Raw genomic sequence first — 64,448 nt, forward strand, 5'->3', positions numbered from 1 at the left:
ACTGTAGGACTGGTGCTGAAATCACTGTGGGGCTGGGATAGGGACTGATAATGGGATTGCCACTGTAGGATCTGTGTGCTGGAATCACTGTAGGCCTGTGATATGGATGTTGGGGCTGGGTCCTGTGATTGGAAATAGAACAAGATGGGTAGGGGCAAAATAATGGGACCGTAGCAGGGGAGCTGAGACGGGTTCGGGATTTTGCCTGCGTCTTTGATAGCCACTGTAGCGCTGGTGCTGAATTCACAGTGGGGCGGGGACATTGACTGTGGGGTGGGCTTCTAGGCCCTAGGGTGGGAGCTGAAATGTTGCCAAGCTGGAGACAGGAGGAAGATCCTGCGCCTTGTACCTGGAGAAGTTTCAGCCAGCAGCATTGAAGAAACACGCATCTGGAGCTGGAAGAAGAGAGCATGCAGTTAAATAAAGCTTGTGGGCCAAGAGCTGAAATCACTGGGGCTGGGAAGGGCTCTCCAGGGCTAGAGCTGAAATCACTGTGGGGCTGGGATAGGGACTGACAATGACATAGCCACTGTAGGATCTGTGTGCTGGAATCACTGTACGCCTGTGATATGGATGTTTGCACTGGGTCCTGTGACTGGAAATAGAACAAGATGGGTAGGGGCAAAATAATGGGACGGTAGCAGGGGACATGAAACGCGTTAGGGATTTTGCCTGCGTCTTTGATAGCCACTGTAGGACTGGTGCTGAAATCACTGTGGGGCTGGGATAGGGACTGATAATGGGATTGCCACTGTAGGATCTGTGTGCTGGAATCACTGTAGGCCTGTGATATGGATGTTGGGGCTGGGTCCTGTGATTGGAAATAGAACAAGATGGGTAGGGGCAAAGTAATGGGACCGTAGCAGGGGAGCTGAGACGGGTTCGGGATTTTGCCTGCGTCTTTGATAGCCACTGGAGCGCTGGTGCTGAATTCACAGTGGGGCGGGGACATTGACTGTGGGGTGGGCTTCTAGGCCCTCGGGTGGGAGCTGAAATGTTGCCGAGCTGGAGACAGGAGGAAGATCCTGCGCCTTGTACCTGGAGAAGTTTCTGCCAGCAGCATTGAAGAAACACGCATCTGGAGCTGAAAGAAGAGAGCATGCAGTGAAATAAAGCTTGTGGGCCAAGAGCTGAAATCACTGGGGCTGGGAAGGGCTCGCCAGGGCTAGAGCTGAAATCACTGTGGGGCTGGGATAGGGACTGACAATGACATAGCCACTGTAGGATCTGTGTGCTGGAATCACTGTAGGCCTGTGATATGGATGTTTGCACTGGGTCCTGTGACTGGAAATAGAACAAGATGGGTAGGGGCAAAATAATGGGACCGTAGCAGGGGAGCTGAAACGCGTTAGGGATTTTGCCTGCGTCTTTGATAGCCACTGTAGGACTGGTGCTGAAATCACTGTGGGGCTGGGATAGGGACTGATAATGGGATTGCCACTGTAGGATCTGTGTGCTGGAATCACTGTAGGCCTGTGATATGGATGTTGGGGCCGGGTCCTGTGATTGGAAATAGAACAAGATGGGTAGGGGCAAAGTAATGGGACCGTAGCAGGGGAGCTGAGACGGGTTCGGGATTTTGCCTGCGTCTTTGATAGCCACTGGAGCGCTGCGGCTGAATTCACAGTGGGGCGGGGACATTGACTGTGGGGTGGGCTTCTAGGCCCTCGGGTGGGAGCTGAAATGTTGCCAAGCTGGAGACAGGAGGAAGATCCTGCGCCTTGTACCTGGAGAAGTTTCTGCCAGCAGCATTGAAGAAACACGCATCTGGAGCTGAAAGAAGAGAGCATGCAGTGAAATAAAGCTTGTGGGCCAAGAGCTGAAATCACTGGGGCAGGGAAGGGCTCTCCAGGGCTAGAGCTGAAATCACTGTGGGGCTGGGATAGGGACTGACAATGACATAGACACTGTAGGATCTGTGTGCAGGAATCAATGTAGGCCTGTGATATGGATGTTGGGGCTGCGTCCTGTGATTGGAAATAAAACAAGAGGGGTAGGGGCAAAATAATGGGACTGTAACACGGGAGCTGAAATGGGTTCGGGTTCGGGTTCGGGATTTTGCCTGCGTCTTTGATAGCCACTGTAGCGCTGGTGCTGAATTCACAGTGGGGCGGGGACATTGACTGTGGGGTGGGCTTCTAGGCCCTAGGGTGGGAGCTGAAATGTTGCCAAGCTGGAGACAGGAGGAAGATCCTGCGCCTTGTACCTGGAGAAGTTTCAGCCAGCAGCATTGAAGAAACACGCATCTGGAGCTGGAAGAAGAGAGCATGCAGTTAAATAAAGCTTGTGGGCCAAGAGCTGAAATCACTGGGGCTGGGAAGGGCTCTCCAGGGCTAGAGCTGAAATCACTGTGGGGCTGGGATAGGGACTGACAATGACATAGCCACTGTAGGATCTGTGTGCTGGAATCACTGTAGGCCTGTGATATGGATGTTGGGGCTGGGTCCTGTGACTGGAAATAGAACAAGATGGGTAGGGGCAAAATAATGGGACCGTAGCAGGGGAGCTGAAACGCGTTAGGGATTTTGCCTGCGTCTTTGATAGCCACTGTAGGACTGGTGCTGAAATCACTGTGGGGCTGGGATAGGGACTGATAATGGGATTGCCACTGTAGGATCTGTGTGCTGGAATCACTGTAGGCCTGTGATATGGATGTTGGGGCTGGGTCCTGTGATTGGAAATAGAACAAGATGGGTAGGGGCAAAGTAATGGGACCGTAGCAGGGGAGCTGAGACGGGTTCGGGATTTTGCCTGCGTCTTTGATAGCCACTGTAGCGCTGGTGCTGAATTCACAGTGGGGCGGGGACATTGACTGTGGGGTGGGCTTCTAGGCCCTCGGGTGGGAGCTGAAATGTTGCCGAGCTGGAGACAGGAGGAAGATCCTGCGCCTTGTACCTGGAGAAGTTTCTGCCAGCAGCATTGAAGAAACACGCATCTGGAGCTGAAAGAAGAGAGCATGCAGTTAAATAAAGCTTGTGGGCCAAGAGCTGAAATCACTGGGGCTGGGAAGGGCTCTCCAGGGCTAGAGCTGAAATCACTGTGGGGCTGGGATAGGGACTGACAATGACATAGCCACTGTAGGATCTGTGTGCTGGAATCACTGTAGGCCTGTGATATGGATGTTGGGGCTGGGTCCTGTGATTGGAAATAGAACAAGATGGGTAGGGGCAAAATAATGGGACCGTAGCAGGGGAGCTGAAACGCCTTAGGGATTTTGCCTGCGTCTTTGATAGCCACTGTAGCGCTGCGGCTGAATTAACAGTGGGGCGGGGACATTGACTGTGGGGTGGGCTTCTAGGCCCTAGGGTGGGAGCTGAAATGTTGCCAAGCTGGAGACAGGAGGAAGATCCTGCGCCTTGTACCTGGAGAAGTTTCTGCCAGCAGCATTGAAGAAACACGCATCTGGAGCTGGAAGAAGAGAGCATGCAGTTAAATAAAGCTTGTGGGCCAAGAGCTGAAATCACTGGGGCTGGGAAGGGCTCTCCAGGGCTAGAGCTGAAATCACTGTGGGGCTGGGATAGGGACTGACAATGACATAGCCACTGTAGGATCTGTGTGCTGGAATCACTGTAGGCCTGTGATATGGATGTTGGGGCTGGGTCCTGTGATTGGAAATAGAACAAGATGGGTAGGGGCAAAATAATGGGACTGTAACACGGGAGCTGAAATGGGTTCGGCTTAGGGACTTTGCCCGCGTCTTTGATAGCCACTGTAGGACTGGTGCTGAAATCCCTGTGGGGCTGGGATAGGACTGATAATGGGATTGCCACTGTAGGATCTGTGTGCTGGAATCACTGTAGGCCTGTGATATGGATGTTGGTGCTGGGTCCTGTGATTGGAAATAGAACAAGATGGGTAGGGGCAAAATAATGGGACCATAACATGGGAGCTGCAATGCTGGCAGTGCCAAGGTTTTGCCTGCGTCTTTGATAGGCCCTGTAGCGCTGCGGCTGAAATCACTGTGGGGCTGGGACATTGACTGTGGGGTGGACTTCTAGGCCCTAGGGTGGGAGCTGAAATGTTGCCAAGCTGGAGACAGGAGGAAGATCCTGCGCCTTGTACCTGGAGAAGTTTCTGCCAGCAGCATTCAAGAAACACGCATCTGGAGCTGGAAGAAGAGAGCATGCAGTTAAATAAAGCTTGTGGGCCAAGAGCTGAAATCACTGGGGCTGGGAAGGGCTCTCCAGGGCTAGAGCTGAAATCACTGTGGGGCTGGGATAGGGACTGATACTGGGATTGCCACTGTAGGATCTGTGTGCTGGAATAACTGTAGGCCTGTGATATGGGTGTTGGTGCTGGGTCCTGTGATTGGAAATTGAACAAGATGGGTAGGGGCAAAATAATGGGACCATAACATGGGAGCTGAAATGCTGGCAGTGCCAAGGTTTTGCCTGCGTCTTTGATAGGCCCTGTAGCGCTGCGGCTGAAATCACTGTGGGGCTGGAACATTGACTGTTGGGTGGGCTTCTAGGCGCTAGGGTGGGAGCTGAAATGTTGCCAAGCTGGAGACAGGAGGAAAAACCTGCGCCTTGTACCCGGAGAAGTTTCAGCCGGAAGCATTGAAGAAACATGCATCTGGTGCTGGAAGAAGAGCTTGCAGTGAAATAAAGCTTGTGGGCCAAGAGCTGAAATCACTGGGGCTGGGAAGGGCTCTCCAGGGCAACAGCTGAAAACACTGTGGGCTGGGATAGGGACTGATAATGGGATTGCCACTGTAGGATCTGTGTGCAGGAATCACTGTAGGCCTGTGATATGGATGTTGGGGCTGCGTCCTGAGATTGGAAATAAAACAAGAGGGGTAGGGGCAAAATAATGGGACTGTAACACGGGAGCTGAAATGGGTTCGGGTTCGGGTTCGGGATTTTGCCTGCGTCTTTGATAGCCACTGTAGCGCTGGTGCTGAATTCACAGTGGGGCGGGGACATTGACTGTGGGGTGGGCTTCTAGGCCCTAGGGTGGGAGCTGAAATGTTGCCAAGCTGGAGACAGGAGGAAGATCCTGCGCCTTGTACCTGGAGAAGTTTCAGCCAGCAGCATTGAAGAAACACGCATCTGGAGCTGGAAGAAGAGACCATGCAGTTAAATAAAGCTTGTGGGCCAAGAGCTGAAATCACTGGGGCTGGGAAGGGCTCTCCAGGGCTAGAGCTGAAATCACTGTGGGGCTGGGATAGGGACTGACAATGACATAGCCACTGTAGGATCTGTGTGCTGGAATCACTGTAGGCCTGTGATATGGATGTTGGGGCTGGGTCCTGTGATTGGAAATAGAACAAGATGGGTAGGGGCAAAATAATGGGACCGTAGCAGGGGAGCTGAAACGCCTTAGGGATTTTGCCTGCGTCTTTGATAGCCACTGTAGCGCTGGTGCTGAATTCACAGTGGGGCGGGGACATTGACTGTGGGGTGGGCTTCTAGGCCCTAGGGTGGGAGCTGAAATGTTGCCAAGCTGGAGACAGGAGGAAGATCCTGCGCCTTGTACCTGGAGAAGTTTCTGCCAGCAGCATTGAAGAAACACGCATCTGGAGCTGGAAGAAGAGAGCATGCAGTTAAATAAAGCTTGTGGGCCAAGAGCTGAAATCACTGGGGCTGGGAAGGGCTCTCCAGGGCTAGAGCTGAAATCACTGTGGGGCTGGGATAGGGACTGACAATTACATAGCCACTGTAGGATCTGTGTGCTGGAATCACTGTAGGCCTGTGATATGGATGTTGGGGCTGAGTCCTGTGACTGGAAATAGAACAAGATGGGTAGGGGCAAAATAATGGGACCGTAGCAGGGGAGCTGAAACGCGTTAGGGATTTTGCCTGCGTCTTTGATAGCCACTGTAGGGCTGGTGCGGAATTCACAGTGGGGCGGGGACATTGACTGTGGGGTGGGCTTCTAGGCCCAAGGGTGGGAGCTGAAATGTTGCCGAGCTGGAGACAGGAGGAAGATCCTGTGCCTTGTACCTGGAGAAGTTTCAGCCGGAAGCATTGCAGAATCACGCATCTGGTGCTGGAAGAAGAGCTTGCAGTGAAATAAAGCTTGTGGGCCAAGAGCTGAAATCACTGGGGCTGGGAAGGGCTCTCCAGGGCTAGAGCTGAAATCACTGTGGGCAGCGATAGGGACTGACAATGACATAGCCACTGTAGGATCTGTGTGCTGGAATCACTGTAGGCCTGTGATATGGATGTTGGGGCTGGGTCCTGTGATTGGAAATAGAACAAGATGGGTAGGGGCAAAATAATGGGACTGTAACACGGGAGCTGAAATGGGTTCGGCTTAGGGACTTTGCCCGCGTCTTTGATAGCCACTGTAGGACTGGTGCTGAAATCACTGTGGGGCTGGGATAGGACTGATAATGGGATTGCCACTGTAGGATCTGTGTGCTGGAATCACTGTAGGCCTGTGATATGGATGTTGGGGCTGGGTCCTGTGATTGGAAATAGAACAAGATGGGTAGGGGCAAAATAATGGGACCATAACATGGGAGCTGAAATGCTGGCAGTGCCAAGGTTTTGCCTGCGTCTTTGATAGGCCCTGTAGCGCTGCGGCAGAAATCACTGTGGGGCTGGGACATTGACTGTGGGGTGGACTTCTAGGCCCTAGGGTGGGAGCTGAAATGTTGCCAAGCTGGAGACAGGAGGAAGATCCTGCGCCTTGTACCTGGAGAAGTTTCTGCCAGCAGCATTGAAGAAACACGCATCTGGAGCTGGAAGAAGAGAGCATGCAGTTAAATAAAGCTTGTGGGCCAAGAGCTGAAATCACTGGGGCTGGGAAGGGCTCTCCAGGGCTAGAGCTGAAATCACTGTGGGGCTGGGATAGGGACTGACAATGACATAGCCACTGTAGGATCTGTGTGCTGGAATCACTGTAGGCCTGTGATATGGGTGTTGGTGCTGGGTCCTGTGATTGGAAATTGAACAAGATGGGTAGGGGCAAAATAATGGGACCATAACATGGGAGCTGAAATGCTGGCAGTGCCAAGGTTTTGCCTGCGTCTTTGATAGGCCCTGTAGCGCTGCGGCTGAAATCACTGTGGGGCTGGAACATTGACTGTTGGGTGGGCTTCTAGGCCCTAGGGTGGGAGCTGAAATGTTGCCAAGCTGGAGACAGGAGGAAAAACCTGCGCCTTGTACCCGGAGAAGTTTCAGCCGGAAGCATTGAAGAAACATGCATCTGGTGCTGGAAGAAGAGCTTGCAGTGAAATAAAGCTTGTGGGCCAAGAGCTGAAATCACTGGGGCTGGGAAGGGCTCTCCAGGGCAACAGCTGAAAACACTGTGGGCTGGGATAGGGACTGATAATGGGATTGCCACTGTAGGATCTGTGTGCAGGAATCACTGTAGGCCTGTGATATGGATGTTGGGGCTGCGTCCTGTGATTGGAAATAAAACAAGAGGGGTAGGGGCAAAATAATGGGACTGTAACACGGGAGCTGAAATGGGTTCGGGTTCGGGTTCGGGATTTTGCCTGCGTCTTTGATAGCCACTGTAGCGCTGCTGCTGAATTCACAGTGGGGCGGGGACATTGACTGTGGGGTGGGCTTCTAGGCCCTCGGGTGGGAGTTGAAATGTTGCCAAGCTGGAGACAGGAGGAAGATCCTGCGCCTTGTACCTGGAGAAGTTTCAGCCAGCAGCATTGAAGAAACACGCATCTGGAGCTGGAAGAAGAGACCATGCAGTTAAATAAAGCTTGTGGGCCAAGAGCTGAAATCACTGGGGCTGGGAAGGGCTCTCCAGGGCTAGAGCTGAAATCACTGTGGGGCTGGGATAGGGACTGACAATGACATAGCCACTGTAGGATCTGTGTGCTGGAATCACTGTAGGCCTGTGATATGGATGTTGGGGCTGGGTCCTGTGATTGGAAATAGAACAAGATGGGTAGGGGCAAAATAATGGGACCGTAGCAGGGGAGCTGAAACGCCTTAGGGATTTTGCCTGCGTCTTTGATAGCCACTGGAGCGCTGGTGCTGAATTCACAGTGGGGCGGGGACATTGACTGTGGGGTGGGCTTCTAGGCCCTCGGGTGGGAGCTGAAATGTTGCCGAGCTGGAGACAGGAGGAAGATCCTGCGCCTTGTACCTGGAGAAGTTTCTGCCAGCAGCATTGAAGAAACACGCATCTGGAGCTGGAAGAAGAGAGCATGCAGTTAAATAAAGCTTGTGGGCCAAGAGCTGAAATCACTGGGGCTGGGAAGGGCTCTCCAGGGCTAGAGCTGAAATCACTGTGGGGCTGGGATAGGGACTGACAATGACATAGCCACTGTAGGATCTGTGTGCTGGAATCACTGTAGGCCTGTGATATGGATGTTGGGGCTGGGTCCTGTGACTGGAAATAGAACAAGATGGGTAGGGGCAGAATAATGGGTCCGTAGCAGGGGAGCTGAAACGCGTTAGGGATTTTGCCTGCGTCTTTGATAGCCACTGTAGGACTGGTGCTGAAATCACTGTGGGGCTGGGATAGGGACTGATAATGGGATTGCCACTGTAGGATCTGTGTGCTGGAATCACTGTAGGCCTGTGATATGGATGTTGGGGCTGGGTCCTGTGATTGGAAATAGAACAAGATGGGTAGGGGCAAAATAATGGGACCGTAGCAGGGGAGCTGAGACGGGTTCGGGATTTTGCCTGCGTCTTTGATAGCCACTGTAGCGCTGGTGCTGAATTCACAGTGGGGCGGGGACATTGACTGTGGGGTGGGCTTCTAGGCCCTAGGGTGGGAGCTGAAATGTTGCCAAGCTGGAGACAGGAGGAAGATCCTGCGCCTTGTACCTGGAGAAGTTTCAGCCAGCAGCATTGAAGAAACACGCATCTGGAGCTGGAAGAAGAGACCATGCAGTTAAATAAAGCTTGTGGGCCAAGAGCTGAAATCACTGGGGCTGGGAAGGGCTCTCCAGGGCTAGAGCTGAAATCACTGTGGGGCTGGGATAGGGACTGACAATGACATAGCCACTGTAGGATCTGTGTGCTGGAATCACTGTAGGCCTGTGATATGGATGTTGGGGCTGGGTCCTGTGATTGGAAATAGAACAAGATGGGTAGGGGCAAAGTAATGGGACCGTAGCAGGGGAGCTGAGACGGGTTCGGGATTTTGCCTGCGTCTTTGATAGCCACTGGAGCGCTGCGGCTGAATTCACAGTGGGGCGGGGACATTGACTGTGGGGTGGGCTTCTAGGCCCTAGGGTGGGAGCTGAAATGTTGCCGAGCTGCAGAAAGGAGGAAGATCCTGCGCCTTGTACCTGGAGAAGTTTCTGCCAGCAGCATTGAAGAAACACGCATCTGGAGCTGAAAGAAGAGAGCATGCAGTGAAATAAAGCTTGTGGGCCAAGAGCTGAAATCACTGGGGCAGGGAAGGGCTCTCCAGGGCTAGAGCTGAAATCACTGTGGGGCTGGGATAGGGACTGACAATGACATAGACACTGTAGGATCTGTGTGCAGGAATCAATGTAGGCCTGTGATATGGATGTTGGGGCTGCGTCCTGTGATTGGAAATAAAACAAGAGGGGTAGGGGCAAAATAATGGGACTGTAACACGGGAGCTGAAATGGGTTCGGGTTCGGGTTCGGGATTTTGCCTGCGTCTTTGATAGCCACTGTAGCGCTGGTGCTGAATTCACAGTGGGGCGGGGACATTGACTGTGGGGTGGGCTTCTAGGCCCTAGGGTGGGAGCTGAAATGTTGCCAAGCTGGAGACAGGAGGAAGATCCTGCGCCTTGTACCTGGAGAAGTTTCAGCCAGCAGCATTGAAGAAACACGCATCTGGAGCTGGAAGAAGAGAGCATGCAGTTAAATAAAGCTTGTGGGCCAAGAGCTGAAATCACTGGGGCTGGGAAGGGCTCTCCAGGGCTAGAGCTGAAATCACTGTGGGGCTGGGATAGGGACTGACAATGACATAGCCACTGTAGGATCTGTGTGCTGGAATCACTGTAGGCCTGTGATATGGATGTTGGGGCTGGGTCCTGTGACTGGAAATAGAACAAGATGGGTAGGGGCAAAATAATGGGACCGTAGCAGGGGAGCTGAAACGCGTTAGGGATTTTGCCTGCGTCTTTGATAGCCACTGTAGGACTGGTGCTGAAATCACTGTGGGGCTGGGATAGGGACTGATAATGGGATTGCCACTGTAGGATCTGTGTGCTGGAATCACTGTAGGCCTGTGATATGGATGTTGGGGCTGGGTCCTGTGATTGGAAATAGAACAAGATGGGTAGGGGCAAAATAATGGGACTGTAACACGGGAGCTGAAATGGGTTCGGCTTAGGGACTTTGCCCGCGTCTTTGATAGCCACTGTAGGACTGGTGCTGAAATCCCTGTGGGGCTGGGATAGGACTGATAATGGGATTGCCACTGTAGGATCTGTGTGCTGGAATCACTGTAGGCCTGTGATATGGATGTTGGTGCTGGGTCCTGTGATTGGAAATAGAACAAGATGGGTAGGGGCAAAATAATGGGACCATAACATGGGAGCTGAAATGCTGGCAGTGCCAAGGTTTTGCCTGCGTCTTTGATAGGCCCTGTAGCGCTGCGGCTGAAATCACTGTGGGGCTGGGACATTGACTGTGGGGTGGACTTCTAGGCCCTAGGGTGGGAGCTGAAATGTTGCCAAGCTGGAGACAGGAGGAAGATCCTGCGCCTTGTACCTGGAGAAGTTTCTGCCAGCAGCATTGAAGAAACACGCATCTGGAGCTGGAAGAAGAGAGCATGCAGTTAAATAAAGCTTGTGGGCCAAGAGCTGAAATCACTGGGGCTGGGAAGGGCTCTCCAGGGCTAGAGCTGAAATCACTGTGGGGCTGGGATAGGGACTGATACTGGGATTGCCACTGTAGGATGTGTGTGCTGGAATCACTGTAGGCCTGTGATATGGGTGTTGGTGCTGGGTCCTGTGATTGGAAATTGAACAAGATGGGTAGGGGCAAAATAATGGGACCATAACATGGGAGCTGAAATGCTGGCAGTGCCAAGGTTTTGCCTGCGTCTTTGATAGGCCCTGTAGCGCTGCGGCTGAAATCACTGTGGGGCTGGAACATTGACTGTTGGGTGGGCTTCTAGGCGCTAGGGTGGGAGCTGAAATGTTGCCAAGCTGGAGACAGGAGGAAAAACCTGCGCCTTGTACCCGGAGAAGTTTCAGCCGGAAGCATTGAAGAACCATGCATCTGGTGCTGGAAGAAGAGCTTGCAGTGAAATAAAGCTTGTGGGCCAAGAGCTGAAATCACTGGGGCTGGGAAGGGCTCTCCAGGGCAACAGCTGAAAACACTGTGGGCTGGGATAGGGACTGATAATGGGATTGCCACTGTAGGATCTGTGTGCAGGAATCACTGTAGGCCTGTGATATGGATGTTGGGGCTGCGTCCTGTGATTGGAAATAAAACAAGAGGGGTAGGGGCAAAATAATGGGACTGTAACACGGGAGCTGAAATGGGTTCGGGTTCGGGTTCGGGATTTTGCCTGCGTCTTTGATAGCCACTGTAGCGCTGCTGCTGAATTCACAGTGGGGCTGGAACATTGACTGTGGGGTGGGCTTCTAGGCCCTAGGGTGGGAGTTGAAATGTTGCCAAGCTGGAGAAAGGAGGAAGATCCTGCGCCTTGTACCTGGAGAAGTTTCTGCCAGCAGCATTCAAGAAACACGCATCTGGAGCTGGAAGAAGAGACCATGCAGTTAAATAAAGCTTGTGGGCCAAGAGCTGAAATCACTGGGGCTGGGAAGGGCTCTCCAGGGCTAGAGCTGAAATCACTGTGGGGCTGGGATAGGGACTGACAATGACATAGCCACTGTAGGATCTGTGTGCTGGAATCACTGTAGGCCTGTGATATGGATGTTGGGGCTGGGTCCTGTGATTGGAAATAAAACAAGATGGGAAGGGGCAAAATAATGGGACCGTAGCAGGGGAGCTGAAACGCGTTAGGGATTTTGCCTGCGTCTTTGATAGCCACTGTAGCGCTGCTGCTGAATTAACAGTGGGGCGGGGACATTGACTGTGGGGTGGGCTTCTAGGCCCTAGGGTGGGAGCTGAAATGTTGCCAAGCTGGAGACAGGAGGAACATCCTGCGCCTTGTACCTGGAGAAGTTTCTGCCAGCAGCATTCAAGAAACACGCATCTGGAGCTGGAAGAAGAGAGCATGCAGTTAAATAAAGCTTGTGGGCCAAGAGCTGAAATCACTGGGGCTGGGAAGGGCTCTCCAGGGCTAGAGCTGAAATCACTGTGGGGCTGGGATAGGTACTGACAATGACATAGCCACTGTAGGATCTGTGTGCTGGAATCACTGTAGGCCTGTGATATGGATGTTGTGGCTGGGTCCTGTGACTGGAAATAGAACAAGATGGGTAGGGGCAAAATAATGGGACCGTAGCAGGGGAGCTGAAACGCGTTAGGGAATTTGCCTGCGTCTTTGATAGCCACTGTAGGACTGGTGCTGAAATCACTGTGGGGCTGGGATAGGGACTGATAATGGGATTGCCACTGTAGGATCTGTGTGCTGGAATCACTGTAGGCCTGTGATATGGATGTTGGGGCTGGGTCCTGTGATTGGAAATAGAACAAGATGGGTAGGGGCAAAATAATGGGACTGTAACACGGGAGCTGAAATGGGTTCGGCTTAGGGACTTTGCCTGCGTCTTTGATAGCCACTGTAGGACTGGTGCTGAAATCACTGTGGGGCTGGGATAGGACTGATAATGGGATTGCCACTTTAGGATCTGTGTGCTGGAATCACTGTAGGCCTGTGATATGGATGTTGGTGCTGGGTCCTGTGATTGGAAATAGAACAAGATGGGTAGGGGCAAAATAATGGGACCATAACATGGGAGCTGAAATGCTGGCAGTGCCAAGGTTTTGCCTGCGTCTTTGATAGGCCCTGTAGCGCTGCGGCTGAAATCACTGTGGGGCTGGGACATTGACTGTGGGGTGGACTTCTAGGCCCTAGGGTGGGAGCTGAAATGTTGCCAAGCTGGAGACAGGAGGAAGATCCTGCGCCTTGTACCTGGAGAAGTTTCTGCCAGCAGCATTCAAGAAACACGCATCTGGAGCTGGAAGAAGAGAGCATGCAGTTAAATAAAGCTTGTGGGCCAAGAGCTGAAATCACTGGGGCTGGGAAGGGCTCTCCAGGGCTAGAGCTGAAATCACTGTGGGGCTGGGATAGGGACTGATACTGGGATTGCCACTGTAGGATCTGTGTGCTGGAATCACTGTAGGCTTGTGATATGGGTGTTGGTGCTGGGTCCTGTGATTGGAAATTGAACAAGATGGGTAGGGGCAAAATAATGGGACCATAACATGGGAGCTGAAATGCTGGCAGTGCCAAGGTTTTGCCTGCGTCTTTGATAGGCCCTGTAGCGCTGCGGCTGAAATCACTGTGGGGCTGGAACATTGACTGTTGGGTGGGCTTCTAGGCCCTAGGGTGGGAGCTGAAATGTTGCCAAGCTGGAGACAGGAGGAAAAACCTGCGCCTTGTACCCGGAGAAGTTTCAGCCGGAAGCATTGAAGAAACATGCATCTGGTGCTGGAAGAAGAGCTTGCAGTGAAATAAAGCTTGTGGGCCAAGAGCTGAAATCACTGGGGCTGGGAAGGGCTCTCCAGGGCAACAGCTGAAAACACTGTGGGCTGGGATAGGGACTGATAATGGGATTGCCACTGTAGGATCAGTGTGCAGGAATCACTGTAGGCCTGTGATATGGATGTTGGGGCTGCGTCCTGTGATTGGAAATAAAACAAGAGGGGTAGGGGCAAAATAATGGGACTGTAACACGGGAGCTGAAATGGGTTCGGGTTCGGGTTCGGGATTTTGCCTGCGTCTTTGATAGCCACTGTAGCGCTGGTGCTGAATTCACAGTGGGGCGGGGACATTGACTGTGGGGTGGGCTTCTAGGCCCTCGGGTGGGAGTTGAAATGTTGCCGAGCTGGAGACAGGAGGAAGATCCTGCGCCTTGTACCTGGAGAAGTTTCAGCCAGCAGCATTGAAGAAACACGCATCTGGAGCTGGAAGAAGAGAGCATGCAGTTAAATAAAGCTTGTGGGCCAAGAGCTGAAATCACTGGGGCTGGGAAGGGCTCTCCAGGGCTAGAGCTGAAATCACTGTGGGGCTGGGATAGGGACTGACAATGACATAGCCACTGTAGGATCTGTGTGCTGGAATCACTGTAGGCCTGTGATATGGATGTTGGGGCTGGGTCCTGTGATTGGAAATAGAACAAGATGGGTAGGGGCAAAATAATGGGACCGTAGCAGGGGAGCTGAAACGCCTTAGGGATTTTGCCTGCGTCTTTGATAGCCACTGTAGCGCTGCGGCTGAATTAACAGTGGGGCGGGGACATTGACTGTGGGGTGGGCTTCTAGGCCCTAGGGTGGGAGCTGAAATGTTGCCAAGCTGGAGACAGGAGGAAGATCCTGCGCCTTGTACCTGGAGAAGTTTCTGCCAGCAGCATTCAAGAAACACGCATCTGGAGCTGGAAGAAGAGAGCATGCAGTTAAATAAAGCTTGTGGGCCAAGAGCTGAAATCACTGGGGCTGGGAAGGGCTCTCCAGGGCTAGAGCTGAAATCACTGTGGGGCTGGGATAGGGACTGACAATGACATAGCCACTGTAGGATCTTTGTGCTGGAATCACTGTAGGCCTGTGATATGGATGTTGGGGCTGGGTCCTGTGACTGGAAATAGAACAAGATGGGTAGGGGCAGAATAATGGGTCCGTAGCAGGGGAGCTGAAACGCGTTAGGGATTTTGCCTGCGTCTTTGATAGCCACTGTAGGACTGGTGCTGAAATCACTGTGGGGCTGGGATAGGGACTGATAATGGGATTGCCACTGTAGGATCTGTGTGCTGGAATCACTGTAGGCCTGTGATATGGATGTTGGGGCTGGGTCCTGTGATTGGAAATAGAACAAGATGGGTAGGGGCAAAATAATGGGACCGTAGCAGGGGAGCTGAGACGGGTTCGGGATTTTGCCTGCGTCTTTGATAGCCACTGTAGCGCTGGTGCTGAATTCACAGTGGGGCGGGGACATTGACTGTGGGGTGGGCTTCTAGGCCCTAGGGTGGGAGCTGAAATGTTGCCAAGCTGGAGACAGGAGGAAGATCCTGCGCCTTGTACCTGGAGAAGTTTCAGCCAGCAGCATTGAAGAAACACGCATCTGGAGCTGGAAGAAGAGAGCATGCAGTTAAATAAAGCTTGTGGGCCAAGAGCTGAAATCACTGGGGCTGGGAAGGGCTCTCCAGGGCTAGAGCTGAAATCACTGTGGGGCTGGGATAGGGACTGACAATGACATAGCCACTGTAGGATCTGTGTGCTGGAATCACTGTAGGCCTGTGATATGGATGTTGGGGCTGGGTCCTGTGACTGGAAATAGAACAAGATGGGTAGGGGCAAAATAATGGGACCGTAGCAGGGGAGCTGAAACGCGTTAGGGATTTTGCCTGCGTCTTTGATAGCCACTGTAGGACTGGTGCTGAAATCACTGTGGGGCTGGGATAGGGACTGATAATGGGATTGCCACTGTAGGATCTGTGTGCTGGAATCACTGTAGGCCTGTGATATGGATGTTGGGGCTGGGTCCTGTGATTGGAAATAGAACAAGATGGGTAGGGGCAAAGTAATGGGACCGTAGCAGGGGAGCTGAGACGCCTTAGGGATTTTGCCTGCGTCTTTGATAGCCACTGTAGCGCTGGTGCTGAATTCACAGTGGGGCGGGGACATTGACTGTGGGGTGGGCTTCTAGGCCCTCGGGTGGGAGCTGAAATGTTGCCGAGCTGGAGACAGGAGGAAGATCCTGCGCCTTGTACCTGGAGAAGTTTCTGCCAGCAGCATTGAAGAAACACGCATCTGGAGCTGAAAGAAGAGAGCATGCAGTTAAATAAAGCTTGTGGGCCAAGAGCTGAAATCACTGGGGCTGGGAAGGGCTCTCCAGGGCTAGAGCTGAAATCACTGTGGGGCTGGGATAGGGACTGACAATGACATAGCCACTGTAGGATCTGTGTGCTGGAATCACTGTAGGCCTGTGATATGGATGTTGGGGCTGGGTCCTGTGATTGGAAATAGAACAAGATGGGTAGGGGCAAAATAATGGGACCGTAGCAGGGGAGCTGAAACGCCTTAGGGATTTTGCCTGCGTCTTTGATAGCCACTGTAGCGCTGCGGCTGAATTAACAGTGGGGCGGGGACATTGACTGTGGGGTGGGCTTCTAGGCCCTAGGGTGGGAGCTGAAATGTTGCCAAGCTGGAGACAGGAGGAAGATCCTGCGCCTTGTACCTGGAGAAGTTTCTGCCAGCAGCATTCAAGAAACACGCATCTGGAGCTGGAAGAAGAGAGCATGCAGTTAAATAAAGCTTGTGGGCCAAGAGCTGAAATCACTGGGGCTGGGAAGGGCTCTCCAGGGCTAGAGCTGAAATCACTGTGGGGCTGGGATAGGGACTGACAATGACATAGCCACTGTAGGATCTGTGTGCTGGAATCACTGTAGGCCTGTGATATGGATGTTGGGGCTGGGTCCTGTGATTGGAAATAGAACAAGATGGGTAGGGGCAAAATAATGGGACTGTAACACGGGAGCTGAAATGGGTTCGGCTTAGGGACTTTGCCCGCGTCTTTGATAGCCACTGTAGGACTGGTGCTGAAATCCCTGTGGGGCTGGGATAGGACTGATAATGGGATTGCCACTGTAGGATCTGTGTGCTGGAATCACTGTAGGCCTGTGATATGGATGTTGGTGCTGGGTCCTGTGATTGGAAATAGAACAAGATGGGTAGGGGCAAAATAATGGGACCATAACATGGGAGCTGAAATGCTGGCAGTGCCAAGGTTTTGCCTGCGTCTTTGATAGGCCCTGTAGCGCTGCGGCTGAAATCACTGTGGGGCTGGGACATTGACTGTGGGGTGGACTTCTAGGCCCTAGGGTGGGAGCTGAAATGTTGCCAAGCTGGAGACAGGAGGAAGATCCTGCGCCTTGTACCTGGAGAAGTTTCTGCCAGCAGCATTCAAGAAACACGCATCTGGAGCTGGAAGAAGAGAGCATGCAGTTAAATAAAGCTTGTGGGCCAAGAGCTGAAATCACTGGGGCTGGGAAGGGCTCTCCAGGGCTAGAGCTGAAATCACTGTGGGGCTGGGATAGGGACTGATACTGGGATTGCCACTGTAGGATCTGTGTGCTGGAATCACTGTAGGCCTGTGATATGGGTGTTGGTGCTGGGTCCTGTGATTGGAAATTGAACAAGATGGGTAGGGGCAAAATAATGGGACCATAACATGGGAGCTGAAATGCTGGCAGTGCCAAGGTTTTGCCTGCGTCTTTGATAGGCCCTGTAGCGCTGCGGCTGAAATCACTGTGGGGCTGGAACATTGACTGTTGGGTGGGCTTCTAGGCGCTAGGGTGGGAGCTGAAATGTTGCCAAGCTGGAGACAGGAGGAAAAACCTGCGCCTTGTACCCGGAGAAGTTTCAGCCGGAAGCATTGAAGAAACATGCATCTGGTGCTGGAAGAAGAGCTTGCAGTGAAATAAAGCTTGTGGGCCAAGAGCTGAAATCACTGGGGCTGGGAAGGGCTCTCCAGGGCAACAGCTGAAAACACTGTGGGCTGGGATAGGGACTGATAATGGGATTGCCACTGTAGGATCTGTGTGCAGGAATCACTGTAGGCCTGTGATATGGATGTTGGGGCTGCGTCCTGAGATTGGAAATAAAACAAGAGGGGTAGGGGCAGAATAATGGGACTGTAACACGGGAGCTGAAATGGGTTCGGGTTCGGGTTCGGGATTTTGCCTGCGTCTTTGATAGCCACTGTAGCGCTGGTGCTGAATTCACAGTGGGGCGGGGACATTGACTGTGGGGTGGGCTTCTAGGCCCTAGGGTGGGAGCTGAAATGTTGCCAAGCTGGAGACAGGAGGAAGATCCTGCGCCTTGTACCTGGAGAAGTTTCTGCCAGCAGCATTGAAGAAACACGCATCTGGAGCTGGAAGAAGAGACCATGCAGTTAAATAAAGCTTGTGGGCCAAGAGCTGAAATCACTGGGGCTGGGAAGGGCTCTCCAGGGCTAGAGCTGAAATCACTGTGGGGCTGGGATAGGGACTGACAATGACATAGCCACTGTAGGATCTGTGTGCTGGAATCACTGTAGGCCTGTGATATGGATGTTGGGGCTGGGTCCTGTGATTGGAAATAGAACAAGATGGGTAGGGGCAAAATAATGGGACCGTAGCAGGGGAGCTGAAACGCCTTAGGGATTTTGCCTGCGTCTTTGATAGCCACTGTAGCGCTGGTGCTGAATTCACAGTGGGGCGGGGACATTGACTGTGGGGTGGGCTTCTAGGCCCTAGGGTGGGAGCTGAAATGTTGCCAAGCTGGAGACAGGAGGAAGATCCTGCGCCTTGTACCTGGAGAAGTTTCAGCCAGCAGCATTGAAGAAACACGCATCTGGAGCTGGAAGAAGAGAGCATGCAGTTAAATAAAGCTTGTGGGCCAAGAGCTGAAATCACTGGGGCTGGGAAGGGCTCTCCAGGGCTAGAGCTGAAATCACTGTGGGCAGGGATAGGGACTGACAATGACATAGCCACTGTAGGATCTGTGTGCTGGAATCACTGTAGGCCTGTGATATGGATGTTGGGGCTGGGTCCTGTGATTGGAAATAGAACAAGATGGGTAGGGGCAAAATAATGGGACTGTAACACGGGAGCTGAAATGGGTTCGGCTTAGGGACTTTGCCCGCGTCTTTGATAGCCACTGTAGGACTGGTGCTGAAATCCCTGTGGGGCTGGGATAGGACTGATAATGGGATTGCCACTGTAGGATCTGTGTGCTGGAATCACTGTAGGCCTGTGATATGGATGTTGGTGCTGGGTCCTGTGATTGGAAATAGAACAAGATGGGTAGGGGCAAAATAATGGGACCATAACATGGGAGCTGAAATGCTGGCAGTGCCAAGGTTTTGCCTGCGTCTTTGATAGGCCCTGTAGCGCTGCGGCTGAAATCACTGTGGGGCTGGGACATTGACTGTGGGGTGGACTTCTAGGCCCTAGGGTGGGAGCTGTAATGTTGCCAAGCTGGAGACAGGAGGAAGATCCTGCGCCTTGTACCTGGAGAAGTTTCAGCCAGCAGCATTCAAGAAACACGCATCTGGAGCTGGAAGAAGAGAGCATGCAGTTAAATAAAGCTTGTGGGCCAAGAGCTGAAATCACTGGGGCTGGGAAGGGCTCTCCAGGGCTAGAGCTGAAATCACTGTGGGGCTGGGATAGGGACTGATACTGGGATTGCCACTGTAGGATCTGTGTGCTGGAATCACTGTAGGCCTGTGATATGGGTGTTGGTGCTGGGTCCTGTGATTGGAAATTGAACAAGATGGGTAGGGGCAAAATAATGGGACCATAACATTGGAGCTGAAATGCTGGCAGTGCCAAGGTTTTGCCTGCGTCTTTGATAGGCCCTGTAGCGCTGCGGCTGAAATCACTGTGGGGCTGGAACATTGACTGTTGGGTGGGCTTCTAGGCGCTAGGGTGGGAGCTGAAATGTTGCCAAGCTGGAGACAGGAGGAAAAACCTGCGCCTTGTACCCGGAGAAGTTTCAGCCGGAAGCATTGAAGAAACATGCATCTGGTGCTGGAAGAAGAGCTTGCAGTGAAATAAAGCTTGTGGGCCAAGAGCTGAAATCACTGGGGCTGGGAAGGGCTCTCCAGGGCAACAGCTGAAAACACTTTGGGCTGGGATAGGGACTGATAATGGGATTGCCACTGTAGGATCTGTGTGCAGGAATCACTGTAGGCCTGTGATATGGATGTTGGGGCTGCGTCCTGAGATTGGAAATAAAACAAGAGGGGTAGGGGCAAAATAATGGGACTGTAACACGGGAGCTGAAATGGGTTCGGGTTCGGGTTCGGGATTTTGCCTGCGTCTTTGATAGCCACTGTAGCGCTGGTGCTGAATTCACAGTGGGGCGGGGACATTGACTGTGGGGTGGGCTTCTAGGCCCTCGGGTGGGAGTTGAAATGTTGCCAAGCTGGAGACAGGAGGAAGATCCTGCGCCTTGTACCTGGAGAAGTTTCAGCCAGCAGCATTGAAGAAACACGCATCTGGAGCTGGAAGAAGAGACCATGCAGTTAAATAAAGCTTGTGGGCCAAGAGCTGAAATCACTGGGGCTGGGAAGGGCTCTCCAGGGCTAGAGCTGAAATCACTGTGGGGCTGGGATAGGGACTGACAATGACATAGCCACTGTAGGATCTGTGTGCTGGAATCACTGTAGGCCTGTGATATGGATGTTGGGGCTGGGTCCTGTGATTGGAAATAGAACAAGATGGGTAGGGGCAAAATAATGGGACCGTAGCAGGGGAGCTGAAACGCCTTAGGGATTTTGCCTGCGTCTTTGATAGCCACTGTAGGACTGGTGCTGAAATCACTGTGGGGCTGGGATAGGGACTGATAATGGGATTGCCACTGTAGGATCTGTGTGCTGGAATCACTGTAGGCCTGTGATATGGATGTTGGGGCTGGGTCCTGTGATTGGAAATAGAACAAGATGGGTAGGGGCAAAATAATGGGACCGTAGCAGGGGAGCTGAGACGGGTTCGGGATTTTGCCTGCGTCTTTGATAGCCACTGTAGCGCTGGTGCTGAATTCACAGTGGGGCGGGGACATTGACTGTGGGGTGGGCTTCTAGGCCCTAGGGTGGGAGCTGAAATGTTGCCAAGCTGGAGACAGGAGGAAGATCCTGCGCCTTGTACCTGGAGAAGTTTCAGCCAGCAGCATTGAAGAAACACGCATCTGGAGCTGGAAGAAGAGACCATGCAGTTAAATAAAGCTTGTGGGCCAAGAGCTGAAATCACTGGGGCTGGGAAGGGCTCTCCAGGGCTAGAGCTGAAATCACTGTGGGGCTGGGATAGGGACTGACAATGACATAGCCACTGTAGGATCTGTGTGCTGGAATCACTGTACGCCTGTGATATGGATGTTTGCACTGGGTCCTGTGACTGGAAATAGAACAAGATGGGTAGGGGCAAAATAATGGGACGGTAGCAGGGGAGATGAAACGCGTTAGGGATTTTGCCTGCGTCTTTGATAGCCACTGTAGGACTGGTGCTGAAATCACTGTGGGGCTGGGATAGGGACTGATAATGGGATTGCCACTGTAGGATCTGTGTGCTGGAATCACTGTAGGCCTGTGATATGGATGTTGGGGCTGGGTCCTGTGATTGGAAATAGAACAAGATGGGTAGGGGCAAAGTAATGGGACCGTAGCAGGGGAGCTGAGACGGGTTCGGGATTTTGCCTGCGTCTTTGATAGCCACTGGAGCGCTGGTGCAGAATTCACAGTGGGGCGGGGACATTGACTGTGGGGTGGGCTTCTAGGCCCTCGGGTGGGAGCTGAAATGTTGCCGAGCTGGAGACAGGAGGAAGATCCTGCGCCTTGTACCTGGAGAAGTTTCTGCCAGCAGCATTGAAGAAACACGCATCTGGAGCTGAAAGAAGAGAGCATGCAGTGAAATAAAGCTTGTGGGCCAAGAGCTGAAATCACTGGGGCTGGGAAGGGCTCGCCAGGGCTAGAGCTGAAATCACTGTGGGGCTGGGATAGGGACTGACAATGACATAGCCACTGTAGGATCTGTGTGCTGGAATCACTGTACGCCTGTGATATGGATGTTTGCACTGGGTCCTGTGACTGGAAATAGAACAAGATGGGTAGGGGCAAAATAATGGGACCGTAGCAGGGGAGCTGAAACGCGTTAGGGATTTTGCCTGCGTCTTTGATAGCCACTGTAGGACTGGTGCTGAAATCACTGTGGGGCTGGGATAGGGACTGATAATGGGATTGCCACTGTAGGATCTGTGTGCTGGAATCACTGTAGGCCTGTGATATGGATGTTGGGGCTGGGTCCTGTGATTGGAAATAGAACAAGATGGGTAGGGGCAAAGTAATGGGACCGTAGCAGGGGAGCTGAGACGGGTTCGGGATTTTGCCTGCGTCTTTGATAGCCACTGGAGCGCTGCGGCTGAATTCACAGTGGGGCGGGGACATTGACTGTGGGGTGGGCTTCTAGGCCCTCGGGTGGGAGCTGAAATGTTGCCGAGCTGGAGACAGGAGGAAGATCCTGCGCCTTGTACCTGGAGAAGTTTCTGCCAGCAGCATTGAAGAAACACGCATCTGGAGCTGAAAGAAGAGAGCATGCAGTTAAATAAAGCTTGTGGGCCAAGAGCTGAAATCACTGGGGCTGGGAAGGGCTCTCCAGGGCTAGAGCTGAAATCACTGTGGGGCTGGGATAGGGACTGACAATGACATAGCCACTGTAGGATCTGTGTGCTGGAATCACTGTAGGCCTGTGATATGGATGTTGGGGCTGGGTCCTGTGATTGGAAATAGAACAAGATGCGTAGGGGCAAAATAATGGGACCGTAGCAGGGGAGCTGAAACGCCTTAGGGATTTTGCCTGCGTCTTTGATAGCCACTGTAGCGCTGCGGCTGAATTAACAGTGGGGCGGGGACATTGACTGTGGGGTGGGCTTCTAGGCCCTAGGGTGGGAGCTGAAATGTTGCCAAGCTGGAGACAGGAGGAAGATCCTGCGCCTTGTACCTGGAGAAGTTTCTGCCAGCAGCATTCAAGAAACACGCATCTGGAGCTGGAAGAAGAGAGCATGCAGTTAAATAAAGCTTGTGGGCCAAGAGCTGAAATCACTGGGGCTGGGAAGGGCTCTCCAGGGCTAGAGCTGAAATCACTGTGGGGCTGGGATAGGGACTGACAATGACATAGCCACTGTAGGATCTGTGTGCTGGAATCACTGTAGGCCTGTGATATGGATGTTGGGGCTGGGTCCTGTGATTGGAAATAGAACAAGATGGGTAGGGGCAAAATAATGGGACTGTAACACGGGAGCTGAAATGGGTTCGGCTTAGGGACTTTGCCCGCGTCTTTGATAGCCACTGTAGGACTGGTGCTGAAATCCCTGTGGGGCTGGGATAGGACTGATAATGGGATTGCCACTGTAGGATCTGTGTGCTGGAATCACTGTAGGCCTGTGATATGGATGTTGGGGCTGGGTCCTGTGATTGGAAATAGAACAAGATGGGTAGGGGCAAAATAATGGGACCATAACATGGGAGCTGAAATGCTGGCAGTGCCAAGGTTTTGCCTGCGTCTTTGATAGGCCCTGTAGCGCTGCGGCTGAAATCACTGTGGGGCTGGGACATTGACTGTGGGGTGGACTTCTAGGCCCTAGGGTGGGAGCTGAAATGTTGCCAAGCTGGAGACAGGAGGAAGATCCTGCGCCTTGTACCTGGAGAAGTTTCTGCCAGCAGCATTCAAGAAACACGCATCTGGAGCTGGAAGAAGAGAGCATGCAGTTAAATAAAGCTTGTGGGCCAAGAGCTGAAATCACTGGGGCTGGGAAGGGCTCTCCAGGGCTAGAGCTGAAATCACTGTGGGGCTGGGATAGGGACTGATACTGGGATTGCCACTGTAGGATCTGTGTGCTGGAATCACTGTAGGCCTGTGATATGGGTGTTGGTGCTGGGTCCTGTGATTGGAAATTGAACAAGATGGGTAGGGGCAAAATAATGGGACCATAACATGGGAGCTGAAATGCTGGCAGTGCCAAGGTTTTGCCTGCGTCTTTGATAGGCCCTGTAGCGCTGCGGCTGAAATCACTGTGGGGCTGGAACATTGACTGTTGGGTGGGCTTCTAGGCGCTAGGGTGGGAGCTGAAATGTTGCCAAGCTGGAGACAGGAGGAAAAACCTGCGCCTTGTACCCGGAGAAGTTTCAGCCGGAAGCATTGAAGAAACATGCATCTGGTGCTGGAAGAAGAGCTTGCAGTGAAATAAAGCTTGTGGGCCAAGAGCTGAAATCACTGGGGCTGGGAAGGGCTCTCCAGGGCAACAGCTGAAAACACTGTGGGCTGGGATAGGGACTGATAATGGGATTGCCACTGTAGGATCTGTGTGCAGGAATCACTGTAGGCCTGTGATATGGATGTTGGGGCTGCGTCCTGAGATTGGAAATAAAACAAGAGGGGTAGGGGCAAAATAATGGGACTGTAACACGGGAGCTGAAATGGGTTCGGGTTCGGGTTCGGGATTTTGCCTGCGTCTTTGATAGCCACTGTAGCGCTGGTGCTGAATTCACAGTGGGGCGGGGACATTGACTGTGGGGTGGGCTTCTAGGCCCTAGGGTGGGAGCTGAAATGTTGCCAAGCTGGAGACAGGAGGAAGATCCTGCGCCTTGTACCTGGAGAAGTTTCAGCCAGCAGCATTGAAGAAACACGCATCTGGAGCTGGAAGAAGAGACCATGCAGTTAAATAAAGCTTGTGGGCCAAGAGCTGAAATCACTGGGGCTGGGAAGGGCTCTCCAGGGCTAGAGCTGAAATCACTGTGGGGCTGGGATAGGGACTGACAATGACATAGCCACTGTAGGATCTGTGTGCTGGAATCACTGTAGGCCTGTGATATGGATGTTGGGGCTGGGTCCTGTGATTGGAAATAGAACAAGATGGGTAGGGGCAAAATAATGGGACCGTAGCAGGGGAGCTGAAACGCCTTAGGGATTTTGCCTGCGTCTTTGATAGCCACTGTAGCGCTGGTGCTGAATTCACAGTGGGGCGGGGACATTGACTGTGGGGTGGGCTTCTAGGCCCTAGGGTGGGAGCTGAAATGTTGCCAAGCTGGAGACAGGAGGAAGATCCTGCGCCTTGTACCTGGAGAAGTTTCTGCCAGCAGCATTGAAGAAACACGCATCTGGAGCTGGAAGAAGAGAGCATGCAGTTAAATAAAGCTTGTGGGCCAAGAGCTGAAATCACTGGGGCTGGGAAGGGCTCTCCAGGGCTAGAGCTGAAATCACTGTGGGGCTGGGATAGGGACTGACAATTACATAGCCACTGTAGGATCTGTGTGCTGGAATCACTGTAGGCCTGTGATATGGATGTTGGGGCTGAGTCCTGTGACTGGAAATAGAACAAGATGGGTAGGGGCAAAATAATGGGACCGTAGCAGGGGAGCTGAAACGCGTTAGGGATTTTGCCTGCGTCTTTGATAGCCACTGTAGGGCTGGTGCGGAATTCACAGTGGGGCGGGGACATTGACTGTGGGGTGGGCTTCTAGGCCCAAGGGTGGGAGCTGAAATGTTGCCGAGCTGGAGACAGGAGGAAGATCCTGTGCCTTGTACCTGGAGAAGTTTCAGCCGGAAGCATTGCAGAATCACGCATCTGGTGCTGGAAGAAGAGCTTGCAGTGAAATAAAGCTTGTGGGCCAAGAGCTGAAATCACTGGGGCTGGGAAGGGCTCTCCAGGGCTAGAGCTGAAATCACTGTGGGCAGCGATAGGGACTGACAATGACATAGCCACTGTAGGATCTGTGTGCTGGAATCACTGTAGGCCTGTGATATGGATGTTGGGGCTGGGTCCTGTGATTGGAAATAGAACAAGATGGGTAGGGGCAAAATAATGGGACTGTAACACGGGAGCTGAAATGGGTTCGGCTTAGGGACTTTGCCCGCGTCTTTGATAGCCACTGTAGGACTGGTGCTGAAATCACTGTGGGGCTGGGATAGGACTGATAATGGGATTGCCACTGTAGGATCTGTGTGCTGGAATCACTGTAGGCCTGTGATATGGATGTTGGGGCTGGGTCCTGTGATTGGAAATAGAACAAGATGGGTAGGGGCAAAATAATGGGACCATAACATGGGAGCTGAAATGCTGGCAGTGCCAAGGTTTTGCCTGCGTCTTTGATAGGCCCTGTAGCGCTGCGGCTGAAATCACTGTGGGGCTGGGACATTGACTGTGGGGTGGACTTCTAGGCCCTAGGGTGGGAGCTGAAATGTTGCCAAGCTGGAGACAGGAGGAAGATCCTGCGCCTTGTACCTGGAGAAGTTTCTGCCAGCAGCATTGAAGAAACACGCATCTGGAGCTGGAAGAAGAGAGCATGCAGTTAAATAAAGCTTGTGGGCCAAGAGCTGAAATCACTGGGGCTGGGAAGGGCTCTCCAGGGCTAGAGCTGAAATCACTGTGGGGCTGGGATAGGGACTGACAATGACATAGCCACTGTAGGATCTGTGTGCTGGAATCACTGTAGGCCTGTGATATGGGTGTTGGTGCTGGGTCCTGTGATTGGAAATTGAACAAGATGGGTAGGGGCAAAATAATGGGACCATAACATGGGAGCTGAAATGCTGGCAGTGCCAAGGTTTTGCCTGCGTCTTTGATAGGCCCTGTAGCGCTGCGGCTGAAATCACTGTGGGGCTGGAACATTGACTGTTGGGTGGGCTTCTAGGCGCTAGGGTGGGAGCTGAAATGTTGCCAAGCTGGAGACAGGAGGAAAAACCTGCGCCTTGTACCCGGAGAAGTTTCAGCCGGAAGCATTGAAGAAACATGCATCTGGTGCTGGAAGAAGAGCTTGCAGTGAAATAAAGCTTGTGGGCCAAGAGCTGAAATCACTGGGGCTGGGAAGGGCTCTCCAGGGCAACAGCTGAAAACACTGTGGGCTGGGATAGGGACTGATAATGGGATTGCCACTGTAGGATCTGTGTGCAGGAATCACTGTAGGCCTGTGATATGGATGTTGGGGCTGCGTCCTGTGATTGGAAATAAAACAAGAGGGGTAGGGGCAAAATAATGGGACTGTAACACGGGAGCTGAAATGGGTTCGGGTTCGGGTTCGGGATTTTGCCTGCGTCTTTGATAGCCACTGTAGCGCTGCTGCTGAATTCACAGTGGGGCGGGGACATTGACTGTGGGGTGGGCTTCTAGGCCCTCGGGTGGGAGTTGAAATGTCGCCAAGCTGGAGACAGGAGGAAGATCCTGCGCCTTGTACCTGGAGAAGTTTCAGCCAGCAGCATTGAAGAAACACGCATCTGGAGCTGGAAGAAGAGACCATGCAGTTAAATAAAGCTTGTGGGCCAAGAGCTGAAATCACTGGGGCTGGGAAGGGCTCTCCAGGGCTAGAGCTGAAATCACTGTGGGGCTGGGATAGGGACTGACAATGACATAGCCACTGTAGGATCTGTGTGCTGGAATCACTGTAGGCCTGTGATATGGATGTTGGGGCTGGGTCCTGTGATTGGAAATAGAACAAGATGGGTAGGGGCAAAATAATGGGACCGTAGCAGGGGAGCTGAAACGCCTTAGGGATTTTGCCTGCGTCTTTGATAGCCACTGTAGCGCTGCGGCTGAATTAACAGTGGGGCGGGGACATTGACTGTGGGGTGGGCTTCTAGGCCCTAGGGTGGGAGCTGAAATGTTGCCAAGCTGGAGACAGGAGGAAGATCCTGCGCCTTGTACCTGGAGAAGTTTCTGCCAGCAGCATTCAAGAAACACGCATCTGGAGCTGGAAGAAGAGAGCATGCAGTTAAATAAAGCTTGTGGGCCAAGAGCTGAAATCACTGGGGCTGGGAAGGGCTCTCCAGGGCTAGAGCTGAAATCACTGTGGGGCTGGGATAGGGACTGATACTGGGATTGCCACTGTAGGATCTGTGTGCTGGAATCACTGTAGGCCTGTGATATGGGTGTTGGTGCTGGGTCCTGTGATTGGAAATTGAACAAGATGGGTAGGGGCAAAATAATGGGACCATAACATGGGAGCTGAAATGCTGGCAGTGCCAAGGTTTTGCCTGCGTCTTTGATAGGCCCTGTAGCGCTGCGGCTGAAATCACTGTGGGGCTGGAACATTGACTGTTGGGTGGGCTTCTAGGCGCTAGGGTGGGAGCTGAAATGTTGCCAAGCTGGAGACAGGAGGAAAAACCTGCGCCTTGTACCCGGAGAAGTTTCAGCCGGAAGCATTGAAGAAACATGCATCTGGTGCTGGAAGAAGAGCTTGCAGTGAAATAAAGCTTGTGGGCCAAGAGCTGAAATCACTGGGGCTGGGAAGGGCTCTCCAGGGCAACAGCTGAAAACACTGTGGGCTGGGATAGGGACTGATAATGGGATTGCCACTGTAGGATCTGTGTGCAGGAATCACTGTAGGCCTGTGATATGGATGTTGGGGCTGCGTCCTGTGATTGGAAATAAAACAAGAGGGGTAGGGGCAAAATAATGGGACTGTAACACGGGAGCTGAAATGGGTTCGGGTTCGGGTTCGGGATTTTGCCTGCGTCTTTGATAGCCACTGTAGCGCTGCTGCTGAATTCACAGTGGGGCTGGAACATTGACTGTGGGGTGGGCTTCTAGGCCCTAGGGTGGGAGTTGAAATGTTGCCAAGCTGGAGAAAGGAGGAAGATCCTGCGCCTTGTACCTGGAGAAGTTTCTGCCAGCAGCATTCAAGAAACACGCATCTGGAGCTGGAAGAAGAGACCATGCAGTTAAATAAAGCTTGTGGGCCAAGAGCTGAAATCACTGGGGCTGGGAAGGGCTCTCCAGGGCTAGAGCTGAAATCACTGTGGGGCTGGGATAGGGACTGACAATGACATAGCCACTGTAGGATCTGTGTGCTGGAATCACTGTAGGCCTGTGATATGGATGTTGGGGCTGGGTCCTGTGATTGGAAATAAAACAAGATGGGAAGGGGCAAAATAATGGGACCGTAGCAGGGGAGCTGAAACGCGTTAGGGATTTTGCCTGCGTCTTTGATAGCCACTGTAGCGCTGCTGCTGAATTAACATTGGGGCGGGGACATTGACTGTGGGGTGGGCTTCTAGGCCCTAGGGTGGGAGCTGAAATGTTGCCAAGCTGGAGACAGGAGGAACATCCTGCGCCTTGTACCTGGAGAAGTTTCTGCCAGCAGCATTCAAGAAACACGCATCTGGAGCTGGAAGAAGAGACCATGCAGTTAAATAAAGCTTGTGGGCCAAGAGCTGAAATCACTGGGGCTGGGAAGGGCTCTCCAGGGCTAGAGCTGAAATCACTGTGGGGCTGGGATAGGTACTGACAATGACATAGCCACTGTAGGATCTGTGTGCTGGAATCACTGTAGGCCTGTGATATGGATGTTGTGGCTGGGTCCTGTGACTGGAAATAGAACAAGATGGGTAGGGGCAAAATAATGGGACCGTAGCAGGGGAGCTGAAACGCGTTAGGGAATTTGCCTGCGTCTTTGATAGCCACTGTAGGACTGGTGCTGAAATCACTGTGGGGCTGGGATAGGGACTGATAATGGGATTGCCACTGTAGGATCTGTGTGCTGGAATCACTGTAGGCCTGTGATATGGATGTTGGGGCTGGGTCCTGTGATTGGAAATAGAACAAGATGGGTAGGGGCAAAATAATGGGACTGTAACACGGGAGCTGAAATGGGTTCGGCTTAGGGACTTTGCCTGCGTCTTTGATAGCCACTGTAGGACTGGTGCTGAAATCACTGTGGGGCTGGGATAGGACTGATAATGGGATTGCCACTTTAGGATCTGTGTGCTGGAATCACTGTAGGCCTGTGATATGGATGTTGGTGCTGGGTCCTGTGATTGGAAATAGAACAAGATGGGTAGGGGCAAAATAATGGGACCATAACATGGGAGCTGAAATGCTGGCAGTGCCAAGGTTTTGCCTGCGTCTTTGATAGGCCCTGTAGCGCTGCGGCTGAAATCACTGTGGGGCTGGGACATTGACTGTGGGGTGGACTTCTAGGCCCTAGGGTGGGAGCTGAAATGTTGCCAAGCTGGAGACAGGAGGAAGATCCTGCGCCTTGTACCTGGAGAAGTTTCTGCCAGCAGCATTCAAGAAACACGCATCTGGAGCTGGAAGAAGAGAGCATGCAGTTAAATAAAGCTTGTGGGCCAAGAGCTGAAATCACTGGGGCTGGGAAGGGCTCTCCAGGGCTAGAGCTGAAATCACTGTGGGGCTGGGATAGGGACTGATACTGGGATTGCCACTGTAGGATCTGTGTGCTGGAATCACTGTAGGCTTGTGATATGGGTGTTGGTGCTGGGTCCTGTGATTGGAAATTGAACAAGATGGGTAGGGGCAAAATAATGGGACCATAACATGGGAGCTGAAATGCTGGCAGTGCCAAGGTTTTGCCTGCGTCTTTGATAGGCCCTGTAGCGCTGCGGCTGAAATCACTGTGGGGCTGGAACATTGACTGTTGGGTGGGCTTCTAGGCCCTAGGGTGGGAGCTGAAATGTTGCCAAGCTGGAGACAGGAGGAAAAACCTGCGCCTTGTACCCGGAGAAGTTTCAGCCGGAAGCATTGAAGAAACATGCATCTGGTGCTGGAAGAAGAGCTTGCAGTGAAATAAAGCTTGTGGGCCAAGAGCTGAAATCACTGGGGCTGGGAAGGGCTCTCCAGGGCAACAGCTGAAAACACTGTGGGCTGGGATAGGGACTGATAATGGGATTGCCACTGTAGGATCTGTGTGCAGGAATCACTGTAGGCCTGTGATATGGATGTTGGGGCTGCGTCCTGTGATTGGAAATAAAACAAGAGGGGTAGGGGCAAAATAATGGGACTGTAACACGGGAGCTGAAATGGGTTTGGGTTCGGGTTCGGGATTTTGCCTGCGTCTTTGATAGCCACTGTAGCGCTGGTGCTGAATTCACAGTGGGGCGGGGACATTGACTGTGGGGTGGGCTTCTAGGCCCTCGGGTGGGAGTTGAAATGTTGCCAAGCTGGAGACAGGAGGAAGATCCTGCGCCTTGTACCTGGAGAAGTTTCAGCCAGCAGCATTGAAGAAACACGCATCTGGAGCTGGAAGAAGAGAGCATGCAGTTAAATAAAGCTTGTGGGCCAAGAGCTGAAATCACTGGGGCTGGGAAGGGCTCTCCAGGGCTAGAGCTGAAATCACTGTGGGGCTGGGATAGGGACTGACAATGACATAGCCACTGTAGGATCTGTGTGCTGGAATCACTGTAGGCCTGTGATATGGATGTTGGGGCTGGGTCCTGTGATTGGAAATAGAACAAGATGGGTAGGGGCAAAATAATGGGACCGTAGCAGGGGAGCTGAAACGCCTTAGGGATTTTGCCTGCGTCTTTGATAGCCACTGTAGCGCTGCGGCTGAATTAACAGTGGGGCGGGGACATTGACTGTGGGGTGGGCTTCTAGGCCCTAGGGTGGGAGCTGAAATGTTGCCAAGCTGGAGACAGGAGGAAGATCCTGCGCCTTGTACCTGGAGAAGTTTCTGCCAGCAGCATTCAAGAAACACGCATCTGGAGCTGGAAGAAGAGAGCATGCAGTTAAATAAAGCTTGTGGGCCAAGAGCTGAAATCACTGGGGCTGGGAAGGGCTCTCCAGGGCTAGAGCTGAAATCACTGTGGGGCTGGGATAGGGACTGACAATGACATAGCCACTGTAGGATCTGTGTGCTGGAATCACTGTAGGCCTGTGATATGGATGTTGGGGCTGGGTCCTGTGACTGGAAATACAACAAGATGGGTAGGGGCAGAATAATGGGTCCGTAGCAGGGGAGCTGAAACGCGTTAGGGATTTTGCCTGCGTCTTTGATAACCGCTGTAGGGCTGGTGCTGAATTCACTGTGGTGCGGGGACATTGACTGTGGGGTGGGCTTCTAGGCCCAAGGGTGGGAGCTGAAATGTTGCCGAGCTGGAGACAGGAGGAAGATCCTGCGCCTTGTACCTGGAGAAGTTTCAGCCAGCAGCATTGCAGAAACACGCATCTGGTGCTGGAAGAAGAGAGCATGCAGTGAAATAAAGCTTGTGGGCCAAGAGCTGAAATCACTGGGGCTGGGAAGGGCTCTCCAGGGCTAGAGCTGAAATCACTGTGGGGTGGGATAGGGACTGACAATGACATAGCCACTGTAGGATCTGTGTGCTGGAATCACTGTAGGCCTGTGATATGGATGTTGGGGCTGGGTCCTGTGATTGGAAATAGAACAAGATGGGTAGGGTCAAAATTATGGGACTGTAACACGGGAGCTGAAATGGGTTCGGCTTAGGGACTTTGCCTGCGTCTTTGATAGCCACTGTAGGACTGGTGCTGAAATCACTGTGGGGCTGGGATAGGGACTGATAATGGGATTGCCACTGTCGGATCTGTGTGCTGGAATCACTGTAGGCCTGTGATATGGATGTTGGTGCTGGGTCCTGTGACTGGAAATAGAACAAGATGGGCAGGGCCAAAATAATGGGACCGTAACATGGGAGCTTAAATGGCTGGCAGAGCTGGGATTTTGCCTGCGTCTGTGATAGCCACTGTGGAGTGGGAATTGCAGCCTGTCTACTGAGAAGACACCTAATCGGGCAGTCCAAGTCCCCGCAGAAGAGGAACCGCTGCGAGGGAAGAGGCGCTCAGAGCCCGCAGCGAGCTGTGCACACCCTCCGCACCGCCGCTCCCTGCTCCGCGCTGCCATCGCAGCTTTGCGAGCTGGCACCACACCCGGGCGAGCTGGTGGCTACACCCCTCCCCGCCCCCTGCCCCGAGTGTCGCTGGGGCGCTCCCATAGAGGCTCTGCGGGGGCCTTTTAGGCGGGACTAGGGCAATAGAGAGGGCCGGAGAAGGGGACGGGAGTCTGGCGAGCGGGGCCCAGGGCGATCGCGGACCCTGCTAGCACCCCTGGCTTTGCCTAACTGAGCACCTCGCGCTCCCATGGGCCGCAGCCTCAAAGCTTCCGCCAATCCTGGTGGATTGGTTCTAGGTCAGGGTTCTAGGTTATGGTTCTAGGTCAGGGTTCTAGGTTATGGTTCTAGGTTATGGTTCTAGGTCAGGGGTAGGTTATGGTTCTAGGTTATGGTTCTAGGTCAGGGTTCTAGGTTATGGTTCTAGGTTAGGGTTCTAGGTTATGGTTCTAGGTCAGGGTTCTAGGTTATGGTTCTAGGTCAGGGCTCTAGATCAGGGTTCTAGGTTATGGTTCTAGGTCAGGGTTCTAGGTCAGGGTTCTAGGTTATGGTTCTAGGTCAGGGTTCTAGATCAGGGTTCTAGGTTATGGTTCTAGGTCAGGGTTCTAGGTTATGGTTCTAGGTCAGGGTTCTAGGTCAGGGTTCTAGGTCAGGGTTCTAGGTCAGGGTTCTAGGTTATGGTTCTAGGTGGCCAATTACAGCCGCCCTTTGAATCCAGGCGCGGTCCCGCCAAGCTCAGCCCGCTCAGTCGTGGCCCGTTCCCGCTCCCCCGTTTTGCTGGGGTGCCGCTCCGGCCGCTGTCGCTTTGGGAGCCGGTGCAGCCGAGCTGCCGCAGCCCCGAGAGGTGCTGCTGGGTCCCAGGAAGCGTGGGCGGGGGCTCCCCGTTCAGGTCCCGGCCGTAACTTCGCCCAAAGAAACGGGGAGAAGGCGGGGAGCGGGCGGGATCACGGGAGCGGGGCCTGAGGGGACAGTGGGGGGTCGCGGAGGCGAGCGCGGCAGGAACGGGCGGGCTGGGATTGGCGGGCCCGGCGCTGCCTCGGGCTGTGATTGGCTGGGCTGGCCGGCCGTGGGCTATAAATAGCGTGAGCTGGAGGGGTGCGGCCCTTAGTTCGGCGGCGAGCGGTGGAGAGGCGGCGGCGGAGAGGCGGCGGCGGGCGGCGGCGTGAGCGGTCCAGGGAGCACCGGTGCGCCAGGACGGGAGCACTGCGCTCACTGAACTGGGGAGCGCCGGTGAGGTCGGGCGCCATGCCTGCGTCTGCTGGGGCCAGGATCTGGGGGCCGGCGGTGTCCTGGGGCGGCGGGGCTGGTCGTGGCCAATTCTTTCTGCCACGTCCTGGGCTTTTCGGGCGGCTGGAGGCGGGTGCGGGGTCTGGAGTGGCACAGGGAGACGAGCTGTTGTTTCTGCGGGACAGAGAGGAGCTGTTTTGTAGTTTCTGGATTGAAGATAATGTTTAAAATATCGAGAATAAAGCTGGGTTTTTTTCGTTTTTATTATTTTAGTTTGATTTTGCTTAAAATAATAACGATTTTCTTTATTACATTGCTTTATTTTGCTCGTTTTATTAAAATAATAAAATTATTATTATTATAATTACTTTTAACAAGATATTTTGTTATCCTTATATGTATTAGTTTAACGAAGTATTAATAAATAATGATTAAATATTATCTACTATTATTAAATACTATTTGTTAATCATTATCTAATTAAATATTTTTTATTTATTAGATTGTTATTATTTACTAATTATAATTTAATACTATTAAATATTACTTATCATTAATTATTTAATTAAATATTTATTATTTATTCGTTAGCTAATACTTATTAATTTTTATTTATTGATTATTAATTAAATATTAATTAAATATTATTTATTAATTATTAAGTAAATATTGATTAATTATTTATTAGCTCGTTATTATTTATTATTAAATTATTAATTCAAACTCTAGGTGATTTCCAGGAGCAAAAAAACGGTGATAGTCAAGGTGCTTGTGAACTGGTGTTAAAAGACAAATTCTTCATTGTCAATCCAGCTACCATCCTTGTTCAGTTAAACTCTGCAACAGATCTCCCACAAAGGTAATTTTCTGCTTCTCTGGCTTAATTCTATTCATCTTTTAGAGAGTAATTAGCACTGCTTGGTGTTCTTTTAAGCCCAACTAATTGCACCTTGTTTTAGGAGAGAAAGTTAATGCCTCTCCATGTAGGTTAGTGCAGCAATTTATGATGAGAGCTGGGACCAGGCAGAGGTGTCGACCAGGGGCACCATTGCTGCTGCTGCTGCTGCTGCTGCCGCCGCCACCAGAAGCATGGTGCTTGCTCCATTGCAAAGGTTTCCCAGTTTTAATTTGAGCTGTTTTCTGGATGCTGTGGCTAGCAGCAGTGAGCCCACATTGCCAGCGGCTGCCTCTGCTACTCAGCAATGGTCAGAGGGTTGCAGGACAGACTTGATTGCGCCTGGAAGTGTGTGGCAGCAGAAGGATGCCCACAGCACACCATGGTCACATGGTTATAGAGTCATAGGGGATGGTGACAGGGCCACCACCTGCCACACAGTCAGAGGGGCGCAGCCAGGACCAGCTCTAGTGCCACCAGGGAGGCAGAAGGGGCTGGATGTGGCTGTGAGGCAGTGGTGTGACCCTTACAGGGAAGTCCTCCTCTGGGATAGTCACTTTGTAGTGATATCTGTAGGTCAAGACTCCTGCTACAGTAGCATTTACCAAATTGTTCTTTGCTCAGTTGTGTCCTGCTGTTGCTGCTTCTGAAGGATCATGGAATCACAGAATGGTTTGAGTTGGAAGTGACTTTAAAGCTCATCTCATTCCACCCTTGCCATGAGGAGGGACACCTTCACTAGACCAGGTTGCTTCGTCCTGGCCTTGAACACTTCTAGGGATGGAGCACTTCCACGATGGCTGTTTGACTTCCTTTCCCTGCAATGGCAAATGCCTTTGCTGGGGTTCCTCTGCTGAAATCACACCCTGACCAAATGTAACACCAACAAAAATCTGGACTTGTGCCAGACTGCCATCATCAGAGCTCAGCCAGCAAACAGTGCTCAGCAAAAGGCAACTAGACATTGTGTTTGGAGGCCTCATTTATGGAGCTGCTGATGAGGCATCAGTGACTTTGATAATGTCAAGGACTAGAAAGCAAATGCTTCCACGATAAATCTTGTCTACTTTGAAAGTAGGTTATACTTTGAAAGCGCTTTAGTTCTTAGGAATTTAATATTTCTATGTCAATTGTAAGACAAGTAATTGGATGGGGAGAAGGTTGTTACCGGAACCTGAGATCAAAGGCAGGATTTGAAATGATGTGCAGGTGGGTGTCTTTGTTCACTGCAAATGTGACTCTGGAGGTTTTGCAGGCACCACTTGTGTTTGAAGTCATGGAAGCACATATTCTGAGGTGGAAGGGATCTGCATGGATCAACTCCTGGCCCTGCACAGAACACCAAAATCCACCCTGTGCCTGAGAGCATTGTCCAGATGCTTCTTGAGCTCTAGCAGCCTTGGGGCCATGACCATTCCCTGGGGACCCTGTTCAAGTGCTCAACCACCTGCTGTGGGAATACCCTTTACCTAATATCCAGGCTAAACCTCTCTGCACGCATGGCAGAGAAGACCACTGTCCCAGCACCTGCCATGCCCAGGGTACTCATCCACAGACTGGTGTGTCCATGGAGGGAGGGGCTCCAGACCTGGGCTTAATCCTCCCTGGGAGGAATGCTTTCCCTTCCATGAGAGCGGGTTGTTTTAATCGCACTAAGCAGTTTATATTGAGGTTATCGAAAACTCTTTCTGCCCATGCTGGGAGATACTTGGGTTGTTTCTAGAAAAAACTCTGCCTCCTCCTGCCCTCACTCACCCCTTCCTCTCTAGGGAAGGAGTTTCCCACATCCCATATGCAACATTTCCCTGATCTGTCCCTTTCCAAATTGCAAGCTGCACAACTGTGAGCTGGCATCAAGACTCTGAGGTAAGCACAAACTGCCTGAATCCGAGCCCTCCCTGTGGGGCCGCAACCCCAGAGCCCCTGGACATGGAGCATAGCTGCAACACCATGGCTGTGGATTTCCCTGAAAGGATGAAGCAGCACGGTGGAAGTCCCGGGGCACTGTCTGAGGAATTGCCCTCCCTGTGCCGTGCTCTCACCTGGGGACAGCAAGAATTGTACAGCCCTGTCCCAGAGCTCTATGCACAGCCTGCCTGAGCAGTGAGCAAAATGGGATCAGTTTAATTATAATTTGATATTCCAGCCTTAAACTTTCTGTAAACCAGTGGCTGCTGGACAGGTGAGCTGGACTCCTGTGCCTAATGTAGATTGATAGCAGATCAGCTTTTCTGTCTCAATTTGCTTATGACCTAGAGAATTAGCAGAGAGGATCTGTTATCCTGCCAGTGCACTAATGGCTTTGGCAAGAGAAGAGCTCCCGAGGGAAGCAGCGGTATTTGCTAACCTTTCCGCAATTTGCTTTACATAATAACACACTCCTCCAAACGTCCACAGCGTGACTGGCCATTCCCCTTCGCCTGCACGTGCCTTGATACTTCACTTTTTAAATTTCACAACTAGTGCACAGTAAGAAAAGGTGCTGAATGCCTCATGTCATTCATCTTCCCTCTCCCTTCAGAGGCTATTCTGAGCCATGCCATCGGTTTAGCAATTCAGAGGGAAGTACTTTTCCTTTTCAAGGTCTCTAAAGATTTCCTATTTCTCTATGTCCAGCTAGAAAAGAAAAACAATCTGAATCTGCCTGCCAATCTGCCCTTCAGCTCACTGGTTTTCTCCAAAATGTCTTGCAAGGCTGGGAGCATAGCAGAAACCCTCTCTGGGGGCACTTCTAAAGGCAGTAGGACAACTGAGCACACAGTGTGCTGAGGATGAGGCAGGACACTCCAATGACACACCATCCTAATGAGCGTCTGAAAATTAGTTTTTCAGGAACAGGCAATGGGAGTGGAAGCAGGAGCCCAAAAGGGGGAATGAAATTGCTAGTGGTGAACCAGAGAAAATGCAAGTTAATTCTCCTTCTCCACATACCATTGTGGAGTGGGAATTGCAGCCTGTCTACTGAGAAGCAGAGATCAGCACATCTCCTTTGCTTGGAAATGGCTTTGCCTAATATCCCAGTGCCCACGGACTGAGCTCAGTGCCCTGTGAGGAGGCACATGCTGCAGGAGGTAGCTGCTTGGACCCTGTGGCTGTGGGATCTTCTGCCCCAAGCACTGTCAGACTCATTCGTGGAAGGGGCACAGCTGATAGGCCTTTCTCAGACCTGGTCCATGGCAAGCATTTCTCCAGGGATGCAGCAGTCACAGCTGTGCCTCACCCAGGTAGGACAAAACAATGGAAAACTCATCAACTAACTAAATTAATTAACTAATTAAAATTAACTGAGTACACATGCACCAGCCCAGTCTCCTTCTCTTCCCACTCGCAAGCAACTCTCCCCCACATGCAGTACTCAGGGGTGGGAGCTATACAACTGGGGATGATAAATGCAGTTAGTCCAAGCTGCCACCATCACTTCATGTGACAGGTATGTTCAGACACTGTTCTCAGCCCTATAGTCTCCCTGCACACCCACCACCCACCATGCCCTCCCCAGGAATCACGTAATTCCTCACCCTGACAGCCCAGTCCAAGTGCCAGCAGCTGCAGCTATTGTTGTTACATGCTGCCATTTATGAGTGTTTTTATTTCAGATTATTACGATTTTTTATTTTATTTTATTTAGATTATTTTATTCAGATAATTATATTAATTATTCAGATTATTATTATTATTCAGATTCTTGACGTTAAAAGCCCATAATTAAGATAATTAAAACAAAGACATTTGCCTTGTAATCAGCATATATTTCAATAAGAGGTTTTAATTTACAGGTGAAAGTTCTGAGCTTATTATTTAAATAATGTTATCTATATTGACAACATGCTATATAGATCTGATTGTTTAGGGTGTTTATGATACTCCTTTATTTTTAAATCCTTTTTCAATTTGATGAACACACATCAAACCTCCAGGACATGAGAGAGAGTAGCTCCTCAGGGAAGCCAGGCAGACCTGTGTTAGTGGTTGCTGGGATTGCCATGGGGAGGCACTATACAGAGCCACAGCTTGGTCGAGGCACTGCAGTGATTCTGGAATCATGCAGTACAGAACTGGAAGGTATCCACAAGAATCACTGAGTTTAACTCCTGGCCCTGCACAGGACAATTCCCAAAATCCCACCATCTGCTTGAGAGCATTTTCCAAATGCTTCTTTGACTTCGGGTCGGCGCGGCTCGGGTCGGCGCGGCTCGGGTCGGCGCGGCTCGGGTCGCCTCGGGTAGACAGCCGAGTAGCCCCGGCTCGGGTAGACAGCCGAGTAGCCCCGGCTCGGGTAGACAGCCGAGTAGCCCCGGCTCGGGTAGACAGCCGAGTAGCCCCGGCCCGGGTAGACACCCGAGTAGCCCCGGCCCGGGTAGACAGCCGAGTAGCCCCGGCCCGGGTAGACACCCGAGTAGCCCCGGCCCGGGTAGACACCCGAGTAGGCACGGCCCGGGTAGACACCCGAGTAGCCCCGGCCCGGGTAGACACCCGAGTAGGCACGGCCCGGGTAGAGACCCGAGTAGGCACGGCCCGGGTAGAGACCCGAGTAGGCACGGCTCGGGTAGAGACCCGAGTAGGCACGGCTCGGGTAGAGTCGGGTCGGCTCTGGTCTGCTCGGCCCCGCCCGGCCCCGCACGGGCCCGCGTTCCCGCTCTGCCCCCGGTACAGTCCCGCACGGCTCGGTACAGCCCATCACGGCTCGGTACAGCCCATCACGGTACGGCCCCGCTCGGGGCGGTGCCCGGAGCCGCGCGGCGGGGCCGGGACAGAACTGGAGAAGGGAGCGGGACCGGGCAGAGGCCGAGAGAGGTGCGGGGTCCGGGGGAGCCGAGCGGAGCGGGGACAGCCGGGGACGGGGGGATACTGGTGGGGAGGGGGGCCCGAGCTGGGATCTGGGGGAACTGAGGTCTGGGTTACTGGTTGTGGTGGGGTCTAAGTTACTGGTGGAGTCCGGAGAAACAGGGCTTCGTGGTTACTGCTGGGGCTTGGGGGAACTGGGGTCAGGGTTTCCTTGTCGGGTTTGGAGGGACTGAGATCTGCGTTCCTAATGGGGTGTGGGGTTACTGCCTCTGGTCAGGTATGGGCTTAAAGTTGGGGTTACTGGGGTGTGGGGTCAGTGCAAGGGTGGGGGAATGGGGCATAGGGTGGGTGGCCCAGCTGGGCTGCTGGGTGGGATGCAGTGCGACAGGGTGGGGTGAACGTGCCTGGGCTGGGGGTCCCTGGGTGTGGTGAGGGTGGGTCAGCTGCACTTTCGTTGATGCGGGTTGTCATCCCTTGACGGTGGCCTTGGGCTGTGGGTCCCAAGTTGCCTGGTCTCCCAGGCAGTGTCTGACCTGGGATGGGAGCCTGGGGGCTGCTGCCCCATCCCACATCCGTCCCCACAGCCCCTGCTCCAGCAGTGTCCCCATGGACAGCCTTGCTTATGGAGTGGCCGCTCTGTGTTTTCTTCAGAAAAAGGAAAAAAAGTTCCCTTTCTTTACTGCTGAGCTCATTCTTAAACATTTATATTAGGGGGGTTTGCGGGGAGGGGAAATAATTGTGTAATGTCTTAGGAGCAGGGGAGCATTCCAAAAGCATGACTGCGGGGCCTTTTCCAGCACTAGCACTCTGGCAGCCAAGTCTCTCAGTGGCCGCCAACCTCCCTAAACCCAGCCCCAGCCTTCCCACCCCTCCGGGAGAACGGGACTGTGATCCCTGACTTGCATCTGCATGGAGTGGGCTGCGAGCAGGGGCTTGGCTGAGCCCCCTCAAGCTAATATCCCTGGGAAAGTGTTCCAGTTGGGAAACTGGACACTAGAGGCAGTGGTGTGGCTGGCTGCGTATCATGGGGACTAGTTGCGTTTTGTTTCTATTTTGCCAAGTGCTTTTGGTGTCCAAACAGTTTCAGTTTATGTCCAGCTCCTCCTCCTCAGCTCAGGTAGACACTGCATGAGATTTTATGGACTTCTGCTTGAATCCAGGTTCCTGACAGCTACAGCTTCTCCAGGGAAATATGTAAGTGAAAATAAGCCAAGTCACTATCTTGCTACAGGTTATCAGGAACCTTTAACCAGGGTCACCTTCCGACTTGCTGTTTGCACTGGAGAGGCGCACTGACATGAAAAGTAAGGATTTGTATTAGCAAATAGCGATCGGCGCTGGGGCAGGCAGGCGTTGCACAAGTACAGGCATCTGCTGATATTGTGGCATGTTGTTGGGAGCTTTCAACAAGACATTTGCGCTACCGTGAGGCTGGGAAGGCTGTCACTACTGCAGGAGGTAAAATAAGAACACGGTATGATGTCCTTTGGAAAAGGAGGTAAGGGCAGGCAGCTTTTCCCACACTGCTCAAACACTTGTGGTTTGACCTTTGTTTAGGCTTTCAAATTCTTCTGTTCCAAGTCCCTTTCTCTGTTTTGCTTGTGGATGTTTTCTGGGGGATTTAGCAATGAAAACGAGCCACCCCGGACACTTTGCTCCAGGTCTAGGTCTGGGAAGTTGCCCTTTTCCACTGGAGTGTGTGTTAAGCCCAGCCTGCCTGGTTGTGCACAAATATCTCCAAAACTATGGGAAAGGTCTAAACTTGTGCACTGCGTTGAGCTCCTACTTTGACAGTCACTTGTCATTTGGATATAGCAGGTCTGGAGGTCTGAGGAAGGTTTCAGGCAGCTCTCAGTGGTAAATACAGACATTTTCCTTGGTCTTTGCTTCTGGCAGCAGAGGGATGGCAGGTGAGCCAGGAGCAGTGGGCAGCGGTGGTGTGGGTGGGCGTGGGTCAACCCTGGGTGTCGGCGAGGGCTGCTGGCCAGGGCTGAGGGCTGCTCTGTGCTGCACAAACTGCACAGCTCGGCCAGCCTGGGGGCTGGATGAACATGAAATTACAGGTGCTGCTTTGCCAAAGCCAGCGCCACTTGGATGGTCTTGCTGCAATCCCAAGCTCTGCCCTGCCCTTTGTATTTCCCCTCAGCACAGCCGTTTGCTTCCAGCCCTTTTTGGAAATGTTTTCTGCCATTCAGCCTTAATGATTCCATGACTCTGTAGTAAGAGTCCCTCCGGTGCTTGCAACAGTGGCTGAGACACTTGTCCTGTACAACCTTGGCCATGGCTTAGGTATGTCAGCAAATGAAATTCCCCTCAGTGGATATCCCTGTGGGGTTTAATTTGGAAGTTTCCTTACTTTATCATTGTACCAGTGAGTCCAAACTGCTAAAACTATTTCTGTAGTGGAACTGCCCCACAGCACTGGGGGTATCCCTGTGGGCAGTGTCCCTGCCAAGGGGCTGCTCCCAGCACAGCTCTTTGCCCCCCCAGCCCTGCCCAGAGTCAGAGCTGTGCCTCTGGCCAGGGCTGTGATCCCTGGTGTGACTGGTCTGACTGGGGTGGGGCCGTCAGCAGTGCTTGGGAATTTCTGCTTTGGAGCAAAACCCCTCTGTTACCTCTAGGAAGTTGAGTCTGGCCAAGGAGGTTCATTGAAAGATTCCTGCCCCTGGTTGGAGTCCTTCAAAGCACTGACATCTTTGTCTGCTATTCCTGAGTCCCCATAGCGCAGACACTGGATGATGGACACATCCTGCTGCTGGAGGAATCACTGAGTTCAACTCCTGGCCCTGCACAGGACAATTCCCAAAATCCCACCATCTGCTTGAGAGCATTTTCCAAATGCTTCTTTGACTTCTGTCAGGCTTCAGGCTGTGACCACTTCCCTGGGGAGCCAGTTCCAGAGTCCGTGATACTCTACAGCATGAGTTTGGGTGGCCTCAGACCTCTCCAAAACACTCAAAAGAGAGATTCTGGCTCTGGGAAATTATTTCTCACTCTACTGTGTCAGAGGCTGTTGAAAATAGCTGCTGTCAGTATCCAGGAGTTCCTGTGTGTCAGCAGTGGGGTGAGAGATTGTAAGGGGCTGGCTGTTCACCTTGCCAAAGGAGCTGGAGTATCTCTGATGTTCTCTGATTTGCTCTCCATCCCTGGTTCTTGGGGCAGCCTCACAGGCAGCTATCCTTCCTCTGTTCCAACAGGGGCAGGGTACTCCTGGCTGCTTGTGCCTCCATTCCATCTGTGCCTCCATCCTGCCCATGCCCTCATCCTGCCCATGTCTCCATACCGCCAAACATGGTCTTACAGAACAGGCAGCAGCAACAGCAGACCTTGCTCCTCCTCTACACCTAGAGATTGCCTTTTCCACCCAGCAATATCTTTTGGAAGGTTTTTCACAGTGACATTGTCCCTGTGAATGTTGGTGTCAGCCCAGTAGCAGGCACGCAGTTCCACTTACCAGGACAGTGCCTGCAGCCAGACTTCTGCCAAGGAGAGGGATGGGGAGGGTGGTGTCACCGATGTCCCTGTGCTGGCTGCTGGGTAACAAGTATCTGCTCTGTTCACCTGACAGTGCTCCAGAATACAATGCACCTTCCCTCAGCTGCAGCTGGCAGCCCTTCATTTCTCAGGCTTAAAAATAGTCACAGGCATTATAAACAGCCCTGCATGGAACACAACAGAAAACTTGTTTTTCATCCTCTCCATGTTCCTTGTGGGAACAAATGCTCTTATCTCCCTTCTGTGCTTGGTTGACTTCTCTGTGCAGGACAGAGACGTGGAATATACAGCACATCCAGCACCATGCCTTGTATAGAGGAAATTATCTGTTTGTTTATTTCTGCTTCTATGATGTTCCAAGTTCTTCAGCGGAACCGGGATGAAGCAGCAGCCACTGGAGAATCATTTGGAGACTGGTGCCCACCAGCCTCTGAGCTTTCAAAAAAAATCTGCTCACAGACTTTGGCTCTTTCTCAAGAGCGCCTTCCAAATCCAAGGGCTGTATGGCATACTCACATTAATGAACACTTGCACGTTAACAGTTATGAAGTTCTTACCTTCTGCTAAAAAGGTATGAATTATGCATCAGGGAAATACATGAGTTAGCGGTGTGTAAAGAGCTTGGAGCGGCCCACGGATCCAGTGTGTGGAGGCGCCACAAGCCCTGGGGTTTTCCTATCTCTGCCAGCCCCATTCTGGCTGTCGGCAAGTCAGCGCACGGGCTCCCGTCCCAGTTTGGTGCATGCCCAAAGGCTGGCCTGGGAAGTCTGTGAGCATGTCTGGCTCTGCTCTCCCTGGGAAAGACACAGCTGCTGCTGCTGGCCCTGCCCTTGATATGCCACCAGCTTCACCACATTGGATTTTCCCCACAGAGTGAAAATAATGAAAACCAGAGCCACGTCATTTTGTGGTAATAAGGCATTTTCTGCAATCCTTCACAGCCTGCCCTTCACTGCCACAGGGACAAGCTCTCAGTGGTGCCTTTAAGCCTGGCAGTAGGTTTGGTTTTTGGGAACCGCCACGTATGTTTGCTTCCCGGGGTGGGGAGGGCCCATTGGAGGTTTTCTCCCAAATGTGCCTGCCCAGTTGTCATGGGGTAGCTTTACCTTTAAGACAGCTTGGAGGGAGAGGAAGTTGAAGCTGCTGGTGGCTGATGGGAGCTTTTCCTCCTGACCAATTATCGGTCATTTCCAAGAATTGACAGCAGATCTGACCATTAAAAAAGTGAATTCAACTTGTAAACACCCCCTTAAGAAGTACAGACAGAATTCTCTTGCTCTCTTTGGTTTCCGGCTTCGGACAAGGTAGCAGGCTCTGTCTCGGCCTCCTCCCCCCCCTCTCCAGGCCTACAAGGCCGCGGGGTGGAGGGGGGGGGGAGGGAGAAGAGAAGCAGCGCTGGTCAGCCGAGCTTGGTTTTTAGTTTTTGTTGCTAGACTGAAACTTAACACCATGAACTCTTGCAGTTTTCTTAAAGCTTTTAATTCTTTTACTACCTGGATAAACATACAGATTACTCCTTTTCTCAGAAAGACAGAGAGAGAGACAATCAACATAGAGGAGACATCATAGAACCACCAAAAACAGTGAAGAAAAGAGTTAAGTTTAAATAAGAAAGAGAGAATAAGGAGATGCTTTACAGCTGAAATATCTTTCTGTTAAAGCTATGGAGATGGACAATAATAGTATAAAAGACTCCTTTAATTCATGATAAGAGTATTAGGAGGAATGAGATATTCAAAGTGTAACTTTTGAGCAGAAGAGAGAGAGAGAGAGTACTTGTGATACTGTGAGTTGCTGGAGTTGAGTTGAGTGAAGATTTTGAAGCTTCGAGGGCAAAGAGAAAACTGTTTTCCAGGAAGGCTCACAGAGACAAATGAAGAAGACTTCTGCCTTTGAATAACTTATCCTTAAAATAAGATTCCTAAACTCTGTGACCCATACACACCTTGGAGATGTGAAATGGGAGGAGAAGATCTAATGACAGATTTCCGGGCAGCTGGCATTAGAGAAATAGAAAACTGTGATGAAAAATAGTTTTCTCGTGAGAAACTCCGTAAGCTAACAGAAAGAGACTTCTGTTTCTCTACAAAGACTGATGAAAGACTGTAGCAAGAATTAAGACTGTTTTTAACCACCAAAGTCCTAAAGTTATTTGTCTCTATGTTGTCATGTGTACAGAGAAATAGTTAAGATGTAGAAGATAAGGGGGTTTTCTGAAAGTTTATTCTGGTATTCTCATTCTTGTAGTTTGTTAATAAACTGTCTTTATTCCTTTTAAGTCTTAAGCCTGTTTTGCTCTTGTTTTAATCCATATCTCACAACAAAAAAATAAGTAGTTTTTTAGTTACTGGTTTAAAACCACGACACCAGTGTATCATGCAGAATTGGGAACCCACTATCACACAGGCTTGGTGGGGACTACTCTGACTCAAATAAATAATGCTATTAACTGTGAAGTAGTGAAGGAATAAAACACACTGCATTTTGAGAGCACAAAGAACTGAAACCCACAAATTAATTAAGGTTCACAGGTCTCCTGTACAATACAGAGATAATTGCTCAGTTCACAGTTCATGTGGGATAAGAGGGAAAAGGATGTGGCACACTGATAGCAGCTCTGTAATATAAAAAAAGAAGCACAAGTGTCACTTCAGCCCCAAGAAGCTTCTCCTGCTTCCCCTGCATCTCCTGGGGCTCACAGGGGACTGGAGGAGCTGGGCTTGTGTACTCCAGTGCCGAGTAGAGTCTGGACAGAGATCCCTGGCTCTAGTCCCATCCCACTGCCTCTCCCCATTACGCCCTGCAGCATCAGCCACGTTCTGCCAGGACACTCAGATGAAGCTTGGGATCCTCACCCGTAAGTGTTGGAAGATGTTGCTGTAATGGAGACTGCCAGCAGTCAAGTCAGCAATCCAGGCTGAATAATGTACTCATTGCTGCGTTATCAGCTGGGAAACCTGTTAGTAGTAAAAATACATGAGAAGAAGAAAGGGCACATGAATGTTTAAAGGGACGAAAGCTTTCTCAAGGATGACACTTAGGCAGGCCCAGCATGAGTCTGGGTGTCAGACATATCAAAAGGCTGCTGTACGGAAGTATTTTGGTATGTCTGATATGCAGGGAGCACAGCTTTGCCTCAGGGATCTTATTTCATTCACCTGAAAATGAAAAGCATCACACCATACCCTGGAGACCAGTGAAAGATCCTGACATTGGACTCAAGGATGTCAAAAGTCTTTTCTAACCTAAATGATTCTCTCTTCTACCAAGTAAAGCAGCAGGATGAGAGGAAATGGCCTCAAGTTGCACCAGGGGAGGTTTACATGAGATACTAGGGAAAATTTCTTCACCAAAAGGGCTGTCCATCATTGGAACAGGCTGCCCAGGGCACTGGTGGAGTAACCATCCTTGGAGGGATTGAAAAAATGGGTGCACGTGGCACTCGAGGACAAGGATTAGCGGTGGCCTTGGCAATCCCGGGTTAATGGTTGGACTTGATGGTCATAAAGGTTTTTTCTGACCTAAAAGATGTCATGATTTTGTTTCCTGACTTTTATGTTAATAACAGATAGTGTCCAAATCCCCAGGAGCCATCTAGAAACAGGATACGTGCTTTTTTCCTTCTTTTGTGAAAGTGGTTTTGAGGGCTGACAGTGAAAGATGAAGCACTGTGTACTCCCTCCCGTCATCCTTCAGTGAGGTTGAGCCCAGCAGTGGGACTTGAGAAGTGATATCTATAAAACAGATGTCAGTGGTAACAACTTTTTATTTGTATAGAAAATAGCTGTAAACAATTTAGTACCAGCTGTAGCTCTTGTATGGCTTTAGCGTCTGATGTCCCACACCAGTTCCTACCGGTTTCAGTGCTTGCCGCCAGGATTCGGTCCCATTAATCCAGTTTTTCTGGGCATGCCATAGGATGACATCTCTGATGAGGCCAGTGCATTCTGGGTTTTGTAGAATTCTACAAGAAGGAAAACTTCTGATACATACACTGAGAATATATTTTAAAATTTTAATGATTTTCTTTCTACCCACGTTGGTTTAAGGTTAAGGTTAGAGTTAGGGTTAAGATTAGGGTTCAGGGTTAAGGTTAGAGGGTTAGGAAAATTACGAATGGAGCAGGATTCCTCCCAGACCCAAGCCACCCCCAGCTACAACTCGGGCTGCCCTTGGAGTGCCAAACGTCTCTGACAAACTGACATCAGGAACCTGCAGAGGTGAGTTTTCTTTCCCATGGAAAAGGGGTGCCATTCACGTCCAGCGGCCGGGCGGCCGCGAGCGGGTTTCTGCGTCCCAAAATTACAAACGGAGCAGGATTCCTCCCGGACCCGAGCTGCCTCCATCCAGAACTCAGGCTGCCCTTGGACTGCCAAACGCCTCTGACAAACTGACAGTCGGGGAGGGAGGGCGAGAGGAGGGTTTTTTTACATTTTAAAAGGGCTGCCATTTGAGTCCAGGGGCCCAGTGGCTGGGAGCGGGCTTCTGCCTCCTAGAATTATGAACGGCGCAGGGTTCCTTCTGGACTCTAGCCCTCCCCACCTCGAACTCGGGCTGCCCTCGATGTTATAAACACTTCTGACAAATCAACATCACCAAAATTGTGTCGTGAGTTTTCTAGTGCAGGATTTTCCTCAGACCAAACCTCCAGCGTCTATTCATGAGTCTAACCTCAGCAACTTCACCGGACCTGGAAAATCACCTTTGGATCAGCAGCATGGGACCCAACCCACGGCACCACAACCGGCCCCTTACCAAAGCCTACCTCTGCAGTCCTAAAACTCTACATTTTCACAGGGCGTCCCCTCTGACTGACCTTAAAATATGTTGAAGTATCCTAAAATAGCTCTGAAATAGCTAAAGAATTAGCTATTCTTAAAGAATAGCCTAAAGAACTATTCAAGTTAAACCCGCGGTCCCCCCTTCCCCCGCCGACACCGTGGTTCCCGGCTCCGCCACCCCGCCCGCCCTCGGCATCGCGGTTCCCGCAGCTCAGCTCCCCTACACCCCCTCCGCGCCGTCCGCGCCGCCTTGGTGCCCCGCGGGCTCTGCTTTCCCGGCGCCCGTGGGGCCGCCGGCCCTGCCGCCGCCCACCGACACTATTCTGTGCGGTGCGGGCCGACCCGAAATTCGCGCTGCCGTCCACCACTCCCCCATGCTGCCCTACGGCGCTGACGTCATCCACGCATGGGCAGTCACCGCTTCTATCGCCGATGCTCCTGCCGCTACCCGCGGCTGCCCCGTGCCCGCCCGCAGCTTTTCTACCGCCCTTCGTACCAGCCTCTCAAGCCGCGGAGGGGGAGAAAAGGGGACGGGACACCGGCTCTACAACTGCTGACACCCGCGTCGCCTCTGCCACCGCCCAGCCCAGCCACCGTCCAGTCCCCGCCATGCGTCTTCACGTCCCCGCGTGCACCACCGAAGCCACCCAACGCCGGCACACGGCCCCCGCCTGTCTCCGCCCCGCTGCTAACACCGGCACAGATCTCGTCAGTATCCGCTACGCCAACAACTCTCCCCGACAACGCGAAACAACGACAGTTTTCAACTTTCCTCTTCTACCTCACCACTTCCTCTTCAGAGCCCCAAAAAAGGGATGGGTTATCAGGAAAAAAGGGGTTTAAGCTGAGGGAAAAAGCTTCCTTTTCCACAATTGCCTGTGTTCAAATTGAAGAGGAATCCACTTCCCCTGCAATTTTAATAGTCTCAATTGGAGGTAAACTGTGCTTTTTCTGTGCTGTTAGAGGTATCAACTGACAGAGACTGCCCATTTTCTATTTTTTCCCACTTTAAGTGGAACGGGAAAGCATGGATGATGCTTCCTTATGGATCTGAATTAAGGGCAAAATGCCCCCTTTTCCATCACCAGAGAGATTTAAAGTGAGGAAAACCACTCTTTTCCCCAATATCTGAGGGGATTAAATTAAAGGGGAGAAGCCATTTTTTTACCACTGTATTTGTTTAAATGGAGTTAGCTGTCCCATTTGCTCATTTTAAGCGTTGCCTTTTCCAGCATTTCAAGGGTTTAAAGCTGCATTTCAGGGCACTTCTACCCACACCCCGGCACCAAATATCTGCGACGGGAGCGAGGCCAGCAGGTATGTAATGGTAATGCCACCTGGGAGTCCATTCTTTTTCTTATTTTCATTTAGAATGTAGACAGCCCTGATTAAAGGTCCCTATGAGACACCATTCAAATCAATACTATTCTTCTCCACCCTAATTAATCACAGGTGGAGTGCTACTTAGTAATCACTGAAAAATAATTATGGAAGTCCATAAATTATCCAACTTAGCTGGCAACACTGCTGAAACACAAAGTTTTTCTTCTTACCTTTTTTCTGTTCCTTTGCTCCATTGTCCTGAGTAATTGTAGCAGAAAAGAAAACATTGTTTTTTCGCAAAGAGTTTTCTTCTACGCAGAGCTCCTTACCTCAAATTTAACTCAGAGGAGCCAAACAGCTACGGTCCCTCTGAGGGCCTTTATACCCGCTGGGATTTGCCGCCTCCCCTTTCCCAGGCATCGTGGGAAAAAGAGGCGGGCCCAATTAGGGGTATATTAACCCCAGGCTGTGCTAAGGGGCATTATTCCTTCCAGGGGAATCAGCAGGGGTAAAGAGCTCCTCTCTCATTTCAGTGAAGAGGCTCTTTCAATTTGCTTCAGCCTGCTAAGAGCAGGCATCTTTTTGGGCATTTGAAGCAGCAGAAGTTTTGAAAACACCTTGAAGAAAACAATATTGAATACAGGGAGTATTTAAGTTCATGGTTTTGTGTTGGGGGTTCAGGGGCAATAAGATGCTTTTATAATGACTCTTCTTCTTGGCTTTTTTTTTTTTTTTTAGGAGAATTTCCAGAAGTTCTAGGTCACATCAAGTGCGATACTTCAGATTCTCTCAGCAGATTCATCGTAACACAAAAAGGAACAGCCCCCGCAGCAGCTTTCCTTAGCAGCGGATCGTCCCCTCGCACAGATTCACTTCAGAGAGATAAGACGAGGGCTGTGGTCACAGAGGGGATAAAAACAGGGCGGTGGGGTAGGATTCACACCGGTTAGGGGTTTTGAGTCAGCTATGCGGGGGGGAAGTTTTGAGAAATGGCCTCTGGGGCCACAGTGCGGGAAAGGCTCACTTTAGCTAACAATGCTGAGGCGGGCAGGGCAGAGCAGTCCCAGGGTGTGTTGTCACTTGTCTCTTGTGCTTTCTGTATCTTCTGTACATCTTGTGTAACATATCTCTTGTCTTAGCCCTCCCAGGAGCTTATAAGAAACCCCAGCTCCTTCTGTTCATCTCCCATCTTTGCGTTCCTCGGCCCGGCACCGGCGAAGCTTCTATGTGGGAGGTCAGACAGGCGTCAGAATCGCATCTGTCTTTAGAAGCGTGTGATCGGATGTTTTTTTAGGTCTCGTTCTCAGCTGTGTCGACAGCTATATACAGCAGTGTTTCTTTACAGTGGATAAGGACTTGTGCCGATTCAAAGGCAGGCAGAGGCTTCCAGCCACAGGATTCTCAGGCATCTGTCTCTGCGGTTCTTGGAAAATAGTTGTTCCGTTAGCATGTTTTCCCTCCAGGGTCATCTGATCCCGGCAGGCTCGCCTCGGGTCCCTCCTCGGTCATCTCGTTCAGCATTCTCTCGGTCCTCGTCAGGACTTCCTTGTCTCAGAGAGTTTTCTCTCCCTGTCACATCCCCTTGTCTCACGGGTGCCTGGGGGTATTTGGTCCGGAGCTGCTCTGCCCTGGCGTCCAGCCCGGTTGTAGGTGTTTAAGGACAAGTCCCGGGCACTTGTAATTGGAGATTTGTAATATGGGCTGTAGTTGGAGTCTAGCTGGTATTCTTATGTTGGCAGCAGGTGTCTGGAGCTGTGAAGTTACCCTGCAGCACTTTGACTTTTTTCCTAACTTTCTTTCAGATTCAGACAGACTGACCTCCTGGCAGAACACCTGTCCCAGATGAGGGGGTCCCCCTGAGAAGGTTGGTCACGGTTTTACTTTGCAGCGGGGCTGGAACCGGTCACTGTGTTACAGCTCTGCTCTTTGTATTTATTTCTAGGAAGTAAAGCTGGAAAGCAGCGGGGAAGGCGAAGCAGGTGGGAGGTGAGCCTCGGTTGGTGGAGAGAAGCCGTTGTTCTTGCTGGGGTCGCAGTTTCTGGTGCAACTCCAAGCATCCCTGCTTGTTGGTGTGTTTTAGGCTGCCTCCTGATGCTGTGCTGAGGCCCCCTCACTGACCTGCCAAGAGACCCGGTTTGCTTCTCTGGTGAGCCCCAGCAAATATTACCGGAGTCCGTGACGAAGCCTCGACCTCGTCCACGTGTCGGTGCGGTCCTGGTACCCTTTAGGCGTGGCCGAGGAGTCGCGGCAAGTCGGGGGCTTTGGAAGGAGCGGCGAGGGCGCGCTCAACTTTCAGCGACGCTACATCGCCTGCTCTCCGTTTATCCTAGGCGTACCCTGCGACGACGGCATCCGCCTAGTAGCGTGGCCGAAGCGTGCGGCCGGAGGACCCGGGAGTTCCTAAGAGATGGTGAGTAGGAGTCTCTTAGGTGAATATGCCTCTAAGATTGTGCACTTATATTTGGTTTTCTTTATCATAGGTGATGATACTTGTCTGAGACAACAGCCCGGTGAGAGAAGAACTTCCCAGACAGCAAGGTGGCTTTGTTTGGCTCCTGACCGGCCTCTCGCTGTGACTCACATCTTCAGCCCTCTGAGAGATAAGTGGAGCCCACAGAGGGGATCAAAGCAGGGCGGCGGTCGGGACTGAGATCGGTTTGGGTTTTTGAGTGAGCTTTGGGGATGGGGAGGTTCTGGAAATGACCCCATAGGCCCCAGTGAGGGAAAGCCTCACTTTGGTTAACAATGCTGAGGCAGGCAGGGCAGAGCAGTCCCAGGGTGTGTTGTCACTTGTCTCTCGTGCCTTCTGTGTCTTATGTGCATCTCGTGTAATGTGTCTCTTGCCTTAGTCCTCCCAGGGGTATATGAGAAACCCCGGGGTCCTTCCGTTCATCTCCCATCTTTGCGTTCCTCGACCCGGCGCCGGCGAAGCTTCGATTCGGGAGGTCAGACACGTGTCAGAATCGCATCCGTCTTCAGAAGCACGTGATCTTTTTAGGTCTCGTTCTCAGCTGTGTCGACAGCTATGTGCAGCAATGTTTCTTTACAGTGGATAAGGACTTGTGCCGATTCAAAGGCAGGCAGAGGCTTCTAGCCACAGGATTCTCGGGCATCCGTCTTTGCGGTTCTTGGAAAAAGTTTTTCCGTTAGCATCTTTTTCCTCCGGGGTCACCCGAGCCTGGCAGGCTCACCTCGGGTCCCTCCTCAGTCATCTCGTTCAGCATTCTCTCGGTCCTCGTGAGGACTTTGTCTCCCTGTCATGTCCCCTCGTGTCACGGGTGTCTGGGGGTATTTGGTCCGGAGCTGCTCTGCCCTGGCGCCCAGTCCAGTTGTAGGTGTTTAAGGACAAGTCCCGGGCACTTGTAATTGGAGATTTGTAATACGGGCTGTAGTTGGAGTCTAGCTGGTATTCTTATGTTGGCAGCAGGTGTCTGGAGCTGTGAAGTTACCCTGCAGCACTTTGACTTTTTTCCTAACTTTCTTTCAGATTCAGACAGACTGACCTCCTGGCAGAACACCTGTCCCAGATGAGGGGGTCCCCCTGAGAAGGTTGGTCACGGTTTTACTTTGCAGCGGGGCTGGAACCGGTCAGTGTTACAGCTCTGCTCTTTGTATTTATTTCTAGGAAGTAAAGCCGGGTAGCAGCGAGGAAGGCGAAGCAGGTGGGAGGTGAGCCTCGGTTGGTGGAGAGCAGCCATTGTTCTTGCTGGGGTCGCAGTTTCTGGTGCAACTCCAAGCATCCCTGCTTGTTGGTGTGTTTTAGGCTGCCTCCTGATGCTGTGCTGAGGCCCCCTCACTGACCTGCCAAGAGACCCGGTTTGCTTCTCTGGTGAGCCCCAGCAAATATTACCGGAGTCCGTGACGAAGCCTCGACCTCGTCCACGTGTCGGTGCGGTCCTGGTACCCTTTAGGCGTGGCCGAGGAGTCGCGGCAAGTCGGGGGCTTTGGAAGGAGCGGCGAGGGCGCGCTCAACTTTCAGCGACGCTACATCGCCTGCTCTCCGTTTATCCTAGGCGTACCCTGCGACGACGGCATCCGCCTAGGAGCGTGGCCGAAGCGTGCGGCCGGAGGACCCGGGAGTTCCTAAGAGATGGTGAGTAGGAGTCTCTTAGGTGAATATGCCTCTAAGATTGTGCACTTATATTTGGTTTTCTTTATCATAGGTGATGATACTTGTCTGAGACAACAGCCCGGTGAGAGAAGAACTTCCCAGACAGCGAGGTGGCTTTGTTTGGCTCCTGATCGGCCTCTCGCCGTGACTCACATCTTCAGCCCTCTGAGAGATAAGTGGAGCCCACAGAGGGGATCAAAGCAGGGCGGTGGGTCAGGACTGAGATCGGTTTGGGTTTTTGAGTGAGCTTTGGGGATGGGGAGGTTCTGGAAATGACCCCATAGGCCCCAGTGAGGGAAAGCCTCACTTTGGTTTGCAATGCTGAGGTAGGCAGGGCAGAGCAGTCCCAGGGTGTGTTGTCACTTGTGTCTCGTGCCTTCTGTGTCTTATGTGCATCTTGTGTAACATCTCTATTGCCTTAGTCCTCCCAGGGGTATATGAGAAACCCTGGGGTCCTTCCGTTCATCTCCCATCTTTGCGTTCCTCGGCCTGGCGCCGGCGAAGCTTCGATGCGGGAGGTCGGACAGGCGTCAGAATTGCATCTGTCTTTAGAAGCATGTGATCGGATGTTTTCTTAGGTCTCGTTCTCAGCTGTGTCAACAGCTATATGCAGCAGTGTTTCTTTACAGTGGATAAGGACTTGTGCCGATTCAAAGGCAGGCAGAGGCTTCTAGCCACAGGATTCTCGGGCATCCGTCTTTGCGGTTCTTGGAAAATAGTTGTTCCATTAGCATCTTTTTCCTCCGGGGTCACTGGAGCTCGGCAGGCTCGCCTCGGGTCCCTCCTCGGTCATCTCGTTCAGCATTCTCTCGGTCCTCATGAGGACTTTCTTGTCTCAGAGAGTTTTCTCTCCTTGTCATGTCCCCTTGTCTCACGTGTCATGGGTGTCTGGTGGTATTTGGTCCGGAGCTGCTCTGCCCTGGCGCCCAGCCCGGTTGTAGGTGTTTAAGGACAAGTCCCGGGCACTTGTAATTGGAGATTTGTAATATGGGCTGTAGTTGGAGTCTAGCTGGTATTCTTATGTTGGCAGCAGGTGTCTGGAGCTGTGAAGTTACCCTGCAGCACTTTGACTTTTTTCCTAACTTTCTTTCAGATTCAGATAGATTGACCTCCTGGCAGAACACCTGTCCCAGATGAGGGGGTCCCCCTGAGAAGGTCAGTCACGGTTTTACTTTGCAGCGGGGCTGGAACTGGTCACTGTGTTACAGCTCTGCTCTTTGTCTTTATTTCTAGGAAGTAAAGCCGGATAGCAGCGGGGAAGGCGAAGCAGGTGGAAGGTGAGCCTCGGTTGGTGGAGAGAAGCAGTTGTTCTTGCTGGGGTCTCAGTTTCTGCTATAACTTTAATCCCTTGGGTTTTTTTTATTTTAGGTGGTCTACTTGCAAGATATCCCAGCCCAGGATGCTGGAGGACAGGTGGGTGCAAGCTCTGTGTGTGTTTTGGTGTTTATGTCCTTGGTTTGCTGCTAATCTTTCGTTCTTGAAGATAGAATGAAAGAACCACATCACAAATCCCACCTTGTGGATCCTGACACACATTGGTGTCACGGACAGGATTCTGAGAGACAGAAGGGGTTGCAGGTTTATCGTGCAGTCAGTATCAGGGGAAAGACGTTTCGCCTCAGCCGCCCCTAGCCTGCCACGTCGGTGAGCAGTGTCTAGAAAGCAAGGGAGGTGACTCGAATTTGTTAAAAACAGCACATGCCTCAGGGCAAAGCACCCCACACTCGTTTGAGGGCTCTGTCTTCAGAACTTTACAGGGGATCTTTGAGTATGATAAGTGGGACTGAGTGGTTTTTCTGTTTAAAGTCCCTGGTTTGCTGCTAATCTCTAGTTCCCTAAGATAGAAGGAAAGAACCACATCACAAATCCCACCTTGTGGATCCTGACACGAATCAGTGTCACGGACAGGATTCTGAGAGACAGAAGGGGTTGCAGGTTTATCGTGCAGTTATTATCAGGGGAAAGACGTTTCGCCTCAGCCGCCCCTAGCCTGCCACGTCGGTGAGCAGTGTCTAGAAAGCAAGGGAGGTGACTCGAATTTGTTAAAAACAGCACATGCCTCTGGGCAAAGCACCCCACACTCGTTTGAGGGCTCTGTCTTCAGAACTTTACAGGGGATCTTTGAGTACGATAAGTGGGACTGCGAGGTTTTTCTGTTTAAAGTCCCTGGTTTGCTGCTAATCTTTAGTTCTCTAAGATAGAAGGAAAGAACCACATCACAAATCCCACCTTGTGGATCCTGACACGAATCGGTGTCACGGACAGGATTCTGAGAGACAGAAGGGGTTGCAGGTTTATCGTGCAGTCATTATCAGGGGAAAGACGTTTCGCCTCAGCCGCCCCTAGCCTGCCACGTCGGTGAGCAGTGTCTAGAAAGCAAGGGAGGTGACTCGAATTTGTTAAAAACAGCACATGCCTCAGGGCAAAGCACCCCACACTCGTTTGAGGGCTCTGTCTTCAGAACTTTACAGGGGATCTTTGAGTACGAGAGGTGGGACTGAGTGGTTTTTCTTCTGTTTCAGTCCCTGGTTGGCTGACAAGCTTTTGTAGTCCAAGATGGAATAAAGGAACCACATTGGGAATTCCACCTTGTGCATTGTGACAGTAACTCAGTGCTTTTTTCTTTTCTGTCTTTGCAGGAGTTGGTGTTGCCCCGAGCACGGCAAGGAGCAGAGATGAGCAGGTGAGTTGGCATTTTGAAGTTAAGTTAGAGGACAGGGCTGTAGTGGGATGGGCCCCTCTGAAGCCAAGGGAGAGGGTTTCTTTGCAAGCTCGCCAGAGCTTTTGCTGGGCAGGGCAGTTCCAATCCATCTTCTCGTTGTCTCGTGTTTCATGTCATCGGCCATCTCAGCCTCTCGACGTCATCGTGGATTTTTTCGTCTGAGGAACCGGCCTTCGCATCCACAGCTATCGCCGCGTTCACCCGGCAGACATCACCTGCGACTGCCTTGTACCGTGCTAGCCTCTGTAAAACTAACTGCATTGTGCCTGCCTCTGTAAAACTAACTGCACTGTGCCTGCCTCTGTAACTTAACTGCATTGTGCCTGCCTCTGTAAAACTAACTGCACTGTGCCTGCCTCTGTAACTTAACTGCACTGTGCCTGCCTCTGTAACTTAACTTAACTGCACTGTGCCTGCCTCTGTAACTTAACTGCACTGTGCCTGCCTCTGTAACTTAACTTAACTTTAACTGCATTGTGCCTGCCTCTGTAACTTAACTGCATTGTGCCTGCCTCTGTAACTTAACTGCATTGTGCCTGCCTTTGTAACTTAACTGCATTCTGCCTGGCTCTGTAACTTTTACTGCATTGTGCCTGCCTCTGTAACTTTTACTGCATTGTGCCTGCCTCTGTAACTTTTACTGCATTGTGCCTGCCTCTGTAACTTTTACTGCATTGTGCCTGCCTCTGTAACTTAACTTAACTTTAACTGCATTGTGCCTGCCTCTGTAACTTAACTTAACTTTAACTGCATTGTGCCTGCCTCTGTAACTTAACTTAACTTTAACTGCATTGTGCCTGCCTCTGTAACTTAACTTAACTTTAACTGCATTGTGCCTGCCTCTGTAACTTAACTTAACTTTAACTGCATTGTGCCTGCCTCTGTAACTTGACTTAAGTTTAACTGCATTGTGCCTGCCTCTGTAACTTGACTTAACTTTAACTGCATTGTGCCTGCCTCTGTAACTTGACTTAACTTTAACTGCATTGTGCCTGCCTCTGTAACTTAACTTAACTTTAACTGCATTGGTTTGGAGCTGCCCTGCCCTGGCACATAGTTAGATTTAGGTGGAACAATTATAAAAGGTTACAGTTTCTCTTTTCTATGAGGTTTTTGTGTAAAAAATGTGTGGGCCTAGAGGGTGGCTGAGTCATAGCTACCATAGAATCCCTCACTGACCACCTTGTGTTGTTTTGCAGGTCTCTGATGCCTATTTTCTGAGGATCTACCTTTTGATGTTGAGAAGCAGCAGAGAGAAGATATCTGAGGGCATTTTGTTCAGCAGAGTGTTTCAAATAAGGGTTGCGGTCACTGTGCGAGTTAGTCTCCTGCTGCGTGTCAGAGTGTGGCTGTCTGTGAGAGTCGGTGGGTCAGGGTCTGCTTGTGTGCATGTGTGTCGAGTGGTTCTAACCTGGTATGTATGGCTTTTGCTTTTCAGGACTTGCAATTCACTTTTAAATTTAGAATAAAAAATCCCCAGCTGGGGGGGTTTTTTTTTTTTCCCTCCCAGCTGGGGTTTTTTTTCCTCGGTCCCGGCCGGTCTGCGAGGCGACAGTCATCGCCAAAGTTTGGGCACGGACCGGCCCCGGACCGAGGTTTTTGTCAGGCAGGCTGAGTTTGAGGCCCCCCGGGAACCGAGTTCCCGTGGGGTAGGAGGGGGGTGTGTGTTTGTGTCGAGTGGTTCTAACCTGGTATGTATGGCTTTTGCTTTTCAGGACTTGCAATTCACTTTTAAATTTAGAATAAAAAATCCCCAGCTGGGGTTTTTTTTTTTTTTTCCCTCCCAGCTGGGGTTTTTTTTCCTCGGTCCCGGCCGGTCTGCGAGGCGACAGTCATCGCCAAAGTTTGGGCACGGACCGGCCCCGGACTGAGGTTTTTGTCAGGCAGGCTGAGTTTGAGGCCCCCCGGGAACCGAGTTCCCGTGGGGTAGGAGGGGGGTGTGTGTTTGTGTCGAGTGGTTCTAACCTGGTATGTATGGCTTTTGCTTTTCAGGACTTGCAATTCACTTTTAAATTTAGAATAAAAAATCCCCAGCTGGGGGGGTTTTTTTTTTTTCCCTCCCAGCTGGGGTTTTTTTTCCTCGGTCCCGGCCGGTCTGCGAGGCGACAGTCATCGCCAAAGTTTGGGCACGGACCGGCCCCGGACCGAGGTTTTCGTCAGGCAGGCTGAGTTTGAGGCCCCCCGGGAACCGAGTTCCCGTGGGGTAGGAGGGGGGTGTGTGTTTGTGTCGAGTGGTTCTAACCTGGTATGTATGGCTTTTGCTTTTCAGGACTTGCAATTCACTTTTAAATTTAGAATAAAAAATCCCCAGCTGGGGGGGTTTTTTTTTTTTCCCTCCCAGCTGGGGTTTTTTTTCCTCGGTCCCGGCCGGTCTGCGAGGCGACAGTCATCGCCAAAGTTTGGGCACGGACCGGCCCCGGACCGAGGTTTTCGTCAGGCAGGCTGAGTTTGAGGCCCCCCGGGAACCGAGTTCCCGTGGGGTAGGAGGGGGGTGTGTGTTTGTGTCGAGTGGTTCTAACCTGGTATGTATGGCTTTTGCTTTTCAGGACTTGCAATTCACTTTTAAATTTAGAATAAAAAATCCCCAGCTGGGGGGGTTTTTTTTTTTTCCCTCCCAGCTGGGGTTTTTTTTCCTCGGTCCCGGCCGGTCTGCGAGGCGACAGTCATCGCCAAAGTTTGGGCACGGACCGGCCCCGGACCGAGGTTTTCGGCAGGCAGGCTGAGTTTGAGGCTCCCGGGAACCACGTTCCTGAGGACCACCGACAGCAGGATTATAACGGGGCGGTGGAGAGGAGAGTGAAGGTGAGTACGTGTGTGAGCTGAAGCCGGCTTCTGTGGTGAATGAGTATTGTGTTTTCTGTGTGCTCCTTGTGGTTTGGCATAGTAGTAATAATGAAACAGCATGTATTGACCTTTCCAGAACTGTAGAAATAGTTATATTCTGTTAATATGTATTTGGCTTGTATTGTTCTGTATTTGCATTTGCTGCATTACTCTGTATGTGAATTAGGGATTTTTCAGTGTGTACATGGATTGTATTGTAATGCATTTGTCTCCAGTTTCTCTGTGTTTTGCTGTAGTGTAAATAAATTCATTAAATAAAGGTGAATAAACTTTCATCCCCCTGCCCCCTACCACCACTCCCCCCCGGCTCTTGTGTTTTTGGTGTGGTGTAGTCATTGTTTTCAATCTATTTCTTGCTTTTCAATCTCTTTCTAACTTTCTCTAAGTCTCTGTCACTGTTGCTCACTCTATTTTTCTGTTTCTTTTCTCTCCAACTCTGTTTCCTTTCCCTCTAGCTCTGAGTTAGACAGAAAGCAACTGGACTCGATTCCTTTCCACCGTAACTCTGAGTTACGGTGAACAGGAATTGTCTCTGTTTCCTTTCTCTCTGCCTCTGAGCTAGACAGAAAAGAAATAGAGTTGGTTTCTCTCCACTCTCCCTCGGTTTCTTTTCACTCTAACTCTGTTTCTTTTGCCTCTAGCTCCGAGTTAGACAGAAAGCAAACGGACTCGATTCCTTTCCACCGTAACTCCGAGTTACGGTGAACAGGGATTGTCTCCGTTTCCTTTCTCTCTGCCTCTGAGTTAGACAGAAAAGAAATAGAGTTGGTATCTCTCCACTGTCCCTCTGTCCCTCTGTTTCTTTTCACTTTGACTCTGTTTCCCTTTTCTCTGTACCTCTGACTTAGACTTGGACTTAGTTTCTTTGCACTCCCACTCTGTTTCCCTTTTCTCTGGGACTTGGACTTAGTTTCTTTTCACTTTGGCTCTGTTTCCCTTTTCTCTCTGACTCTGACTTGGACTTAGTTTCTTTTTGCTCCCCCTCTGTTTCCCTTTTCTCTCTGACTCTGACTTGGACTTAGTTTCTTTTTGCTCCCCCTCTGTTTCCCTTTTCTCTCTGACTTGGACTTAGTTTCTTTTTGCTCCCCCTCTGTTTCCCTTTTCTCTCTGACTTGGACTTAGTTTCTTTTTGCTCCCCCTCTGTTTCCCTTTTCTCTCTGACTCTGACTTTGTTTCTCTTCACTCTCTCTATTTTCTTTCCCTCAAACTTTAACTCATTTCTCTTCTCTCTAACTTCTTGTTTTGCTTTCTAGCTTAAACTTTAAACTTAGAAAAAGCAGCAGTAGAACCTTTTGTGCTCCTGGGGAGTAAAAAAACAATTTAAATAAAAATTATAAAATACATACCACTTACTCCCTGGGAGCACAAAACCTTCTACTGCTGCACCAGACTTATTATTTTTATTCTTTTTCTTTATAGTATATATACTATATAGTAGGGCTCCGCCCCCTCCCACCTACACTATACCTAGTACCGACCCCTATCCCACCCTCACTCACACCTGGCACACCACTGACCCTCCCCTAGCACTCACCCTAACCCAAGCACCCACCCCTCAGCCCCAAGCACCCACCCCCCCTAGGCACCCCCCAGCCCCAAGCACCCACCCCCCCTAGGCACCCCCCAGCCCCAAGCACCCACCCCCCCTAGGCACCCCCCAGCCCCAAGCACCCACCCCCCCTAGGCACCCCCCAGCCCCAAGCACCCACCCCCCCTATGCACCCCCCAGCCCCAAGCACCCACCCCCCCTATGCACCCCCCAGCCCCAAGCACCCACCCCCCCTAGGCACCCCCCAGCCCCAAGCACCCACCCCCCCTATGCACCCCCCAGCCCCAAGCACCCACCCCCCCTATGCACCCCCCAGCCCCAAGCACCCACCCCCCCTAGGCACCCCCCAGCCCCAAGCACCCACCCCCCCTATGCACCCCCCAGCCCCAAGCACCCACCCCCCCTATGCACCCCCCAGCCCCAAGCACCCACCCCCCCTATGCACCCCCCATCCCCAAGCACCCACCCTAACTATACACCCACCCATCCCCAAGCACCCACCCTAACTATACACCCACCCATCCCCAAGCACCCACCCTAACTATACACCCACCCATCCCCAAGCACCCACCCTAACTATACACCCACCCATCCCCAAGCACCCACCCCCTTATACACCCCCCCATCCCCAAGCACCCACCCCCCTATGCACACCCCCAATACCCAAGCACCCACCCCCTTATGCACCCCCCATCCCCAAGCACCCACCCCCCTATGCAGCCCACCCAGCCCCAAGCACCCACCCCTACGGCACAGCCCCCCCATCCCCTAGCACCCACCCCCCAAGCACACCCCAGCCCCAAACACAGCCCCCCACCCCAGCACCCCCACACCCAACACGGCAGCAACAAGGGGAGCCCCCCCCAATCAACACAACACCCACCAAAACACCACCCCTCAACCCCAGCAGAGCCCCCGAGCTGCCCATCACACCACACCACCCCCCGGCGCCGCTCCGCCCCTCGGGACCGCCCCAGAACCGTCGATCACACCGCCCCACCGCCGGCACCGCCCCCCGGAACCGCCTCCACGCCGTCCGTCACGCGGCCCCGCCCCGCGACCCCGCCCCCGGCACCACCCCCGCGCCGTCCGTCATGCGGCCCCGCCCCTCGGGACCGCCCCCGAGCCGCCCGTCACGCCTCCCCGCCCCCCGGCACCGCCCCCGAGCCGCCCGTCACGCCTCCCCGCCCCTCGACACCGCCCCCGAGCCGCCCGTCACGCCTCCCCGCCCCTCGACACCGCCCCTCAGCTGTCCGTCAAGGCGCTCCGCCCCGATGACATCACACGGCCGCCATTTTGTAAAAAAATATAAACAATCATATTTTTAATAAAATAAACCCAAAAAAACGACAAAAAGACACCGTAACACAAGCACCACACCCCGCACACACGCCACCGACCCCGCCACGGCAAAAAACCCGTCCCGAACCCCCGGAAACAGTCCCGATCACCGTCGCCCCCCTAAGCGCCCCCCCGCCTCGGGACCGCCCCGCGCGGACACCAAACGACCCTCCGGCGCGCGCCAGCGCGCCGGAGGGTCGTTCGGTGTCCGCGCGGGGCGGTCCCGCGGCCGCGCGGCTCCGGTAAAACTCCCGGCACGGCGGCCGCCATCTTCACGGGAAACGCGTCACGGGCCCGACGGCACCCGCCCGGAAGCCCCCACGGCGCATGCGCGGCGCCATTTTGTCCCGGAAAAAAATCAAATCGAGAATCCCAAATCCCGGCGCCGAGAAGCGCGAGAAAAACGGCACCGAATGCCGCGCGGCAGCGCGGCATTCGGTGCCGTTTTTCTCGCGCTTCTCGGCGCCCCGTTTCAAAGCCACACACAAGCACGACACTATAATTATGCATAACCACATGGGCGCGGCCATTTTGAACCGGAAATATAGGGCGCGGCCATATTTTTGCCGGAAATACAGGGCGCGGCCATATTTTTGCCGGAAATACAGGGCGCGGCCATGTTTTTGCCGGAAATACAGGGCGCGGCCATTTTGAACCGGAAATTGATGGGCGCCGCCATGTTTTTGCCGGAAATACAGGGCGCGGCCATTTTGAACCGGAAATACATGGGGGCGGCCATGTTTTTGCCGGAAATACAGGGCGCAGCCATTTTGAACCGGAAATACATGGGCGCGGCCATGTTTTTGCCGGAAATACAGGGCGCGGCCATTTTAAACCGGAAATACATGGGGGCGGCCATGTTTTTGCCGGAAATACAGGGCGCCGCCATGTTTTTGCCGGAAATGCATAGGCGCCGCCATCTTTTACCCGGAAATACATGGGCGCAGCCATGTTTTTGCCGGAAATACAGGGCGCCGCCATGTTTTTGCCGGAAATGCATAGGCGCCGCCATCTTTTACCCGGAAATACAGGGCGCAGCCATTTTGAACCGGAAATTGATGGGGGCGGCCATCTTTTTGCCGGAAATACAGGGCGCGGCCATGTTTTTGCCGGAAACTGATGGGAACCGCAATGTTTTTGCCGGAAATACTTAGCAGCCGCCATATTTAATCTGAAATTCAAAGCTACAGCTCCAGACTCGAGTTCCAGGTTGCAGTTCCAGGCTCAAGTTCCAGGTTATGGTTCTAGGTCAGGGTTCTAGCTAACGGTTCTAGATCAGGTTCTAGATCGGGTTCTAGATCACGTTCTAGATCAGGTTCTAGATCACGTTCTAGATCAGGTTCTAGATCACGTTTTAGATCACGTTCTAGATCACGTTCTAGATCAGGTTCTAGATTCCAGTTTCACTTTCGGTTTCACTTTCACTTTCAGTTTCACTTTCGGTTTCAGTTTCACTTTCACTTTCGGTTTCACTTTCAGTTTCAGTTTCACTTTCAGTTTCACTTTCAGTTTCGGTTTCACTTTCGGTTTCGGTTTCACTTTCACTTTCGGTTTCGGTTTCACTTTCACTTTCGGTTTCACTTTCGGTTTCACTTTCACTTTCAGTTTCGGTTTCACTTTCGGTTTCAGTTTCACTTTCACTTTCAGTTTCGGTTTCACTTTCGGTTTCGGTTTCACTTTCACTTTCGGTTTCGGTTTCACTTTCACTTTCGGTTTCACTTTCGGTTTCACTTTCACTTTCAGTTTCGGTTTCACTTTCGGTTTCAGTTTCACTTTCACTTTCAGTTTCGGTTTCACTTTCAGTTTCAGTTTCACTTTCGGTTTCGGTTTCGGTTTCACTTTCAGTTTCACTTTCACTTTCGGTTTCGGTTTCACTTTCACTTTCGGTTGCGGTTTCACTTTCGGTTTCAGTTTCACTTTGACTTTCAGTTTCGGTTTCACTTTCGGTTTCAGTTAGGGTTAGGGTTAGGGTTAGGGTTAGGGTTAGGGTTAGGGTTAGGGTTAGGGTTAGGGTTAGGGTTAGGGTTAGGGTTAGGGTTAGGGTTAGGGTTAGGGTTAGGGTTAGGGTTAGGGTTAGGGTTAGGGTTAGGGTTAGGGTTAGGGTTAGGGTTAGGGTTAGGGTTAGGGTTAGGGTTAGGGTTAGGGTTAGGGTTAGGGTTAGGGTTAGGGTTAGGGTTAGGGTTAGGTTAGGGTTAGGGTTAGGGTTAGGGTTAGGGTTAGGGTTAGGGTTAGGGTTAGGGTTAGGGTTAGGGTTAGGGTTAGGGTTAGGGTTAGGGTTAGGGTTAGGGTTAGGGTTAGGGTTAGGGTTAGGGTTAGGGTTAGGGTTAGGGTTAGGGTTAGGGTTAGGGTTAGGGTTAGGGTTAGGGTTAGGGTTAGGGTTAGGGTTAGGGTTAGGGTTAGGGTTAGGGTTAGGGTTAGGGTTAGGGTTAGGGTAGGGTTAGGGTTAGGGTTAGGGTTAGGGTTAGGGTTAGGGTTAGGGTTAGGGTTAGGGTTAGGGTTAGGGTTAGGGTTAGGGTTAGGGTTAGGGTTAGGGTTAGGGTTAGGGTTAGGGTTAGGGTTAGGGTTAGGGTTAGGGTTAGGGGTTAGGGTTAGGGTTAGGGTTAGGGTTAGGGTTAGGGTTAGGGTTAGGGTTAGGGTTAGGGTTAGGGTTAGGGTTAGGGTTAGGGTTAGGGTTAGGGTTAGGGTTAGGGTTAGGGTTAGGGTTAGGGTTAGGGTTAGGGTTAGGGTTAGGGTTAGGGTTAGGGTTAGGGTTAGGGTTAGGGTTAGGGTTAGGGTTAGGGTTAGGGTTAGGGTTAGGGTTAGGGTTAGGGTTAGGGTTAGGGTTAGGGTTAGGGTTAGGGTTAGGGTTAGGGTTAGGGTTAGGGTTAGGGTTAGGGTTAGGGTTAGGGTTAGGGTTAGGGTTAGGGTTAGGGTTAGGGTTAGGGTTAGGGTTAGGGTTAGGGTTAGGGTTAGGGTTAGGGTTAGGGTTAGGGTTAGGGTTAGGGGTTAGGGTTAGGGTTAGGGTTAGGGTTAGGGTTAGGGTTAGGGTTAGGGTTAGGGTTAGGGTTAGGGTTAGGGTTAGGGTTAGGGTTAGGGTTAGGGTTAGGGTTAGGGTTAGGGTTAGGGTTAGGGTTAGGGTTAGGGTTAGGGTTAGGGTTAGGGTTAGGGTTAGGGTTAGGGTTAGGGTTAGGGTTAGGGGTTAGGGTTAGGGTTAGGGTTAAGGTTAGGGTTAGGGTTAGGGTGGTTAG

The 64,448-nt window shown here is 51.8% G+C and overlaps 3 long non-coding RNA genes across 4 annotated transcripts; 2 read left to right on the forward strand and 1 right to left on the reverse strand.

The window, feature by feature from the left end:
* Nucleotides 1-34,104: 34,104 nt before the first annotated feature.
* LOC147655206 (uncharacterized) lies at nt 34,105-38,169 on the forward strand. Of its 2 annotated transcripts, XR_015283945.1 has the most exons (3): nt 34,136-34,234; nt 34,895-36,136; nt 37,095-38,169. It is a non-coding gene; the product is annotated as an uncharacterized LOC147655206 (long non-coding RNA). The 2 variants fall into 2 exon arrangements; XR_015283944.1 differs by having other exon boundaries at nt 34,105-34,234; nt 34,895-38,169.
* Nucleotides 38,170-46,147: 7,978 nt separating this feature from the next.
* LOC147655207 (uncharacterized) lies at nt 46,148-46,880 on the reverse strand. The gene is made up of 2 exons (XR_015283947.1): nt 46,406-46,880; nt 46,148-46,284 (listed from the first exon to the last, which is right to left on the reverse strand). It is a non-coding gene; the product is annotated as an uncharacterized LOC147655207 (long non-coding RNA).
* A 951-nt stretch (nt 46,881-47,831) lies between these two features.
* LOC111944556 (uncharacterized) lies at nt 47,832-58,606 on the forward strand. Its single transcript, XR_015283946.1, has 16 exons — nt 47,832-48,266; nt 48,564-48,648; nt 49,393-50,518; nt 50,597-50,640; nt 50,735-50,800; nt 50,985-51,064; nt 51,135-52,203; nt 52,280-52,323; nt 52,418-52,584; nt 52,668-52,747; nt 52,818-53,920; nt 53,999-54,042; nt 54,134-54,178; nt 55,405-55,448; nt 55,617-55,715; nt 56,687-58,606. It is a non-coding gene; the product is annotated as an uncharacterized LOC111944556 (long non-coding RNA).
* The last annotated feature ends 5,842 nt before the right edge of the window (nt 58,607-64,448 follow it).

Source organism: Cyanistes caeruleus, chromosome 2 (assembly GCF_971803275.1).
Source record: "Cyanistes caeruleus chromosome 2, bCyaCae1.hap1.1, whole genome shotgun sequence".
NCBI lineage: Eukaryota > Metazoa > Chordata > Aves > Passeriformes > Paridae > Cyanistes > Cyanistes caeruleus.